We start from the raw sequence: 71,240 nt of genomic DNA, 5'->3' as shown, positions 1-71,240 counted from the left end.
GGAACCAGAGCAGGATGAGACTCTGGGTGGGCAAGTTGTCTCGGCATCTGGTCCGTGATGCAGACCCCAGTTCCTGGAACAGACCAAAAGAGAGAGAACGTTAGAAGGAGGGTGAGGGAGGAGGGATATTCGAAATGAGGGGAAGGGGGATAGAGCGGATAGGGTGTGACTTAAATACTGCTTGTGCGGAAATTGAGAAGGTATGAGGCGTGATCTCTGTTCTTGAACTCTGTTATAAAACTTCATGGAAATATTTTTACTGAATTACTATTTTCACAGTTAGTCACTTTCTTGCTTTGCTTTTTTATCTTGAAGCACATTGAATCTATGTCTATTCTAATTGTGCTTTATCAATAAATTCAACAGTCAATGATCGATTTCATGTTTGTATTTAATTTAGAAAAATATGTTTTTTTCTGTTGGTCGGTGTCAAAAAAGTCATATTAAGTTTTCTGTGATACATGCTGCAAAACTAAAAGAAGTATATGTAATAAATATATTACTAAGTGAGAGCATTTATGTTTTGAATACTTTTGGTAAATGTTTCAATGTGTATGTATCTCAGTACTTCTTCCATCACTATAATAAGATGAAATAGATTTAATTGGTTTAGTTTAGGAAATGTGTCAAAAATCCTCATGAGATGAAATGTGTGTGAACATAATATAATAATACATGATTCATCATCATTCATATTATTTAAGCACTATTCGTATAATCAGCATGTGTAAACCGATATTAGCTGTCTATGTCAAAGTCTTTTTCACGTCCTTTTAACAGTGTCAAATCACCATTTTGAACACATGAGGCTGATTCATCTCCTTGTGCTGTCTGTGGAGAATAAAATCTGAAAGTGAACCATTGGAGAGAAACTAAAACTGGCATCATGTTTTATCTAAATTCATTTTTCCGTATTGTGTGTATACAGTGTAGACATTGTGACTGAGGTTTGTCTCTATATACTTCCTGTTCACCACCCCCAATCACACCTGACAGAGTGCTGCATTACTATTATCTTTTTTACTGTATGTATTAGAGATGAGAGTCAGAGAGCCCAGTATTTGTACTTGCATCTGTATTGAGAACATCGGCCTAACAATCATGCTCTTTTTTTTACTACACATCTCATTTTTGACTATAAAATGTTAAAATACTACAACTACTACTACAACTACTACTACTACTATCATAATGGGTTATGGTTCTCATAAAGTGATAAACTAATTTAACCATAAACATTATTGAATCATATTAAAAACAGACATTTAGTCCCTAATTCACACTCAAATCAATAAAATAAATTTTAAGGTAGTAAATGTGTCACACTGAACTGAACGCACTGGTATACTTTCAAGTTTGAAACTGACTTAGACAGTAGCAGAAGGAGGCGGTACACAAATATCCACCATACTCACTTACTGAAACTTGTATGTTTTTGGTCTGTGGGACAAAGCCGGATCCCAGACCACTGCACCACTGTGCCACCAGATAATGGTAATAACAATAAAAACAACCATAATAATAACTGTACCAATAACAACAGTAAGCATAATAGTAATAGTATATTGATAATAGTGAAGCTAATAAAAATACAAAGAAAGAGGAAATTGGTAAAAGTAATGTTTTAAAAGTAAGTCTGTTGAGTTTATCTTATTAGTGTGTAAAAGTTGCAACAGACAGGCAGGCAGTAATAAAAGAGCGCTAGCAAACTTTTCCTGATTACAGGTGACAGGGATCAAAGTACAGAGGACTGTGGAACTTCTGTTTCTCCGAGGCGAGGCAACTTCGACACAAAAAAAAGCGAGCAAGAAAGTTGTCTGCAGCAGCAAACTGTTTGAAACTGATTAGAGATCTACAACATTACACTTATTTCATTGTCATACCAGGATTTTAAGCATAAATGTTTTTCTAGAAGAGTTGAAGTGACTTTTGGTGCTCTGTTGATTTGGGTTTTTTTTTAATCATCCTAGCTGAATTGATCTCATCCTGTTGCACCTGTTGAATCATGGCTGTCAAGCATTGCATCGGTCTTGTACTTCTTCTTGTCATTCCCTCGTGGAAAGGTAAGTCAGTTCTTTATGGTGATGTGAGACTTTTTGTTAAATATATTAAAATAGGTTACTGGCTTAAATGATTTGAAATACTTATGAGACAAGTGAATGCCTCATTTGCTGAAATGCTTTTATTTGTGCTTATTTAAAGACCGTGTAAAGTGAATTCAGACTTTTTCTTCTAAACACATTAAATACCATTTAGATTTGAATTGTGGAGCTAGGCTTCACAAAACTGTGTTTCAAGATTTCTGTGGTCAGGATTTAGTGATGATTAGCATAAACCCGCCCCTGCTGCTCTAGAGGTATAAATACACTCAGCACACACTACTACTACTACTACAGTCTACAGTTAGCCAGTTAGCTGAGTTAGCCGCCGAGCTAGCCATTGAGCTAGCCGCCGAGGTAGCAGCAGAAAGCTCTCAAACGTAGCGTCCATGTTTTTGGTAGAGATGGTGGCTTTGATTGACAGGTGACACGGGGCTTCAGCGTTTGGGAGCAGAGAAAGAGGCTGATTTTTACACAACTTTGAAGCCTAATTTCATATATTTGGCGATTTTTTTAATCATTCAAATTTGGCAGGGTGGTTAACAACACACTTTTCTGTGGTATGTCAAACTCAGAACACATATTTATTCTTACTTTACACTGACTTTAAGGAGTAATAATACACTGTTATGCTCTACTGTTACTTTCTCAATGTTCTTGTTCAATTTCAGACCAGAATGACGAGAAAATGAATAATGACAAAAACAATTCACAACAGCCACAGAATTCCAGTCAAGATGTGTTAGAACCAAAGAAAGAAGTGAAGAGGCAGACAGAAAAACTCAAAGAACAACATAAAAAGGTAAGAGAGATACTAATGAGACAAGTGAATGCCTCATTTGCTGAAATGCTTTTATTTGTGCTTATTTAAAGACAGTGTAAAGTGAATTTTGACTTTTTCTTCCAAACACATTAAATAGGTCATAAATGTATTCCTAAAAAAGGTGTAAAAAGCATTTCAATTATTTAGATTTGAATTGTGGAGCTAGGCTTCACAAACTGTGTTTCAAGATTTCTGTGTTCAGGATTTAGTGATTAGCATAAACCCGCCCCTGCTGCTGTAGAGGTATAAATACATTCAGCACACACTACTACTACTACAGTCTACAGTTAGCCAGTTAGCTGAGTTAGCCGCTGAGCTAGCAGCAGAAAGCTCTCAAACCTAGCGTCCATGTTTCTGGTAGAGGTGGTGACTTTGATTGACAGGTGACACTTGGTAGGGGGCTTGAGCGAACTTGGTGGCCACACCCACAGCATTTGGGAGCAGAGAAAGAGCCTGATTTTTACACAACTTTGAAGCCTAATTTAATATATTTCATATTATATATATTCACATTTATATATATCACTCAAATTTGGCAGGGTGGGTAACAACACACTATGTCAAACTCAGAACACATATTTATTCTTACTTTACACGGACTTTAAGGAGTAATAATACACTGTTATGCCCTACTGTTACTGTCTCAACGTTCTTGTTCAATTTCAGACCAGAATGACGACATGCATAACGACATAACATTTTTAAAATTCACTGTTTCACAAACAGCCACAGAAGATCAGTGAAGATGTGATAGAACCAAAGAAAGATGTGAAGAGGCAGACAGAAAAACTCAAAGAACAACATAAAAAGGTAAGATAGAGAAAGAAAGATAGAGATGGCAAAAAGAAGAAAAAGAATATATGTTGCAAGCAAAATTGAAGCATTGAACCTCTCAACACTGGTATGTTTTTTTCTTTTGCATTTCAGAACAGTTTTTAAGTCCATGTTAACAATGTAAAGCAATTCTTACCTGTGTTTCTTGATTGGGAATCAAATGAATCCGAAGAAAGTCACTTTATGAACTTGACTTTTGGATTCATTTCAAATAGAACAAGTTTAATGTTTTGATAGACAGCTAAGAATTGATTTACATTGTTAATATGGACTTAAGAACTGTTGTGAAAAGCAAAATAATAGAATTTTAAACATGTTATTAACTATTGAAATTCAGTGATTAATCACGATTAAAGAAAAACGTCGTTTGACAGCCCTAAAATTAATTTGTTAGTATATTCAAGGCAATACATGCTAATGTTATTTTTGCTCCCCTAACTTTAGTGACTGTTAATATCTTTAGAGAAAATTGTGCTGAATAATTGACACTTGAATGCAGATAAACGATTATCGCCAAGTCATGGATCCTCGGGCTCAGCAGCTCTGTCTTCCTACAATACAGAACGAGCCCTACTCCGAAACGAAAGAGGTGAGCAGCACTGTTTTGAATGACATGCCCCTTAGCATAACTGAAGGGGTCTGCTGAAATATCTTTTTTCATAGCTATGAAAATTTAAAAAGATCAATCAATCAACAAATCTTTATTTATAAAGCGCCAAATCACAACAAAAGTCATCTCAAGACATTTTACACATAGAGCAGGTCTTGACTGTACTTATTTAAAATTAAAAGGTTATGCATATTTAACATATTTATTTAGAGTTATGCATTCTGCATTATGTTGAGAATTCGTCATTTAAAAAATGATCAGTCTTGCATTAAATAGTGAATTATACTGTATGGACAATATTGCATGTCTGCCCATCAGGGGTTGACTGTGGCTCAGGAGGTAGAGTTATTCATCTACCAATCAGAAGGTCGACGGTTCAATTTCCATCTTCTCCAGTCCACATGTCGATGTGTAGTGACTTGTAGTGTAAAAGCGTTAAATAAGTACAGTCCATTTCATCTTCATTTATTTCCATAACTCAGTGTCAGTATTGTACAGTTAGTACTGGACCCTAACCCTGCACAGGTGGTTATTTAAAGCTTAAATGGGTTGGTTGGTTTCTGGAGCTAGGGTTTACAACATTTGCGTATGGTTTGTGTGGCCTGTGGCTGCAGGTGGGGTCTCACAATCCAAATAATGTTTGAATTTGGTGTTTTTAGTATTATTTTACTGGTTAAGAGTATTATGCAAAATTACAGCATGTATATTTCATTTTTCAGATTTTGCCTGACACGAAGGATGGACCATTCTTTAAATCTGCCTACAATGGTACTGAGCTTGGATTGGCTTAGATTTTACAGTAAAGTTTAGTGGTTTGTATGATAGAAACTTTTTAGATTAATTCAATATAGTACATGATGGTTTAATAAACTTTTATTCATAGGTTACTTTTTAATTCACTGCCTAAACATTAATACATTTTTAAATTTCAACAATAATCTTTCTGTGTTGTATGATTACAGCTCACCTGGCTGCATGCATTTCTACAGTGTGTAACCACATTACCCTGATTAGTGTCATAGCTGAATTGGCTATCTGTGCTGCTCTGTATAAATGGAAAGGTAAGTCACCCTAACCCAACAGGCCAAATGCAAGAACATTTTTGTATGTTTTTCTTAAATTTTCGTTTTTCGTGATGTGGACTTGTATGAGTGTGCCACATCAGATTGATCAAACACTCACTCAAACACCAGGAAAGAGTCGTAAATGACCTTCATAACCATGATGAATCTCACTGGTTCTAAATGAACGCACAATGAACAGTAAAATAACATGAATGACGTCCTCAAAATACATATATAAGGTCAGGTGTCTGGCAGGTTGTAGAGAAACTCCATTCATGAAAATGGACCCAAAGAACTTTACGACCTCTCAGACTGAAGTTCTGCTCTCAGAAACATATATTATTATTATTTAGTGTAAGTGGTGGAATTAACGGTCCTGAGAAAGACAAAGACTTAGATGATAATAGTGGAGTCACTAGGGAAGTCATCAGTCAGAGCCAAACCATAACCTCGAACACCAGCATTTCAATGAAATGAATAAAAGTAATTATTAGATAGTCAGTTCGCATTGTGGAAAAGTAACTGTGGACAACTTACTTTGTATTTTCAGCTGCTAATATTTATTATTCACTGTAAGGTTGCATTATACCATAGTTTCAATTGTCAATTTAAATGACTGATATACCCACTTTAATATTAAAGTAATACTTCTTCAAACAGGGCAATGTCACCATGATTATGGATTTAGTACGGTTAAAGAGGAGCAGCCCTCAGAAACTCATAGACCACTGTGGATAGATTATCTTCTCACGTGACTAATCAGCCAATCGAGTTAATATGTGTTGTTTTGTTATAAAGTTATTAGATGTATTAATCAAGTTTATGGTTTAAGTTAAGTTGAAAAGTAAAAAGGGATTATTTTTTATTTTTCTAAAACTAAGCACTTTATTTACAAATAAAATCTGTGCATACAAGTGTTTATTGCATCTGGCTCACTGAATCTATACAGCCCCTCTGTTCAGCCGCTGTCTGGAAACAGGCCATTTTAGCTCCTGTCTCTTTAAGACCCCTCCCCAGATGAGCCCACTCTGTTCTGATTGGTCAGCTGCCTTCAGAGGCCACACAAACAAGCCATAATAGCTGCATTCTTTTTTTTGTTATTTTACTCGAAATATAAAATTATCATATACATCTGTACATGATGTAACCCATATCAGATACAAAATATGCAAAGTAAAGGTCACTGTGCAAGTGAAGTTATCAGAGCAGGTTGAAATCAGTTTTAACATCTGACATCAGAACAAGCTGAAAAACATAAATGCATGATGTCCCCTTCAATTCAGTCTTAAAAAGTTTTATGTAAAAATTAAATTCAACACATTTTTTCTCAGTTCAAAGCAAAACATGAATTTTGTTGTATTTTTCATTCAGTTTTACATCCTTTCTCCAAAAAAGGTGTGCAGAGAGAATTGGAGAATGAGAATATGCAGCCTCAAAAAGAGTTGGAGGAGAAAAGTGATGACACGGAGCAGGTGATTACTGAACTGAAGAGGGAACTAGAGAACCAGAAAGATCAACTCAAAGAGCAACTGCAGCAAGTGGAGGCAGAGACGGAGGAGAACGAGAAGAAGCTTCAGTCAGTGAAGAGAGAGATCACAGAGAAAGAGAAGACATTTGAGAAACCAGAGGCTTTGTTGAAAGAAAAAGAAAACTTAGTAAGAGAGCAGCGGAAACTGGATGACATTAAAAACATATATAAGAGACAGCTGCTGAACATTGAGAAATTGTTGGAGCTAATAGAGATTCAGATGAACAAGAGGAATGAAACCAAATAGGATAGAAGAGAGACAAAAGCAAAAGACACCTGTAATCAGAGCAAATAAAACTTCACAAGTATTGAAGCCAATTAATGTGTTTTTTTCAGCTGTTGTAAAAATTGGAATTAAAGCAAAGAAAATGTCTAGAATTCAAGAAAAAGCAAAATGAAGTGTAATTTTGAAAAAGCAAACTTTAATGATATTTTATTAAAGCAGTGGTAGGATGTAAAAAAGTACTCATATACTGAGACACAGAGGGAAGAGCTTCAGTCAGTGGAGACAGAGAGAGATGACATTTGACAAACAGGAGAAATTACTGAGAGAAAAAGAAAAGTTGGTAAGAGAGAAGCGGAAACTTGATGAGTCAAAGAAAGATAATGCAGGTCACAAGAAGAAGAAAATAGACATTCAACTGTGAAGTTGTTACTTGTTTGACATTAACTGTGTTTTAAACTTTTTAAAAACATCTTTGAATAGGTAAATGTTAAGATGTCATTGTGATACATCCACAACAGAACTTTGTGGAAACATTTTATACATTAAAATGCTTTTTCCAAAGAATGTGTACTACTTTTATTGGTCAGCCTGTTTTTTTATGTTGCCGCTCTTTGTTTGGTTTCTTTCTCTCTTGAAGAAGAAGACAGGCCTGGACTGGGACAAAAATTCCATCCTGTTTTCATTAAGTTTTTCCTAACCATGGAAATGATTAAAAAAAAGGAAAGAAAGACATTATTTGAAATGCTATTGATAAGCAGAGGGGCATTGACATATTATATGATCTCTCATCAGGTTTGGACTGGGACAAAACTTCGGCCCTGGACTTTTTGGTCCAGACCGGCCCACTACAATCTGTGCGCAGATACTGTGCCAACTCGCGTTGATGTACATTTAAACACACAAGCCCTTAATAACAGCAGTATACTGAACAATATCCCTTATATTCTGGAGACTTGAACAGGCTTGACTTAGTTTTAACTGTATGATGTGAAACTGTTGAACGAGCAATAAACCATAAACACTGACTGAAAAAAATATGTAAAGCATCATAGGCTACATATGTGTTATGTTATTAGATCAATGTCCTTCACGAACAAATTGGACTGTGGGCACAAAGAAAGGTGCATGTTGACATTTTAACTCTGGTGACCTGATTTGGGGGAAGTCATTATCGGTAGAAATGATCAAAAATTGTGAAAGTAGCAGATGTACATGCTCAAACCACATCACATTGCAACATGTGAGTTGTAAGCTTGCAGATTTGTAATTATGTGGCATCCTTTGATGAAAATAGTGGTTAAGTGGTTAATAAAAGCAACTAATCAATTAATCAGGATAGTATATGAATATGATTGTTTTCCAATACTTTAGATAATTAGATTTAGGCCTAGTTGTAACACACCACACTATGCAGAGTTATTTATTATGTTAAGTAAAGTTCATAGACAGTTAGTAACCGTTCTGAACATTTAATGAGTGTTTATCCACACCATGCTGGCAGGATCACACCTGCTTAAGACTGTATCACCATTTCCACATGGTGGAGAGTCTTCCTCAACCTGCTGCTGCACCACCATGGCAGCGGGAGCCTCAGTCTGACACACCTGCTGCTGAGAGGATCCACTGCTGAAGCAGCAGCATCACTGCTGCCAAACATTTCTGTCAGTTTATTGCTCTTAGCAGCGTCAGTGGCGTTTTTCAGCTCCGCCTTTTCGTGTTTTACCCGCATTCTCCATTTTGTAATTCTGACTTTATTTTTCATGTGCTGGTGTGTTGTTGTTTCTGTCACTCGTGCTCTCATCGTGACTGCTTGTCATTAAAGGTGATTGACCGGGGGGGGGGGGGGGGGGACTCCTGGGTCTTTGTAGCCTATCATAGAGCCATTGGACCAGGTATTCTTTAGACAGACAAGCCAATGGGCCTCTGCTGTGTATGCAACAGAGCTCTTTGGGCCGGTGCATGTCTCTGACCCTGGGCCGGGAGAGTTACCATGGCAAGGCGCAGCAAAAACTAAATGAACAAATAAAAAATAAAAAAATATTATTATTGATCGGCCCACTGGGAATAATCCCGGTACTCCCAATGGCCAAGCCACCCCTGGAAGAAGATGACCAGGACCTCATCTCCCAAAAGCATCTTAATGCTCAGATGATCATGAAATCCATCTTACTGTGGCAGCATAGCTGAGCCTATGCATTGCACATGATCTTGAACGCACCCCGATGGCCTGTTAGCCTATCCTAGAGCAGAGGCCCAGCCCCTTGCTCTCCAGCTTCCGCATCACTTCCGGGTAAGAGGTCGGTCTTCCTCTCCGCTACAGTGTGTGTGCTGCTGCACGTGTTGCTCTGTGTTGCCCAGTGTTGCCCATGAGCTCTCCTTTGGCGTGGTAAGTGTCCCCTCTCTCTGCATAGTGATGTTTGTGTTCAGGCAGCTAATGCTAGTGTGGTCATAGGAAATGCTGATATCCGGATCTGTCGCGCTCCCCCTCCTGCCTTTATGAGTGTGTGTGCGCCTCCATTTATGCTAGAGGTATGTTTGTCTCTCCCGCAACTGTATCATTTTCAGTTTAATTGAATATGAATATGAATTTGACTGCGGCCTTTTCTCAACGGACAATTAAGCTGCTGGCTCTCCACAATAAGACTCTTGCTGCAGTCTGGTTGTCACAGCAGCTTTGCATGGCATAGCCATGCATGCTTGGGCTAAGTGATGTCCTTTTTAATGGTTTAGTTGTATGAGTGTGAGGTGTGGGTTGTATGAATTAATTTGGGTTATTTGTATAGGTTTATTTTTTTATTTCTTTTCTTTGGACTCTTTTGATAGATTTATTTTCTTGTTTCGAAGCTTGATAAGCGCAGTTTCAGGAGCGGGAACACACACCAATTACACCCCTTCTGGCTCCTATATAAACAGACCTAACAGCGTCCCCCTCGTTCACTCTCGCTTTCGAGTTTCCCTCCCCCCCGCCCTCTCTTCTGTTCTTCTCTCCTCTCTTATAGGTTCCTGGGGGTTCGTCACTGCCCGGGCGCAGCGGCGGATCCTTCGTCCGACCTCCCCACACCGCATCAAGAATCACCGCATCAAGAATCGTTCCGCATCAAGAATCGTTCCGCATCAAGAATACACAATTCATTCAAATTCTGTCAATAAATCTGTTAAAACGTATCTCGTTGGTGATGTGTTCCTTGCTCGTGAATTTGTGTTCAATTAGATTGTAAATTGTGTATTTTCTTTGAATTAAGTGTATTGCTTTAATTTCTGGTTGTTTGAAAGGGTTTAGTTATATTTGTTCATTTCTGTTCCTAAATTTAATCTGTTCATTAATTGTTTTCTGTCTTTTGTTTGAGTTGCAACCACCCCATTAATTTATCTTTGTTTCAGTGGTGGTGGCGGTGACTGGTGGTGGTGGTGGTGTCTCCCCCTCGTTTGGTGTGCTGTGCTCCCTGGTGATGGTTACTTCAGTGTGTGTGTGTGTGTGTGTGCATGGGTGACCCTTTTTTCTATTTAGTTATTTTGGGTGAACTACTCCCCGTCTACTAACACTTATCCACCCGGTAAGCCTCTGACCCGAACTTGTTTCTTTTCCCTGGTGTGAGTGACTTTGACCATTTTATTGTTTGAAAAGATTGTAATAAAAAAAAAATATATATTCTTATACCTTGAACCATATCTCAAAGCCAAGTGAATAGAGTGAACCTGTGTGTCTACTCTCTGGGTGAAATTCCCAGGGTGGTGTTGTCGTGCAACCTTTAAATTTCTGGAAGATATTTGACACCTGATAGTAATTTACCCTACCCTCGCCACATTACAAAACCTTAAGCTAAATACTGTAGGTGTTTCCCAATAGCACAATAACTGATTGATCACAGATAAATGATCATAATGATTGACTTCTAAACACTTGTAGGAGACTGAGAGCATCTTAAGAAGCTGCAGGAATATTTGAATCATAAATGCATCATACAGTATATTCTTCTGGCTTATAGGTCACATCGTTGTGTATGTTGTTTGTCTCACCCTTACATTCAGCGAGTCTAAACACAGAAATCATCACCACAGACAGCTGATATTAAGAAGCACTTCATGGTGTGGGAGTAACTATGACTTTGGTAAAACAAGACCCAGAATAATTAAAGACTGAGACCTTGATTTCTAAGATTACATCTCTTTAATGAGGAAGTCATTCAAATCAGTTCAGAAATGTGTCAGGTGCTATAAGGAAGCAATGATGAAACTGAGTCTGATTACTGATTACAAAGATTGAATATTAACCAGTTAGTGTTGTTCACTCTAATATAATTCTAAAGGCCTGATTTAAAAGCTTCCTTACAACTATTCAGTTGGAAGTTGTACAGAGAAACATCTTTAAGGAGCCTTTTAGCATCCATGGATGGTTCAAAGCATAAAAGCAAAAATCCACTCTTAATATTTATTCTATTCTTTTAAATCTTACTAGTATACTAGCCAGATAAGGAACACACCTCACTATATTACCCATGACAACGTTGTTCAAAGTGCAAATCATTTTTCCTTAAGACTTTGCTCGCAGCTTTCTGACAGCAGAGGCGACACTTTGACGCTTTCAACAGGTATGTAAGACTTTTAAAAACAATTCTACATTTTTTAAATGCAGGTAAATCTGCATGTAGGTTACATTTGGTGTTGCACACTGTAGATTTGAACATAAACAAACTTTGCTGCTAAATAATCGACCCAGTTGTCTCAAGTCCTGTCTGTTCTTGGTGGCACGCATTCTCCATGTTACTTGTTAATCCATTCTATTTCTTGAATCCTGTTTTACATGTTGTGTTTCTGCTGTTTGGCTTTCTTGGTGTATTCTGTTCATGCAACATTTATTGCATGTCTGTCCATCCTAAGAGAGATGCATCCTCTGTTGATCTTCCAGAGATGCATTTTTCCCCATTACAGGTTATTTTAAGGCGTTTCTTATTATTTGAAGAAGATCGAGGATCTAAGAACAGAAGATGTTACTATACATCCCAACCTTCCAATTTACAATCCCTCAATTCATGTAGGGTGACTGTAAAGCCCCATGAAGAATATTTGAGAATCTCAAATTTGAGCATCCTCTGTTGATCTTCCAGAGATGCATATTTCCCCATTACAGGTTATTTCCCCATTACACATTTGAGAATTGGCTGAACAAATAAAATGTACATGACTTCACCTGTTAACGATATTTAACAATCTTATTGACTAAATGTTTAAGGCTGTTTTAGTAATAAGAAATGAAACATCCTTTGTACAATCAATTTGTAATTGTTCAAAATATGACAAAAAACAATGAGAACAGATTTATTGATTGCCTTCACGTGCATGTAGAGCAGCAGCGCAGCAGAGAGGAAGGAGGAGGAACCTGGAGACTGTACTCGTTCAAATTTTCTGGCTAAATCCACTTGTTTCTCATAACTGCAGTGTGCTATAGCCTGAGTATACCCATGCTCTCATACGAGCGATATTCTACTTTGCTCTGAATATGAGCATGGCCACCAAGACAAAATCTTCACCTGAGATAGGGAACCAATCATGATTGGCTGTAAGTTGGCCAGTAGCGTTCAGAAGCATTTGATTGATATTTGTTGATCCTGCCTCAAATACGAGGAAATTACCCTACCTCAATCTCACATGACATTGAGATGTGGTCTGATTTGATCTGTTAATACATGTGAGCAGAAAAACATCATGGGTTGTCCTGGTCCTTGTATCATTCGTTCATTTTATATTCATTTGAAATTCAAAAAAAAAAAAAAAGGCTTGTTATTTTGATATTTCTTTATAAATGTGATACAGAAAAGGAGCTTCTGCTTTGTTTTTTCGAACTTTTGATTTTAGGCTCAGGTGAAAAAATCCCCCAGGGCTGAATTTGTTTTTGATATTTAATTTTGCCAATTTCCATGGCGCAAAGATATTTATTGAATTTTTCTTCGGATATGTGAGGGACTGCATGACGCATGCACAGTCACTTTGAATTTAAAAGTTGGCAAGGACGTTTGTTACGCACTGCGGTCTTGCCCCTCTGCCTGAGATTTGATGTCATTTAGTGTTTCTGTTGTATTGTGATTGTTTTTAGTAGTCATTTGGTGTCTTGGTTATCGTATTTGTTATGTTAACAAACCCCATGGTTGGATGTTTTAAAAGGTGTCAGAGTTTTACTTTGGGTACATGGTGGATTGTTGTTCACCCCATAGAAACAACCAAGTGTGGTGTGGAACAACTGCAAAAAGTCCAAAGTTTAGTCTTGACAGATAAGGAGCAGCTTTGTTTCAAGGTACATTGACTTAGATTTGCTCAGAGATGAACAAATAAAAAAGACATGACTTCACCTGTAACCAAAATTTAACAAACTTACTGACTGTAAATGTTTCAGGCTGTTTTTGTAATAAGAAATATTCATTTGTACAATCAATTCGTAATAACTATTTTTATGGATGAATACAATTTCAAATATCATTTTTATCTACTTAATGTTTCAAATCTGCATCTGAATTTTTAGCACTCCAGGATGGGTCAAATGAAGGAAGGACTTTTTCTCAAATTTCTTCTGAGAACATTCCAACACATTGTTGTCTTCATTCTCCTGACACACTTTTGTGAAGGTAACTAACACAGAGACAAGTTTTGTAGTTCTAAAACTCTTCAGACACAACAGAAGTATTTAAATTCAGAATTTTAAATAAAACAACTTTTTTCCAGGTCAGTCTCAGTCTGTCATGACAATGGTTGGTGATGACGTTGTATTGCCCTGTCAGCTGGAGCCTCCTGCAGATGCTGCTCCAATGATCCTGGAGTGGGCAAAACCTGACCTGGACCCCAGATTAGTCTTTGTGTGGCACAATGGTCAGGAACTTGTGGTGGATCAAAACAAGGCCTACAAGGGACGATCGTCGCTGTTTATCGACAGACTGAAGCACGGAGACGTTTCACTGAAACTTTCCAAAGTGAAAATCTCTGATGAGGGAACATACAGATGTTATTTTCCAAAACTGAACAAAGAATATTTTGTTGAGCTTCTTGTCGGTAAGTACATTGATCAAACTTCACTGCAGTACTTATAGAACTAAGTAGGATTTTTCAGTTGCGGTTTGTAAAGTCCATCTCCACACAGAAACCTGCTTCTTTCATTGTTACTTCACTTGAATGATTGATCTAAACTGTGCAGAATGATGTATGTGCAGAGAGTGTTTTTCACATTCATCTGCTGAAGTAGGATAGTTTCTCTGAGGTCACCTTGGATCTGAGTTTAAGGTGTGTACCTACAAGCATGATTTGTAACATCATAAGCCATTAGGAGCCAATCATGGGCCAGTATTCAACTTTCACTTTACTTTTTGTATCAGGATGTGCATTCTTAAGTGACAATCCACTGATTTCTGATTGAAATAATTACCACCCTATTTCCAAACTATGTTGACTTGCTACAATACTGGAATCACTGGTTAATGATCAGTTCATATCTTATCTCTCTTTGTTCTCTGTACTCACTACCTTTCAGTCTGGTTTTAGGCCTATGCATAGCAACATATCTGCAACGTCACTCGTTTTAAATGACATTGGTTTTGATTCAGTCAGTTGTCCATAGTTTACCTCTCTAATAGATTACAGTGTGTAGAAAATTATGTTTAGTCTGTTTTCCTAAATATTTCAAAAGGTGTTCCACAAGTTTCAGTGTTAGTTCCAATATTTGTCTCAATTTACAGATATGATATCGTCCACTCTTCAGAATCCTGCAAATACTACATTTACGCTGATGACACAGTTTTATATTGTACTGCACTCCTCAGTCAGCCACTGAACATCTGCAACTCTCATTTGATTTAATCCAACTTCCATTACATAGAAATAAATGAGTGTTAAATACAGACAAAATGAAATGGATGCTTTTCACTAGGAACACTGACACCGAATCCTGTAATATTATTTCCACTAATGACTAGGGTTGCAAAGGGGTGGAAAGTTTCCGGTAAATTTCCGGAAAGTTTCCGGTAAATTTCCATGGGAAGTTAAGCTGGGGAATTTTGGAAATATTCCAAATTGGAAACTTTCCATGGGAATTATGGGAATTATGGGAATTTATGGGGATTAAATGGGAATTTATGGGAATTTATGGCAACTGAGGGTAATTTAGTGGAAAGGTATCATCATTTGATTGATTAATTGGATAAAAAAAGTCCACCCCTTCATTAAAAAACATCATTTTAAATTGACGATAAAAAAAGGTGCACAATGTCGCTTGATGTCCCTGACCTGTTGAAGTTATATTAAATTATACAATTATTTCTAATTTAATATAAAAAAAACAACTAAATGTTATTATTCTTAATGGTTTCACACACAACTCTGAAAAAATACAACCATGTGTCTGTGAAGCTACACATCCCTGAGGGGGATGTGTCCAATGTATCCTGGTGGAGATACAACTCATAAAATCCAAAATATACAAGATGTTTTTAAAACTATTAGTTATTGTTATTTACTTAGGTGCAAATGATATAACTAGTAACATCAAAGTTCCACTCCTGTCTGTTAAAGTGATATTTACTGTATAAATTGTGGTTTATTTGGTTTTGACCAGTTTTATTTTTTCCACCATAAGGCTAAATATAGCACTTACACATAAAAATATCCCTAAATATATATTACCATATAATGTCATCAAAACCACATGCTCAAAAGTCTGGCTTCAAGTTGTGTGATCTGGGCTCAAAAGTGTGGTCCAGAATTGTAGAAATCATCTGTGCATGTGATGGAGGAATGCACAGTGCATGTAGGGGGCATGTGCAGTAAACAGTATGCTATGTGAGCATCTGATAGCAAAGATATTCAACTGTACTGCATGATATCTGGTTGTTTTAGTCAGGATTATGCTAAAATATTATTTTACACAACTATATTTAAGTTCCCTAATAAGAACAAACCTTCAGTTTAGTAAATTCCCAGTTTATTCCCGTTAATTCCCGTTAATTCCCATGGAAAGTTTCCAAGTTTGAAAATTCCCGGAATTTTGCAACCCTACTAATGACACTAGTATAGATAAAGTGCCCTAGTATAAATATGTTGGCATTTGGCTGGACAATAATCAGAATTTGCATCACATGAACACACTCATTGCTAAATTGAGAACAATACTCAGCTTTCTGTATAGAAATAAGAAGAGCATCCCTATTTACTTCTGAAAAAGAATTGTTGAATCACTACCTTTATTTGTTTTGGATTATGGTTTCAACTGATGGGACACACTTTCTTATTCTTTCTTTTATTATTTCAGATGATTTCTTCATGGCTCCATCCAGTTGTGCTGCTTCTATCACCACCAGTGTGTTGTTTAGCGTCATGTTTATTCTGGCAGTTGCTATTTTTATCTGGAAGTGGAGACAATACAAACAATGGACATATTTACAATTGTTAAGATCTTAGATAGTGATGATATTATGATTCACTTCATCTTAAAACAGCAATGAAAGTCATATCAGTGATCAATTGTAATACTGAACACTCTAATTACATTATTTATCATGTAATTCTAAGGTTTTATTTTCCACAAAGACTATTTGCTGTCATTTGAATGAAATAATGTGAACTGAATTTCTGTTTGGCCTCAGTGTCTAATGTTGTTTCTGTTTCTGTACAGAGAACAAGAGGCAGAGGAATGAACTTCATCCTTTGATGGAGGGAGAAGGAAACAGAGAGCAGCTCCTGACAGAAAGCAAGAAAATTGAGGATTTGCAGCTTAAACTTAATAAACAGTTAGAGAAGAAAGAAGAAGAAAAGAATGACTTGGAGAAGCGGATTGATGAACTCACGAAACAAAAGGAGGAACTGGTGAGCCAAAAGAAGCAAATAATTGTCAACATAGAGAAGGCAGATGAAATGGATGAGGAGAACAGAACAAAGATTGATGTAGTGGACAAAGAAATAAATGAGATGAAGGGAGATAAAACAGCAAACAAAGCACAGGGATACTTAAAACTAAAAGAACTCATCTCACAGGTCAACTGCATCCAGGATAAGAGAAAAAATGAACAAGAGAACCTGATAATGAACAATGATAAACACAGTAAGGCAGATGTTGAGTTTAATAGAATGACAGACAAGAAAAAGCAAGTAGAGAATAACATGGAGGAAATTAATGAACAACTGGAGACGATCAACAGACAAAGAGAGGAGATTCAGAGGAAACTTGAGTCAGAAGAAAAAGGAAAAAAGTAGAACAAGAAAACAAATCTTTTAACACATAATCCATTGACTCAGTCTTAATGTACGACTAATAATTAAAGAATTGACTAATATTAACCAATATCATTATTCTTTTAACACTATCACAAGATCTGCTTTCATCCACCTGTTTTTATTCATATTTTCATTTGCCAATACTTCCACTTCACTGAGGTAAAAAAATCATAGAAACAAAATGTAATAAAGTGCAAAGAAAACAAATATAGTGATTGTGAAGAAAGCCTCAGATCTGTGTGGAGCAATGAGGAGACTGTAACGTTCCTCAAATTAATACATGGAACAAATAAAAGTTATATATCCTTTTAACAGGCTCAAACGTTTAAAGGCACTGAATGGAAAATGATCGCCACCTGCTGTTTTGCAATGGTTGGTTTGCAATGTACCAACTCCAAATAATGATTTCCTTTTGCTGATATTGTGGAAATTTGGTTAAAGGTTGGAGAAATGTGTAAAACAAGCTGATTAAGTATCCTTCACCCTGACACAGTTGGTGTTTATAAACCTCTTTCTCAAACATAACTGATAGAAATGTTCAAATAAGGAAAAAACAAAAAGCAGCCATTTATAAAAGAATTACATAAAACCTTGACTAAAGTTTTCTAATATTGTATTTTTGTATGATTTTATTAATATTTTATTAACTTGCACATAACTATGAAGCAAAGGTGCATCTTTTTTCATCGTTATGAAAATTAAAAAAGATCATCAATCAATCAATCAATCAACAAATCTTTATAAAGCGCCAAATCACAACAAAAGTCATCTCAAGACATTTTACACATAGAGCAGGTCTAGACTGTATTCTTTAATTTGATAGATGAAATCCTTTTCAATACATTTCAAATACTTATTTTTCCACATAGCTAACAATCATTTTATGAAAGAACAAAAACAACAGTCTTTAGTCTGTATGGGATGCTAGACAGTTTGAAATGTTGAGTGACTCAGACTGTGTTAAGTTAACAAAATGTTATCTGAAATTGTGGTTATGACGTTACTACCAATGGTATTATATTAATAGACACGTTGTAGTTTTGTCAGGGAAGAGTGTGGAAGTGGAGGAAGAGGTGAAAAACAGCACCAGTTGCAGTATTAGTGTGGATGATGAGGATGGAGACTCCAGAGCAGACGAGAGAAAGCACAGAAAGTGACAAAGTGAGGATGTTGAAAAACAAGCTGTAGATGGCAAGTTAAGTGGAATCAAAAGAAGATGAACCTCTATCAAATGTTTGGTGGTTCGTGGACAGCAAAGATGGCTGATATGGACAGGGAGACTGTTGTTAGGAAATTGGCCACAAGAAATGAAAATCTACAAATGCCACAGGACTCTGATGGAAAACCATTCCCAGTGTACTTGCAGTATACTAAGGCAGCCAAAGGAAGAGAAAAGGTGAAGAGAGAGTAGATGATTCACAGCAAAAGCACTAATGCACTAAATTGCATCCTATGTGTGCTTTCCCCTATGATCAATAAAGACAGTCATTAATAGGCTTACTATCATATCGTTTTAATGAAGACTGGTTTATACTGCTGTCAGAGGTTTGATGAATGTTACTGCAGGTTTTCAGATGATTAGAAACAGATGATGAAGCAATGGTGGATTCAGTCATCCTTGTTTGGATGTTAACGTGTTGTATGAAGAAGCTCTCTGTGCAGACTACTGGGTCCCAAAGATTGATCTGTGTTTCACTATGTTTCTTCATAGGAAGCATGCTCTTACTGTATATTCAGTTAGATATGCTGAAAATCTGAATAAAGGTACTCTATCAGATTTGATAGGCTGTTGAAATCACCGGCGCAAGTCTTCAACACCTTAATGTTCAATTTATTTAAAATTAAAAGGTTATGTATATTTAACATATTTATTTGGAGTTATGCATTCATGTTGAGAATTCGTCATTTAAAAAATGATCAGTCTTGCATTAAATAGTGAATTATACTGTATGGACAATATTGCATGTCTGCCCATCAGGGGGTGACTGTGGCTCAGGAGGTAGAGTTATTCGTCTACCAATCAGAAGGTCGACGGTTCAATTCCCATCTTCTCCAGTCCACATGTCGATGTGTAGTAACTTATAGTGTAAAAGCATTAAATAAGTACAGTCCATTTCATCTTCATTTATTTCCATAGATTAGCTCAGTGTCAGTATTGTACAGTTAGTACTGGACCCTAACCCTGCACAGGTGGTTATTTAAAGCTTAAATGGGTTGGTTGGTTTCTGGAGCTAGGGTTTACAACATTTGCGTATGGTTGGTGTGGCCTGTGCCTGCAGGTGGGGTCTCACAATCCAAATAATGTTTGAATTTGGAGTTTTTAGTATTATTTTACTGGTTAAGAGTAATATGCAAAATTACAGGATGTATATTTCATTTTTCAGATTTTCAAAGAGCCTAACACGAAGGATGGACCATTCTTTAAATCTGCCTTCACTTTTTTCAGTGGATCGATTCCCCTTGACACAGTTTTCATCCTTCTCCTTATACACACATGTGGAGGTAAAGTAATACAATGGTACTGAGCTTGGATTGGCTTAGATTTTACTGTAAAGTTTAGTGGTTTGTATGATAGAAACTTTTTAGATTAATTCAATATAGTACATGATGGTTTAATAAATGTTTATTCATAGGTTACTTTTTAATTCACTGCCTAAACAACAAACATATCTTAATTAACACATTTTTAAATTTCAACAATAATCTTTCTGTGTTGTATGATTACAGCTCCTGGCCTGTACCTGGCTGCATGCATTTCTACAGTGTGTAACCACATTACCCTGATTAGTGTCATAGCTGAATTGGCTATCTGTGCTGCTCTGTATAAATGGAAAGGTAAGTCACCCTAACCCAACAAGCCAAATGCAAGAACATTTTTGTATTTTTTTCTTAAATTTTCTTTTTTCGTGATGTGGACTTGTATGAGTGTGCCACATCAGATTGATCAAACACTCACTCAAACACCAGGAAACAGTCGTAAATGACCTTGATAACCATGATGAATCTCACTGGTTCTAAATGAACGCAATGAACAGTAAAATAACATGAATGACGTCCTCAAAATACATATATAAGGTCAGGTGTCTGGCAGGTTGTAGAGAAACTCCATTCATGAAAATGGACCCAAAGAACTTTACGACCTCTCAGACTGAAGTTCTGCTCTCAGAAACATATATTATTATTATTTAGTGTAAGTGGTGGAATTAACGGTCCTGAGAAAGACAAAGACTTAGATGATAATAGTGGAGTCACTAGGGAAGTCATCAGTCAGTGCCAAGTTAAGTTTATGGTTTAAGTTAAGTTGAAAAATAAAAAGGTATTCTTTTTTATTTTTCTAAAACTAAGCACTTTATTTATAAATAAAATCTGGCTCATTGAATCTATGCAGCCCCTCTGTTCAGGTGCTGTCTGGAAACAGGCCATTTTAGCTCCTGTCTCTTTAAGACCCTCTCCAGATGAGCCCACTCTGTTCTGATTGGTCAGCTGCCTTCAGAGGCCACACAAACAAGCCATAATAGGTGCATTCTTTTTTTTGTTATTTTACTCGAAATATAAAATTCTCATATACATCTGTACATGATGTAACCCATATCAGATACAAAATATGCAAAGTAAAGGTCACTGTGCAAGTGAAGTTATCCGAGCACATTTTCTCTCATTTTTGCTAACATATTTTAAAATTGTATTGCTTCAGTTTCCTTTTTACCCCCAAAAGCAAAACACGACTTTTGTTGTATTTTTTATTCAGTTTTACATCCTTTCTCCACAAAAAGGTGTGCAGAGAGAATTGGAGAAACAGAAGCTTCGAAAAGAGTTGGATGAGAAAAGTCATGACATGCAGGTGGTTACTGCACTGAAGAGGGAACTGGAAAATCAGAATCATCAACTCAAAGAGAAACTGGAGCAGGTGGTAACCAAACAGAAGAAGGAACTACAGAACCAGAAAGATCAATTCAAAGAGGAACTGGAGCAGGTAGTAACCGAACATAAGAGGGAACTAGAGAACCAGAAAGATCAATTCAAAGAGGAACTGGAGCAGGTGGTAACCAAACAGAAGAAGGAACTACAGAACCAGAAAGATCAATTCAAAGAGGAACTGGAGCAGGTAGTAACCGAACATAAGAGGGAACTAGAGAACCAGAAAGATCAATTCAAAGAGGAACTGGAGCAGGTGGTAACCAAACAGAAGAAGGAACTACAGAACCAGAAAGATCAATTCAAAGAGGAACTGGAGCAGGTAGTAACCGAACAGAAGAGGGAACTAGAGAACCAGAAAGATCAAATCAAGGAGCAACTGGAGCAGGTGGAGGCAGAGACGGAGGAGAACGAGAAGAAGCTTCAGTCAGTGAAGCGAGAGATCACAGAGAAAGAGAAGACATTTGAGAAACCAGAGGCTTTGTTGAAAGAAAAAGAAAACTTAGTAAGAGAGCAGCGGAAACTGGATGACACTAAAAACATATATAAGAGACAGCTGCTGAACATTGAGAAGTTGCTGGAGCTAATAGAGATTCAGATGAACAAGAGGAATGAAACCAAATAGGATAGAAGAGAGACACAAAAATTGGATGTAAAATGTAAAAATTGGAATTAAAGCAAAGAAAATGTCAAGAATTCAAGAAAAAGCAAAATGAAGTGTAATTTTGAAAAAGCAAACTTCAATGATATTTTGTTATAGCAGTGGTAGGATGTAAAAAAGTACTCATATACTGAGACACAGAGGGAAGAGCTTCAGTCAGTGGAGACAGAGAGATGACATTTGACAAACAGGAGAAATTACTGAGAGAAAAAGAAAAGTTGGTAAGAGAGAAGCGGAAACTTGATGAGTCAAAGAAAGATAATGCAGGTCACAAGAAGAAGAAAATAGACATTCAACTGTGAAGTTGTTACTTGTTTGACATTAACTGTGTTTTAAACTTTTTAAAAACATCTTTGAATAGGTAAATGTTAAGATGTCATTGTGATACATCCACAACAGAACTTTGTGGAAACATTTTATACATTAAAATGCTTTTTCCAAAGAATGTGTACTACTTTTATTGGTCAGCCTGTTTTTTTTATGTTGCCGCTCTTTGTTTGGTTTCTTTCTCTCTTGAAGAAGAAGACAGGCCTGACTGGGACAAAAATTCCATCCTGTTTTCATTAAGTTTTTCCTAACCATGGAAATGATTAAAAAAAAGGAAAGAAAGACATTATTTGAAATGCTATTGATAAGCCCAGGGGCATTGACATATTATATGATCTCTCATCAGGCCTGGACTGGGACAAAACTTCGGCCCTGGACTTTTTGGTCCAGACCAGCCCACTACAATCCGTGTGCAGATACTGTGCCAATTCGCGTTGATGTACATTTAAACACACAAGCCCTTAATAACAGTAGTATACTGAACAATATACTTATATCCCTTATATTTTGGAGACTTGAATAGGCTTGAATTAGTTTTAACTGTATACTGTGAAACTGTTGAACGAGCAATAAACCATAAACACTGACTGAAAAAAATATGTAAAGCATCATAGGCTACATATGAGTTATGTTGTTAGATCAATGTCCTTCATGAACATATTGGACTGTGGGCACAAAGAAAGGTGCATGTTGACACTTTAACTCTGGTGACCTGATTTGGGGAAAGTCATTATCGATAGAAATGATCAAAAATTGTGAAAATAGCAGATCTACATGCTCAAACCACATCACATGATTGCAACATGTGAGTTGTAAGCTTGCAGATTTGTAATTATGTGGCATACTTTGATGAAAATAGTGGTTAAGTGGTTAATAAAAGCAACTAATCAATTCATCAGGATAGTATATGAATATGATTGTTTTCCAATACTTTAGGTAACTAGATTTAGGCCTAGTTGTAACACACCACACTATGCAGAGTTATTTATTATGTCAAGTAAAGTTCATAGACAGTTAGTAACCGTTCTGAACATTTAATGAGTGTTTATCCACACCATGCTGGCAGGATCACACCTGCTTAAGACTGTATCACCACTTCCACATGGTGGAGAGTCATACTCAACCTGCTGCTGCACCACCATGGCAGCGGGAGCCTCAGTCTGACACACTTGCAGCTGAGAGGAACCAAATCTGAAGCAGCAGCATCACTGCTGCCAAACATTTCTGTCAGTTTATTGCTCCTAGCAGCGTCAGTGGCGTTTTTCAGCTCCGCCTTTTCGTGTTTTACCCGCATTCTCCATTTTGTAATTCTGACTTTATTTTTCGTGTGCTGGTGTGTTGTTGTTTCTGTCACTCGTGCTCTCATCGTGACTGCTTGTCATTAAAGGTGATTGACCGGGGGGTGGGGGGGGGGCGTGTGGGGGGGTGTAGAACATGCGTGGGTGGGACTCCTGGGTCTTTGTAGCCTATCATAGAGCCATTGGACCAGGTATTCTTTAGACAGACAAGCCAATGGGCCTCTGCTGTGTCTGCAGCAGAGCTCTTTGGGCCGGTGCATGTCTCTGCCCCTGGGCCGGGAGAGTTACCATGGCAAGGCGCAGCAAAAACTAAATGAACAAATAAAAAATAAAAAACTATTATTATTGATCGGCCCACCTGGAAAAATCCCGGTACTCCCAATGGCCAATCCACCCCTGGAAGAAGATGACCAGGACCTCATCTCCCAAAAGCATCTTAATGTTCAGATGATCATGAAATCCATCTTACTGTGGCAGCATAGCTGAGCCTATGCATTGCACATGATCTTGAATGCACCCCGATGGCCTGTTAGCCTATCCTAGAGCAGAGGCCCAGTCCCTTGCTCTCCAGCTTCCGCATCACTTCCGGGTAAGAGGTCGGTCTTCCTCTCCGCTACAGTGTGTGCTGCTGCACGTGTTGTTCTATGTTGCTCATGAGCTCTCCTTTGGCGTGGTAAGTGTCCCCTCTCTTTGCATGGTGGTGTTTGTGTTCAGGCAGCTAATGCTAGTGTGGTCATAGGAAATGCTGATATCCGGATCTGTCGTGCTCCTCCTTCTGCCTGTATGAGTGTGTGTGCGCCTCCATTTATGCTAGAGGTATGTTTGTCTCTCCCGCAACCGTATCATTTTCAGTTTAATTGAATAGTGCTAACATTATGTTTTGATCAGGTGGAACCACAGGTCGGACCTCTGCTGCTTTGTCTCGGTTCTCTTTGCCAGCTTGCCTTTCTCTTTGCCTGCTTGCTGTTGCTCTGTCTGCTTGGCCGCTGCTTGCTGCTGCTCCGCTGTGTTGCCTACTAGGGCGGCGTTTTGACTGCGGCCTTCTCTCAACGGACAATTAAGCTGCTATCTCTCCACAATAAGACTCTTGCTGCAGTCTGGTTGCCACAGTAGCTTTGCATGGCATAGCCACGCATGCTTGGGCTAAGTGATGTCCTTTTTAATGGTTTAGTTGTATGAGTGTGAGGTGTGGGTTGTATGAATTAATTTGGGTTATTTGTATAGGTTTATTTTTTTATTTCTTTTCTTTGGACTCTTTTGATAGATTTATTTTCTTGTTTTTGTGTTCAATTAGATTGTAAATTGTGTATTTTCTTTGAATTAAGTGTATTGCTTTAATTTCTGGTTGTTTGAAAGGGTTTAGTTATATATGTTCATTTCTGTTCCTAAATTTAATCTGTTCATTAATTGTTTTATGTCTTTTGTTTGAGTTGCAACCACCCCATTAATTTATCTTTGTTTCAGTGTCGGAGGCCGGTGGTGGTGTCTCCCCCTCATTTGGTGTGCTGTGCTCCCTGGTGATGGTTACTTCAGTGTGTGTGTGTGTGTGTGTGTGTGGGTGACCCTTTTTCTATTTAGTTATTTTGGGTGAACTACTCCCCGTCTACTAACACTTATCCACCCGGTAAGCCTCTGACCCGAACTAGTTTCCTTTCCCTGGTGTGAGTGACTTTGACCATTTTATTGTTTGAAAAGATTGTAATAAAAAAACTATTCTTATACCTTGAACCATATCTCAAAGCCAAGTGAATAGAGTGAAACTGTGTGTCTACTCTCTGGGTGAAATTCTCAGGGTGACGTTGTCGTGCAACCTTTAAATTTCTGGAAGATATTTGACACCTGATAGTAATTTACCCTACCTCGCCACATTACAAAACCTTCTTAAGCTAAATAGGTGTTTCCCAATAGCATGATAACTGATTGATCACAGATAAAGGATCATAATGAGTGACTTCTAAACACTTGTAGGAGACTGAGAGCATCTTAAGAAGCTGCAGGAATATTTGAATCATAAATTCATCATACAGTATATTCTTCTGGCTTATAGGTCACATCGTTGTGTATGTTGTTTGTCTCACCCTTACATTCAGCGAGTCTAAACACAGAAATCATCACCACAGACAGCTGATATTAAGAAGCACTTCATGGTGTGGGAGTAACTATGACATTGGTAAAACAAGACCCAGAATAATTAAAGACTGAGACTTGATTTCTAAGATTACATCTCTTTAATGAAGAAGTCATTCAAATCAGTTCAGAAATGTGTCAGGTGTTATAAGGAAGCAATGATGAAACTGAGTGTGATTACAGATTACAAAGATTGAATATTAACCAGTTAGTGTTGTTCACTCTAATATAATTCTAAAGGCCTGATTTAAAAGCTTCCTCATAACTATTCAGTTGGAAGAGAAACATCTTTAAGGAGCCTTTTAGCATCCATGGATGGTTCAAAGCATAAAAGCAAAAATTCATTCTTAATATTTATTCTGTTCTTTTTTAAATCTTACTAGTATACTAGCCAGATAAGGAACACACCTCATTTTATATTACCTATGACCACGTTGTTCAAAGTGCAAATCATTTTTCCTTGAGACTTTGATCGCAGCTTTCTGACAGGAGAGGCGACACGTTGGCGCTTTCAACAGGTATGTAAGACTTTTAAAAACAATTCTACATTTCTTAAATGCAGGTAAATCTGCATATAGGTTACATTTGTTGTTGCACACTGTAGATTTGAACATAAACAAACTTTGCTGCTAAATAATTGACCCAGTTGTCTCAAGTCCTGTCTGTTCTTGGTGGCACGCATTCTCCATGTTACAAATCCATTCTATTTCTTGAATCCTGTTTTACATGTTGTGTTTCTGCTGTTTGGCTTTCTTGGTGTATTCTGTTCATGCAACATTTATTGCATGTCTGTCCATCCTAAAAGAGAGATGCATCCTCTGTTGATCTTCCAGAGATGCATTTTTCCCCATTACAGGTTATTTCCCCATTACAAATTTGAGAATAGGCTGAACAAATAAAATGTACATGACTTCACCTGTTAACGATATTTAACAATCTTATTGACTAAATGTTTCAGGCTGTTTTAGTAATAAGAAATGAAACATTCTTTGTACAATCAATTTGTAATTGTTCAAAATATGACAAAAAGCAATGAAAACAGATTTATTGATTGTTATGAAATCGTTCTGAAAACATGAAAACAGTATTGACTCATTCAAATGAAACCAATATGAAGTGTAGTGCATTTTATAAAAAGACTGTAAAGTTAAAAGATTTGGAAAAAAAGAAAAAATGCTTAATGTTGTCATTCAGCATTCACATTGTGTATTGTGTTAGTTCAAAAACTTAAAGCTGCACTCTGTAACTATTTTTTAGTAAAAAAATTGTCATTATGATGCGACAGTAGAATAAGACACAGATAAGCTGGGGGGGGCAGCTCCCCTCCCCCGCACAGTGCGTGCTCTCACTCAGTCAAACAGGTTCCCTCTCTTACTGTGATGACAAGCCTTCACGTGCGTGCAGAGCAGCAGCGCAGCAGAGAGGAAGAAGGAGGAACCTGGAGGCTGTACTTGTTCAAATTTTCTGGTTAAATCCACTTTTTTCTCATAACTACAGACTGCTAGCCTGAGTATACCCATGCTCTCATACGAGCGATATTCTACTTTGCTCTGAATATGAGCATGGCCACCAAGACAAAATCTTCGCTAGATAGGGAACCAATCATGATTGTCCCTTCATAAAAAAGAAGTGTTCACACTGCTCCCTACAGGCTCTGAATACGTCATTGTGTATCGTTGATATGATTGGCTGTAAGTTGGCCAGTAGCGTTCAGAAGCATTTGATTGACATTTGTTGATCCTGTCTCAAATATGAGGAAATGACCCTACCTTAATCTCACATGACATTGAGATGTGGTCTGATTTGATCTGTTAATACATGTGAGCAGAAAAACATCATGGGTTGTCCTGGTCCGTGTATCATTCGTTCATTTTATATTCATTTGAAATTCAAAAAAAAGAAAAGGGCTTGTTATTTTAATATTTCTTTATAAATGTGATACAGAAAAGGAGCTTCTGCTTTGTTTTTTCGAACTTTTGATTTTAGGCTCAGATGAAAAAATCCCCCAGGGCCGAATTTGTTTTTGATATTTAATTTTGCCAATTTCCATGACGCAAAGATATTTATTGAATTTTTCTTCGGATATGTGAGGCACTGCATGACGCATGCACAGTCACATTGAATTTAAAAGTTGGCAAGGATGTTTGTTACGCATCTACAGGTGGTCTTGCCTCTCAGCCTGAGATTTGAGGTTATTTAGTGTTTCTGTTGTATTGTGATTGTGTTTAGTAGTTATTTGGTGTCTTGGTTATCGTATTTTTTATGTTAACAAACCCCATGGTCGGATGTTTTAAAAGGTGTCAGAGTTTTACTTTGGGTACATGGTGGATTGTTGTTCACCCCATAGAAACAACCAAGTGTGGTGTGTAACAACTGCAAAAAGTCCAAAGTTTAGTCTTGACAGATAAGGAGCAGCTTTGTTTCAAGGTACGTTGACTTAGATTTGCTCAGAGATTAACAAATAAAAAAGACATGACTTCACCTGTAACCAAAATTTAACAAACTTACTGACTAAAAATGTTTCAGGCTGTTATTGTAATAAGAAATATTACGGTAATTTGTACAATCAATTCGTAATAATTCTTTTTGATTTTTATGGATGAATACAACTTCAAATACCATTTTTATCTACTTAATGTTTCAAATCTGCATCTGAATTTTTAGCACTCCAGGATGGGTCAAATGAGGGAAGGACTTTTTCTCAAATTTCTTCTGAGAACTTTCCAACACATTGTTGTCTTCATTCTCCTGACACACTTTTGTGAAGGTAACTAACACAGAGACAAGTTTTGTAGTTCTAAAACTCTTCAGACACAACAGAAGTATTTAAATTCAGAATTTAAAACAAAACAACTTTTTTCCAGGTCAGTCTCAGTCTGTCATGACAATGGTTGGTGATGACGTTGTATTGCCCTGTCAGCTGGAGCCTCCTGCAGATGCTACTCCAATGATCTTTGAGTGGGCAAAACCTGACCTGGACCCCAGATTTGTCTTTGTGTGGCACAATGGTCAAGAACTTGTGGTGGATCAAAACAAGGCCTACAAGGGAAGATCGTCGCTGTTTATCGACAGACTGAAGCACGGAGACGTTTCACTGAAACTCTCCAAAGTGAAAATCTCTGATGAGGGAACATACAGATGTTATTTTCCAAAACTGAATAAAGAATATTTTGTTGAGCTTCTTGTCGGTAAGTACATTGATCAAACTTCACTGCAGTACTTATAGAACTGAGTAGGATTTTTCAGTTGCGATTTGTAAAGTCCATCTCCACTCAGAAACCTGCTTCTTTCATTGTTACTTCACTTGAATGATTGATCTAAACTGTGCAGAATGATGTATGTGCAGAGAGTGTTTTTCACATTCATCTGCTGAAGTAGGATAGTTTATCTGAGGTCACCTTGGATCTGAGTTTAAGGTGTGTACCTACGGGTATGATTTGTAACATCATAAGCCATTTGGAGCCAATCATGGACCAGTATTCAACTGTCACTTTACTTTTTAATGTGTAAACTTACAAATGATGTATCAGGATGTGCATTGTGCATTGTGACAATCCACTGATTTCTAATTGAAATAATTACCACCCTATTTCCAAACTATGTTGACTTGCTACAATACTGGAATCACTAGTTAATGATCAATTCATATATTATCTCTCTTTGTTCTCTGTACTCACTACCTTTCAGTCTGGTTTTAGCCTATAGCAACATATCTGCAACGTCACTCATTTTAAATGACATTGGTTTTGATTCGGTCAGTTGTCTATAGTTTACCTCTCTAATAGATTACAGTGTGTAAACATGTATGTTTAGTCTGATTTCCTAAATATTTCAAAAAGTGTTCCACATGTTTCAGTGTTAGGTCCAATATTTGTCTCAATTTACATATATGATATCGTCCACTCTTCAGAATCCTGCAAATACCACATTTACACTGGTGACACAGTTTTATATTGTACTGCAAACACTCCTCAGTCAGCCACTGAACATCTGCAACTCTCATTTGATTTAATCCAACTTCAATTACATAGAAATAAATTAGTGTTAAATACAGACAAAATGAAATGGATGCTCTTCACTAGGAACACTGACACCGAGTCCTGTAATATTATTTCCACTAATGACCCAAGTATAGATAAAGTGCCCTAGTATAAATAGCTTGGCTATTGGCTGGACAATAATCAGAATTTTAAGCATCACATGAACACACTCATTGCTATATTGAGAACAATACTCAGCTTTCTGTATAGAAATAAGAAGAGCATCCCTATTTACCACTGAAAAAGAATTGTTGAAGCACTACTTTTATTTGTTTTGGATTATGGCTATGTTATTTATGGATGTGCAGCCATAAACTTCATTAGATGTTGTGTACTATTCAACCTTAAGGTTCATAATCAATGATCCCTATAGTACCCACCACTGTACTCTCTACCAAAAAGAGATTAGCATTGGTTTTTATTCTCTTTGTAACAGTAACTGCCTCCCTACAGTATATGTATCTGTTAACCCTGAAGTCACACAATGTAGGAACTGAAATATGAAAAATGTATTTCTCGTTTAATGCATCTTACACATGGAAAATCTGCAAGTGGCCTTAATATTGACCCCCCCCCCTTCCCTCCTCCCCCACCACCACCTTATTTCAATCAATTGTTCAATGTTTTTAATTTCACCTTATCTTGACTTTATTTATTTATTGTTTTATTTTGTATTATTTTTGTTTTACTGATTATTTATAATTTCTTTCTTTTTTTCTTTCCTTGCTGTTGTTTCTCAACACCATTGTAAATTAGGAATCTTCCTCAATGGTCTTTGGAGGTAAAAAATAAAGGTGAACAATAATAATTAAATGTCTTCTCTCTCATCATCAGGTGCTGTCTCCTCAACTGGTATCAGCTTAGTGGGGACTGACAGATCCTCTAGTGGAGTGGTGTTACAGTGTGAGTCTAAAGGCTGGAATCCAAAGCCTGATGTGTTCTGGCTGAACCGTGAGGGAAACCTCCTCTCTGCTGGACCTACAGAGACCATCAGAGGTCCTGATGGTCTCTATACTGTCAGCAGCAGAGTGACTGTGGAGAAAAGACGCAGCAACAACTTCACCTGTAGAGTTCAACAGGACAACATTAACCAGACCAGAGAGACACACATTATTATTCCAGGTAGAAATCATTTCTAAAATGAAAAGTTTTCAGCTTTCAACTGATGGGACACACTTTCTTATTCTTTCTTTTATTATTTCAGATGATTTCTTCATTGCTCCATCCAGTTGTGCTGCTTCTATCACCACCAGTGTGTTGTTTAGCATCATGTTTATTCTGGCAGTTGCTATTTTTATCTGGAAGTGGAGACAATACAAACCTGGTAATGGACATATTTACAATACTTAAGATCTTAGATAGTGATGATATTATGATTCACTTCATCTCAAAACAGTAATGAAAGTCATATCAGTGATCAATTGTAATACTGAACACTCTAATTACATTATTTATCATGTAATTCTAAGGTTTAATTTTCCACAAAGACTATTTGCTGTCATTTGAATGAAATTATGTGAACTGAATTTCTGTTTGGCCTCAGTGTCTAATGTTGTTTCTGTTTCTGTACAGAGAACAAGAAGCAGAGGAATGAACTTCATCCTTTGATGGAGGGAGAAGGAAATAGAGAGCAGCTCCTGACAGAAAGCAAGAAAATTGAGGATTTGCAGCTTAAAATTAATAAACAGTTACAGAAGAAAGTAGAAGAAAAGAATGACTTGGAGAAGCTGATTGATGAACTCACGAAACAAAGGGAGGAAGTGGTGAGCCAAAAGGAGCAAATAAATGTCAACATAGAGAAGGCAGATGAAATGGATAAGGAGAACAGAAAAAAGATTGATGTACTGGACAAAGAAATAAATGACAAGGAGGGAGATAAAACAGCAAACAAAGCACAGGGATACTTAAAACTAAAAGAAATCATCTCACAGGCCAACTGCATCCAGGATAAGAAAAAATATGAACAAGAGAAACTGATAATGTATACTGATGAACAAATTCAGGCAGATATAAAGTTTAATAGAATGATAGACAAGAAACAGCAAGTAGAGAATAACATGGAGGAAATAAATGAACAACTGGAGACTATCAACAGACAAAGAGAGGAGATTCAGAAGAAACTTGAGTCAATAGAAAAAGGGAAGAAGTAGAACAAGAAAACAAATCCTTTAACACATAATCCATTGACTCAGTCTTAATGTATGCTTAATGATTAAAGTATTGACTAATATGGACCAATAGCATTATTCTTTAACACTATCACAAGACCTGCTTTCATCCACCTGTTTTTATTCACATTTTCATTTGCCAATAAAAAATATCACAATATTTTTACACTTCACTGAGGTAAAAAATCATAGAAACAAAATGTAACAAAGTGCAAAGAAAACAAATATAGTGATTGTGAAGAAAGCATCAGATCTGTGTGGAGCAATGAAGAGACTGTATAGATGAGACTAATACATGGAACAAATAAAAGTTATATATCCTTTTAACAGGCTTAAAGGTTTAAAGGCACTGAATGGAAAATTATCACTACCTGCTGTTTTTTTCACAATGCACCAACTCCAAATAATGATTTCCTTTTGCTGATATTGTGGAAATTTGGTTAAAGGTTGGAGAAATGTGTAAAGCAAGCTGATTAAGTTTCCTTCACCCTGACACAGTTGGTGTTTATGAACCTCTTCCTCAAACATAACTGATAAATTGTTTAAATAAGGAAGTTTGTTAGAAAAAACAAAAAGCAATCATTTATAAAACAGAGAATTACATAAAACATTGACTAAAGTTTTCTAATATTGTATTTTTGTATGATTTTATTCTCACTTTTTTCATATTGTAAAACTTATGATTTTCTTTTGCATTTGTCTTTGTTTAGAAATCACACTGATTCCTTTCTGTTCAACACACATTTAAAATGTGACAACAGGTGGTTACGATTAGGGTTGAGTTGTTTTTGACTTTGTGTTGTCAAACAATAACAATTGAAATGTTGTGATTGTAATTATTCATGAAAATGTGTTCTTTGTTTTTAATTTCCTTTTTATTAACTAAATTAATTGTTTCTGTTTTTCATATACATTTCCTTACATGTTTTTAATGTCAAGATTTTAGAGTAACTTTGGTTGAATTCATTATGTTTGCATGTGATATTGTAGTCTGCTGTAGTATAAATAAAATTATGTACTTTTTCAATAAATTACTGCTGAATTTTGTCTGCACCAAAATTATCAGTGTGAGAAGTAAATAGAAAAATAAATGGAACAAAATGTTTTGGAAAACAGATTGCAACACTATATTCAATATTTGTCTAAATACTTTTTTGTTTTTAATCAACTTAGCAAACAACCAAATCATAAGCAATCATAATATTGTCAGTAAATATGCAGTAATAATAATTTAATAGAGACACAATACATTTTCTAACAGTTTTATCAATTATGTAAATGTCATCAATAATATGTAATGTCAGGTTTGGAGTGTAAATTAAAAAAATAATAAATAAAGAACAGAAGAAAATGCTTTTGTGTTGTGTGTGTGTATATTACTCTCTCTTTAATGTAAAAGTCAATCAGATCAGTTCAGAAATGTGTCAGGTGTTATAAGGAAGCAGGACTCACATTGACTCTGATCACAGACTACACAGATTTAATATTAACCAGTCAGTGTTGTTCACTCCAATATAATAAAGCAAGCAGCAGCCTGCAACAGCAAATCTGATATTCTTCCTGTTGTATTTGATTTTGTACTTTATTCTAAAGGTCTGCATCAAAAGCTGTACACCTGTTCAGTAACAAGTTGTTTTTATAGTGAGTGTTTCAGAGGAGACTTTTAGCATCCACAGATGGTTCAAAACATCAAAACAAAAATACATTTTTAATATTCATGAGATACAGTATCTTTTTCAATCTTATATTGGGACACTAATATAGAAATGGGAAATTGTAACTACAGACAAGTATTAGCAGTTTTTTTAAAAAGGAAACACTTCTCATTTTATTACCATGTTGTTCAAAGTACAAATCATGTTGCCTGAGGACTTTGATCGCAGTTTACTGACAGAAAAGGCGACACTTTGACGCTCTCTACGGGTATGTGAGATTTTGTTAAATCAATTGTACATTTCTTAAATGCAGGCAAATCTACAAAAGGATATAATTTAGTGTTGCACACTGCTGATTTCAACATACACAACATCCACTGATAAGTAATCTGTAATCCTATCTGTTTTTGGTGGCTTCTGGGCAGGTTTCAAATGCACTACACTTTTTCATCATGTTTTTCTCTCTTTATTTCTGCTGTTTGGTTTTCTTTGTGTATTCTGTTCATGCAACATTTATTGCATGTCTTGCATTATTAGCACTCCAGGATGGATCACATGAAGGAAGGACTGTTTCTTAAATTTCTTCTCAGAATCTCCCAACACATTGTTGTCTTCATTCTCCTGACACACTTTTGTGAAGGTAACTAATACACAGACACATATGTTAGGTCTAGTAAGGCACATTGCATTGTATCATTGAACATCTGTATAACAATAAAAAAAAGTATTGTTACACAGATTTGTCATTGTTGTTGTTTTGTAGTTTTAAAACTCTTCAGACACAACAGAAGTCATGAATATTTATCCTTACAGATGTGGACGTTTGTTCTAATATCAGAATTTTAAATAAAACAACTTTTTTCCAGGTCAGTCTCAGTCTGTCATGACAATGGTTGGTGATGACGTTGTTTTGCCCTGTCAGCTGGAGCCTCCTGCAGATGCTGCTCCAATGATCCTGGAGTGGGCAAAACCTGACCTGAAACCCAGATTTGTCTTTGTGTGGCGCAGTGGTCAGGAACTTGTGATGGATCAAAATAAGGCCTACAAGGGAAGAACGTCGCTGTTCATTGATAAAATGAACGACGGAGACGTTTCACTGAAACTCTCCAAAGTGAAAATCTCTGATGAGGGAACATACAGATGTTATTTTCCAAAACTGAAGAAAATATTTTTTGTTGAGCTTCTTGTTGGTAAGTCAGTGGACCAGATTGCACTCAGAAATGTGCTTCATTTATTGTTTCTACACCTGAATGTTAGATCAAAACTGTGCAGAATGATGTATGTGCAGAGTTCAAATTTCACATTCAGCTGCTGAAGTGAGAAGATTTTTCTGAGCTCACCTTAAATCTGAGTTAAAGCCATGTACTTACGAGCATGATCCATGACATCACACGTAGTTTGTAGCCATGTGTGGGCAGTATTGAACTTACACCTGTAGCATGGACACTTTGAAAGTCACAATCCACTGATTTATGTTTGAAATGTTTTCTCTCTCATCATCAGGTGCTGTCTCCTCACCTGGTATCAGCTTAGTGGGGACTGACAGATCCTCCAGCGTAGTGGTGTTACAGTGTGAGTCTAAAGGCTGGAATCCACAGCCTGAGGTGTTTTGGCTGGACGATGAGGGAAACCTCCTCTCTGCTGGACCTACAGAGACAATCAGAGGTCCTGATGGCCTCTATACGGTCAGCAGCAGAGTGACTGTGGAGAAGAAATACGGCAACAACTTCACCTGTAGAGTTCAACAAGACAACATTAACCAGTTCAGAGAGACACACATTATTATTCCAGGTAGAAATGATTTTTATAAATGGAAAGTTTCAGCTTTCAACTGATGGGACACACTTTCTTATTCTTTCTTTTATTATTTCAGATGATTTCTTCATGGCTCCATCCAGTTGTGCTGCTTCTATCACCACCAGTGTGTTGTTTAGCGTCATGTTTATTCTGGCAGTTGCTATTTTTATCTGGAAGTGGAGACAATACAAAACTGGTAATGGACATATTTTCAATTCTTAAGATCTTAGATAGTGATGATATTATGATGCACTTCATCTCAAAACAGTAATGAAAGTCATATCAGTGATCAATTGTAATACTGAACACTCTAATTACATTATTTATCATGTAATTCCAAGGTTTTATTTTCCACAAAGACTATTTGCTGTCATTTGAATGAAATAATGTGAACAGAATTTCTGTTTGACCTAAGTGTCTAATGTTGTTTCTGTTTCTGTACAGAGAATAAGAAGCAGAGTAATGAACTTCATCCTTTGATGGAGGGAGAAGGAAACAGAGAGCAGCTCCTGACAGAAAGCAAGAAAACTGAGGATTTGCAGCTTAAACTTAATAAACAGTTACAGAAGAAAGAAGAAGAAAAGAATGACTTGGAGAAGCTGATTGATGAACTCATGAAACAAAAGGATGAACTGCGGAGCCAAAAGGAGCAAATAATTGTCAACATGGAGAAGACAGATGAAATGGATAAGGAGAACAAAAAAAAGATTGATGTAGTGGACAAAGAAATAATTGACAAGGAGGGAGATAAAACAGCAAACAAAGCACAGGGATACTTAAAACTAAAAGAACTCATCTCACAGGTCAACTACATCCAGGATAAGAGGAAACATGAACAAGACAACCTGATAATGAACACTAATGAACAAAGGAACATAGATATAATTTTTAATAGAATGACAGACAAGAAAAAGCAAGTAGAGAATAACATAGAGGAAATTAATGAACAACTGGAGACGATCAACAGACAAAGAGAGGAGATTCAGAAGAAACTTGAGTCAGAAGAAAAAGGGAAGTAGAACAAGAAAACAAATCCTTTAACACATAATCCATTCACTCAGTCTCAATGTATGCTTAATGATTAAACAATTTACTAATATTGACCAATATTATTATTTGTTTAACACTATCACAAGATCTGCTTTCATCCACCTGTTTTTATTCACATTTTCATTTGCCAATACTTCCACTTCACTAAGGTAAAAAATCATACAAACAAAATGTAATAAAGTGCAAAGAAAACAAATATAGTGATTGTGAAGAAAACATCAGATCTGTGTGGAGCAAAGAGGAGACTGTAACGTTCCTAAAATGAATACATGGAATAAATAAATGTTATATTTCTATCACTGTCTAAATGTTTTTTCATTGTTTAAGCTTTGACTTCCCCTGTTTTAATGACATCATCTGGTTGTGTCCTCTTCTGCAACAGTTTAAAGGCACTGAATGGAAGATTATCGCCACCTGCTATTTTTTTCGCAACTCCAAATAATGATTTCCTTTATCTGATATTGTGGAAATTTGGTTAAAGGTTGGAGAAATGTGTAAAGCAAGCTGATTAAGTTTCCTTCACCCTGACACAGTCGGTGTTTATAAACCTCTTCCTCAAACATAACTGATAGAAATGTTTAAATGAGGAAGTTTGTTAGAAAAAACAAAAAGTAGTCATTTATAAAACATAGAATTACATAAAACCGCGAAACTCTATTTTTAAGCTAACATTGGAGTAAAGCGACAGCACGTACAGTATATATGATTGGATAAAGTGATAAACATTAACAATTAAAATTTTGTGATTGTAATGAACTCAAATACAGAAATGTTTTGTTTTTAATTTTCTTTTTAACTAAATTAATTGTTTCTGTTTTTCATATGAATTTCCGTAGATATTTTTAATGTCAAGTTTTTTAGAGTAACTTTGGTTGAATTCATTATGTTTGCATGTGATATTGTATTCTGCTGTAGTATAAATAAAAATGATGTACTTTTTGAATAAATTACTGCTGAATTTTGTCTGCACCAAAATTATCAGTGTGAGAAGTAAATAGAAAAATAAATGGACCAAAATGTTTTGAAAACAGATTGCAACACTATATTCAATATTTGTCTAAATACTTTTTTGTTTTTAATCAACTTAGCAAACAACCAAATCATAAGCAATCATAATATTGTCAGTAAAATGCAGTAATAATAATTTAATAGAGATATAATTAATTTTCTAACAGTTTTATCAATTATGTAAATGTCATCAATAATATGTAATGTCAGGTTTGGAGTGTAAATAAAAAAATAATAAATAAAGAACAGAAGAAAATGCTTTTGTGCTGTGTGCGTGTATATTACTCTCTCTTTAATGTAAAAGTCAATCAGATTAGTTCAGAAATGTGTCAGGTGTTATAAGGAAGCAGGACTCACATTGACTCTGATCACAGACTACAAAGATTTAATATTAACCAGTCAGTGTTGTTCACTCCAATATAATAAAGCAAGCAGCAGCCTGCAACAGCAAATATGATGTTCTTCCTGTTGTATTTGATTTTGTACTTTATTCTAAAGGTCTGCATCAAAAGCTTCATTACACCTGTTCAGTAACAAGAAAAAGCAAGTAGAGAATAACATGGAGGAAATTAATGAACAACTGGAGACGATCAACAGACAAAGAGAGGAGATTCAGAAGAAACTTGAGTCAGAAGAAAAAGGGAAGAAGTAGAACAAGAAAACAAATCCTTTAACACATAATCCATTCACTCAGTCTTAATGTACGCTTAATGATTAAACAATTGAGTAATATTGACCAATATTATTATTTGTTTAACACTATCACAAGATCTGCTTTCATCCACCTGTTTTTATTCACATTTTCATTTGCCAATACTTCCACTTCACTGAGGTAAAAAATCATACAAACAAAACATAACAAAGTGCAAAGAAAACAAATATAGTGATTGTGAAGAAAACATCAGATCTGTGTGGAGCAAAGAGGAGACTGTAACGTTCCTAAAATGAATACATGGAATAAATAAATGTTATATTTCTATCACTGTCTAAATGTTTTTTCATTGTTTAAGCTTTGACTTCCCCTCTTTTAATGACCTCATCTGGTTGTGTCCTCTTCTGCAACAGTTTAAAGGCACTGAATGGAAGATTATCGCCACCTGCTATTTTTTTCGCAACTCCAAATAATGATTTCCTTTATCTGATATTGTGGAAATTTGGTTAAAGGTTGGAGAAATGTGTAAAGCAAGCTGATTAAGTTTCCTTCACCCTGACACAGTCGGTGTTTATAAACCTGTTCCTCAAACATAACTGATAGAAATGTTTAAATGAGGAAGTTTGTTAGAAAAAACAAAAAGCAATCATTTATAAAACAGAATTACATGAAACCTTGACTCAAGTTTTATTATATTGTATTTTTGTATGATTTTATTCTCAATTTTTTTATATTGTAAAAATGATTTTGATGATTTTCTTTTGCATTTGTCTTTGTCTAGAAATCACACTGATTCCTTTCTGTTCAACACACATTTAAAATGTGACAACAGGTGGTTACGATTAGGGTTGAGTTGTTTTTGACTTTGTGTTGTCAAACAATAACAATTGAAATTTAGTGATTGTAATTAATTCATGAAAATGTATTTTGTTTTTAATTTCCTTTTTATTAACTAAATTAATTGTTTCTGTTTTTCATATACATTTCCTTACATGTTTTTAATGTCAAGTTTTTTAGAGTAACTTTGGTTGAGTTCATTATGTTTGCATGTGATATTGTAGTCTGCTGTAGTATAAATAAAATTATGTACTTTTTGAATAAATTACTGCTGAATTTTGTCTGCACCAAAATTATCAGTGTGAGAAGTAAATTGAAAAATAAATGGAACAAAATGTTTTGGAAAACAGGAGTGCAACACTATATTCAATATTAGTATATATACTTTTTTGTTTTTAATCAACTTAGCAAACAACCTAATCATAAACAATCATAATATTGTCACTAAATATGCAGTAATAATAATTTAATAGAGACACAATACATTTTCTAACAGTTTTCTCAATTATGTAAATGTCATCAATAATATGTAATGTCAGGTTTGGAGTGTAAATAAAAAAAAAAATTAAAAAAAAGAACAGAAGAAAATGCTTTTGTGCTGTGTGCGTGTATATTACTCTCTCTTTAATGTAAAAGTCAATCAGATCAGTTCAGAAATGTGTCAGGTGTTATAAGGAAGCAGGACTCACATTGAGTCTGATCACAGACTACAAAGATTTAATATTAACCAGTCAGTGTTGTTCACTCCAATATAATAAAGCAAGCAGCAGCCTGCAACATCAAATCTGATGTTTATCCTGTTGTATTTGATTTTGTACTTTATCTAAAGGTCTGCATCAAAAGCTTAATTACACCTGTTCAGTAACACGTTGTGTTTTATAGTCAAGTCAAGTTTATTTATAAAGCACATTTAAAAACAACCTCAGTTGAACCAAAGTGCTGCACAGTTATTAAAATACAATGTAATCACACACAATATAATAATAAATAAAAACAATAAAGGAATAGTAACAGCTCAATTTAAAAACTAAAATTAGAATAAAAACAAATAAAAAAGTAAAAAATAAAATAAATAAAAAGTAGGAAGTCAAGGATTCTCTCCTAGCTGGGACTGAACGTCAAGGAAAAAAGATATGTTTTTAGTAGTGTTTTAAAATGCTCTACAGACTGTGCAGCTCTAACGTGGAAAGGTAGGCTGTTCCACAGCTTGGGGGCCGCCACTGAGAAGGTTCTGTCCCCCCGAGTAGAGAGTCTGGACCGAGGTACAGCCAGGAGCAGCTGGTTTGTTGGTTGTTTATAGTCAGTGTTTCAGAAGAGACTTTTAGCATACATAGATGGTTCAAAACATCAAAACAAAAATACATTCTTAATATTCATGAGATACAGTATCTTTTTCAATCTTATATTGGGACACTAATATAGAAATGGGAAATTGTAACTACAGACAAGTATTAGCAGATTTTAAAAAAAGGAAACACTTCTCATTTTATTACCATGTTGTTCAAAGTACAAATCATGTTGCCTGAGGACTTTGATCGCAGCTTACTGACAGAAGAGGCGACGCTTTGACGCTCTCTACGGGTATGTGAGATTTTTTGAAATAAAGTCTAAATTTCTTAAATGCAGGCAAATCTACATATAGATTACATTTAGTGTTGCACACTGCTGATTTCAACATACACAACATCCACTGATAAGTAATCTGTAATCCTATCTGTTTTTGGTGGCTCCTGGACAGGTTTCAAATGCACTACACTTTTTTCATCATGTTTTTCTTTCTTTATTTCTGCTGTTTGGTTTTCTTTGTGTATTCTGTTCATGTAACATTTATTGCATGTCTTGCATTTTTAGCACTCCAGGATGGATCACATGAAGGAAGGACTGTTTCTTAAATTTCTTCTCAGAATCTCCCAACACATTGTTGTCTTCATTCTCCTGACACACTTTTGTGAAGGTAACTAATACACAGACACATATGTTAGGTCTAGTAAGGCACATTGCATTGTATCATTGAACATCTGTATAACAATAAAAATGTATTGTTATACAGATTTGTCATCGTTGTTGTTTTTTTGTTTTAAAACTCTTCAGACACAACAGAAGTCATGAATATTTATCCTTACAAATGTGGACGTTTGTTCTAAGATCAGAATTTAAAACAAAACAACTTTTTTTCAGGTCAGTCTCAGTCTGTCATGACAATGGTTGGTGATGACGTTGTATTGCCCTGTCAGCTGGAGCCTCCTGCAGATGCTGCTCCAATGATCCTGGAGTGGGCAAAACCTGACGTGAAACCCAGATTTGTCTTTGTGTGGCGCAGTGGTCAGGAACTTGTGGTGGATCAAAACAACGACTACAAGGGAAGATCGTCGCTGTTTATCGACAGACTGAAGCACGGAGACGTTTCACTGAAACTCTCCAAAGTGAAAATCTCTGATGAGGGAACATACAGATGTTATTTTCCAAAACTGAAGAAAATATTTTTTGTTGAGCTTCTTGTTGGTAAGTCAGTGGACCAGATTGCACTCAGAAATGTGCTTCATTTATTGTTTCTACACCTGAATGTTAGATCAAAACTGTGCAGAATGATGTATGTGCAGAGTTCAAATTTCACATTCAGCTGCTGAAGTGAGAAAAGTTTTTCTGAGCTCACCTTAAATCTGAGTTAAAGCCTTGTACTTACGAGCATGATCCATGACATCACAAGTAGTTTGTAGCCATTCGTGGGCAGTATTGAACTTACACCTGTAGCATGGACACTTTGAAAGTCACAATCCACTGATTTATGTTTGAAATGTTTTCTCTCTCATCATCAGGTGCTGTCTCCTCACCTGGTATCAGCTTAGTGGGGACTGACAGATCCTCCAGCGTAGTGGTGTTACAGTGTGAGTCTAAAGGCTGGAATCCACAGCCTGAGGTGATCTGGCTGGATGATGAGGGAAACCTCCTCTCTGCTGGACCTACAGAGACAATCAGAGGTCCTGATGGTCTCTATACTGTCAGCAGTAGAGTGACTGTGGAGAAGAAATACGGCAACAACTTCACCTGTAGAGTTCGACAAGACAACATCTACCAGTTCAGAGAGACACACATTATTATTCCAGGTAGAAATGATTTTTATAAATGGAAAGTTTCAGCTTTCAACTGATGGGACACACTTTCTTATTCTTTCTTTTATTATTTCAGATGATTTCTTCATGGCTCCATCCAGTTGTGCTGCTTCTATCACCACCAGTGTGTTGTTTAGCATCATGTTTATTCTGGCAGTTGCTATTTTTATCTGGAAGTGGAGACAATACAAAACGGGTAATGGACATATTTTCAATTCTTAAGATCTTAGATAGTGATGATATTATGATGCACTTCATCTTAAAACAGTAATAAAAGTCATATCAGTGATCAATTATAATACTGAACACTCTAATTACATTATTTATCATGTAATTCCAAGGTTTTATTTTCCACAAAGACTATTTGTTGTCATTTGAATGAAATAATGTGAACTGAATTTCTGTTTGGCCTCAGTGTCTAATGTTGTTTCTGTTTCTGTACAGAGAACAAGAGGCAGAGGAATGAACTTCATCCTTTGATGGAGGGAGAAGGAAACAGAGAGCAGCTCCTGACAGAAAGCAAGAAAATTGAGGATTTGCAGCTTAAACTTAATAAACAGTTAGAGAAGAAAGAAGAAGAAAAGAATGACTTGGAGAAGCTGATTGATGAACTCATTAAACAAAGCGAAGAACTAGTGAGCCAAAAGGAGCAAATAATTGTCAACATGGAGAAGGCAGATGAAATGGATAGAGAGAACAGAAAAAGGATTGATGTAGTGGACAAAGAAATAAATGAGATGAAGGGAGATAAAACAGCAAACAAAGCACAGGGATACTTAAAATTAAAAGAAATCATCTCACAGGTCAACTACATCCAGGATAAGAGAAAAAACGAACAAGACAACCTGATATCGAACGCTGATAAACAAAGGCAGGTAGATATAAAGTTTAACAGAATGGCAGACAAGAAAAAGCAAGTAGAGAATAACATGGAGGAAATTAATGAACAACTGGAGATGATCAACAGACAAAGAGAGGAGATTCAGAAGAAACTTGAGTCAATAGAAAAAGGAAAAAAGTAGAACAAGAAAACAAATCATTTAACACATAATCCATTGACTCAGTCTTAATGTATGCTTAATGATTAAAGAATTGACTAATATTGACCAATATTATTATTTGTTTAACACTATCACAAGATCTGCTTTCATCCACCTGTTTTTATTCACATTTTCATTTGCCAATACTTCCACTTCACTGAGGTAAAAAATCATACAAACAAAATGTAACAAAGCGCAAAGAAAACAAATATAGTGATTGTGAAGAAAACATCAGATCTGTGTGGAGCAAAGAGGAGACTGTAACGTTCCTAAAATGAATACATGGAATAAATAAATGTTATATTTCTATCACTGTCTAAATGTTTTTTCATTGTTTAAGCTTTGACTTCCCCTCTTTTAATGACCTCATCTGGTTGTGTCCTCTTCTGCAACAGTTTAAAGGCACTGAATGGAAGATTATCGCCACCTGCTATTTTTTTCGCAACTCCAAATAATGATTTCCTTTATCTGATAATGTGGAAATTTGGTTAAAGGTTGGAGAAATGTGGAAAGCAAGCTGATTAAGTATCCTTCACCCTGACACAGTTGGTGTTTATAAACCTGTTCCTCAAACATAAATGATAAAAATTTTAAATAAGAAAGTTTGTTAGAAAAAACAAAAAGCAATCATTTATAAAACAGAATTACATGAAACCTTGACTCAAGTTTTATTATATTGTATTTTTGTATGATTTTATTCTCAATTTTTTTATATTGTAAAAATGATTTTCTTTTGCATTTGTCTTTGTTTAGAAATCACACTGATTCCTTTCTGTTCAACACACATTTAAAATGTGACAACAGGTGGTTACGATTAGGGTTGAGTTGTTTTTGACTTTGTGTTGTCAAACAATAACAATTGAAATTTAGTGATTGTAATTAATTCATGAAAATGTATTTTTTGTTTTTAATTTCCTTTTTATTAACTAAATTAATTGTTTCTGTTTTTCATATACATTTCATTACATGTTTTTATTGTCAAGTTTTTTAGAGTAACTTTGGTTGAATTCATTATGTTTGCATGTGATATTGTAGTCTGCTGTAGTATAAATAAAATGATGTACTTTTTGAATAAATTACTGCTGAATTTTGTCTGCACCAAAATTATCAGTTTGAGAAGTAAATAGAAAAATAAATGGAACAAAATGTTTTGGAAAACAGGAGTGCAACACTATATTCAATATTAGTATATATACTTTTTTGTTTTTAATCAACTTAGTATAAACTAATCATAAACAATCATAATATTGTCACTAAATATGCAGTAATAATAATTTAATAGAGACACAATACATTTTCTAACAGTTTTCTCAATTATGTAAATGTCATCAATAATATGTAATGTCAGGTTTGGAGTGTAAATAAAAAAAAAATTAAAAAAAAGAACAGAAGAAAATGCTTTTGTGCTGTGTGCGTGTATATTACTCTCTCTTTAATGTAAAGTCAATCAGATCAGTTCAGAAATGTGTCAGGTGTTATAAGGAAGCAGGACTCACATTGAGTCTGATCACAGACTACAAAGATTGAATATTAACCAGTCAGTGTTGTTCACTCCAATATAATAAAGCAAGCAGCAGCCTGCAACATCAAATCTGATGTTTTTCCTGTTGTATTTGATTTTGTACTTTATCTAAAGGTCTGCATTAAAAGCTTAATTACACCTGTTCAGTAACACGTTGTGTTTTATAGTCAAGTCAAGTTTATTTATAAAGCACATTTAAAAACAACCTCAGTTGAACCAAAGTGCTGCACAGTTATTAAAATACAATGTAATCACACACAATATAATAATAAATAAAAACAATAAAGGAATAGTAACAGCTCAATTTAAAAACTAAAATTAGAATAAAAACAAATAAAAAAGTAAAAAATAAAATAAATAAAAAGTAGGAAGCCAAGGATTCTCTCCTAGCTGGGACTGAACGTCAAGGAAAAAAGATAGGTTTTTAGTAGTGTTTTAAAATGCTCTACAGACTGTGCAGCTCTAACGTGGAAAGGTAGGCTGTTCCACATCTTTGCGGCCGCCACTGAGAAGGTTCTGTCCCCCCGAGTAGAGAGTCTGGACCGAGGTACAGCCAGGAGCAGCTGGTTTGTTGGTTGTTTATAGTCAGTGTTTCAGAAGAGACTTTTAGCATCCATAGATGGTTCAAAACATCAAAACTAAAATACATTCTTAATATTCATGAGATACAGTATCTTTTTCAATCTTATATTGGGACACTAATATAGAAATGGGAAATTGTAACTACAGACAAGTATTAGCAGATTTTTAAAAAAGGAAACACTTCTCATTTTATTACCATGTTGTTCAAAGTACAAATCATGTTGCCTGAGGACTTTGATCGCAGCTTACTGACAGAAGAGGCGACGCTTTGACGCTCTCTACGGGTATGTGAGATTTTTTGAAATAAAGTCTAAATTTCTTAAATGCAGGCAAATCTACATATAGATTACATTTAGTGTTGCACACTGCTGATTTCAACATACACAACATCCACTGATAAGTAATCTGTAATCCTATCTGTTTTTGGTGGCTCCTGGACAGGTTTCAAATGCACTACACTTTTTTCATCATGTTTTTCTTTCTTTATTTCTGCTGTTTGGTTTTCTTTGTGTATTCTGTTCATGTAACATTTATTGCATGTCTTGCATTTTTAGCACTCCAGGATGGATCACATGAAGGAAGGACTGTTTCTTAAATTTCTTCTCAGAATCTCCCAACACATTGTTGTCTTCATTCTCCTGACACACTTTTGTGAAGGTAACTAATACACAGACACATATGTTAGGTCTAGTAAGGCACATTGCATTGTATCATTGAACATCTGTATAACAATAAAAATGTATTGTTATACAGATTTGTCATCGTTGTTGTTTTTTTGTTTTAAAACTCTTCAGACACGACAGAAGTCATGAATATTTATCCTTACAAATGTGGACGTTTGTTCTAAGATCAGAATTTAAAACAAAACAACTTTTTTTCAGGTCAGTCTCAGTCTGTCATGACAATGGTTGGTGATGACGTTGTTTTGCCCTGTCAGCTGGAACCTCCTGCAGATGCTGCTCCAATGATCCTGGAGTGGGCAAAACCTGACGTGAAACCCAGATTTGTCTTTGTGTGGCGCAGTGGTCAGGAACTTGTGGTGGATCAAAACAACGACTACAAGGGAAGATCGTCGCTGTTTATCGACAGACTGAAGCACGGAGACGTTTCACTGAAACTCTCCAAAGTGAAAATCTCTGATGAGGGAACATACAGATGTTATTTTCCAAAACTGAAGAAAATATTTTTTGTTGAGCTTCTTGTTGGTAAGTCAGTGGACCAGATTGCACTCAGAAATGTGCTTCATTTATTGTTTCTACACCTGAATGTTAGATCAAAACTGTGCAGAATGATGTATGTGCAGAGTTCAAATTTCACATTCAGCTGCTGAAGTGAGAAAAGTTTTTCTGAGCTCACCTTAAATCTGAGTTAAAGCCTTGTACTTACGAGCATGATCCATGACATCACAAGTAGTTTGTAGCCATTCGTGGGCAGTATTGAACTTACATCTGCATGGACACTTTCAAAGTCACAATCCACTGATTTATGTTTGAAATATTTTCTCTCTCATCAGGTGCTGTCTCCTCACCTGGTATCAGCTTAGTGGGGACTGACAGATCCTCCAGCGTAGTGGTGTTACAGTGTGAGTCTAAAGGCTGGAATCCACAGCCTGAAGTGTTTTGGCTAGACGATGAGGGAAACTTCCTCTCTGCTGGACCTACGGAGACAGTCAGAGGTCCTGATGGTCTCTATACTGTCAGCAGCAATGTGACTGTGGAGAAGAAATCTGGCAACAGCTTCACCTGTAGAGTTCAACAGTCAAAGATCCATCAGATCAGAGAGACACACATTATTATTCCAGGTAGAAATTATTTCTAAAATGAAAAGTTTCAGCTTTCAACTGATGGGACACACTTTCTTATTCTTTCTTTTATTATTTCAGATGATTTCTTCATGGCTCCATCCAGTTGTGCTGCTTCTATCACCACCAGTGTGTTGTTTAGCGTCATGTTTATTCTGGCAGTTGCTATTTTTATCTGGAAGTGGAGACAATACAAAACTGGTAATGGACATATTTACAATACTTAAGATCTTAGATAGTGATGATATTATGATTCACTTCATCTCAAAACAGCAATGAAAGTCATATCATTGATCAATTGTAATACTGAACACTCTAATTACATTATTTATCATGTAATTCTAAGGTTTTATTTTCCACAAAGACTATTTGCTGTCATTTGAATGAAATAATGTGAACTGAATTTCTGTTGGGCCTCAGTGTCTAATGTTGTTTCTGTTTCTGTACAGAGAATAAGAGGCAGAGGAATGAACTTCATCCTTTGAAGGAGGGAGAAGGAAACAGAGAGCAGCTCCTGACAGAAAGCAAGAAAATTGATGATTTGCAGCTTAAACTTCATAAACAGTTAGAGAAGAAAGAAGAAGAAAAGAATGACTTGGAGAAGGTGATTGATGAACTCATGAAACAAAATGAAGAACTGGTGTGGCAAATGAAGCAAATAACTGTCAACATGGAGAAGGCAGATGAAATGGATAGAGAGAACAGAAAAAAGATTGATGTAGTGGACAAAGAAATAAATGAGATGAAGGGAGATAAAACAGCAAACAAAGCACAGGGATACTTAAAACTAAAAGACATTATCTCACAGGTCAACTGCATCCAGGATAAGAGGAAACATGAACAAGAGAAACTGATAATGAACAATGATGAACTAAAGAAGGTAGATATAGAGTTATATAGAATGACAGACAAGAAAAAGCAAGTAGAGAATAACATGGAGGTAATTAATGGACAATTGGAGACGATCAACAGGCAAAGAGAGGAGATTCAGAAGAAACTTCAGTCAGAAGAAAAAGGGAAGAAGTAGAACAAGAAAACAAATCCTTTTAACAGGCTTAACGGTTTAAAGGCACTGAATGGAAAATTATCGCTACCTGCTGTTTTTTTCACAATGCACCAACTCCAAATAATGATTTCCTTTATCTGATATTGTGGAAATTTGGTTAAAGGTTAGAGAAATGTGGAAAGCAAGCTGATTAAGTATCCTTCACCCTGACACAGTTGGTGTTTATAAACTTCTTCCTCAAACATAACTGATAAAAATGTTTAAATGAGAAAGTTTGTTAGAAGAAAAACAAAAAGCAGCCATTTATAAAACCTTGAAACTCTATTTTAAAGCTAACATTGGAGTAAAGCGACTGCAGGTACAGTATATATGATTGGATACATATGCAAAAAAAGTGATAAACATTAACAATTAAAATTTTGTGATTGTAATTAACTCAAATACAAAAATGTTTTTGTTTATAATTTTCTTTTTAACTAAATAAATTGTTTCTGTTTTTCCATATGAATTTCCGTAGATATTTTCAATGTCAAGTTTTTAGAGTAACTTTGGTTGAATTCATTATGTTTGCATGTGATATTGTAGTCTGCTGTAGTATAAATAAAATGATGTACTTTTTTAAATCAATTACTGCTGAATTTTGTCTGCACCAAAATTGTCAGTGTGAGAAGTAAATTGAAAAAATAAGGGACCAAAATGTTTTGGAAAACAGAGTGCAACACTATATTCAATATTTGTCTAAATACTCAAAACATTGTTTTTATCTGATTAGCAAACAATTTAATAGTAACAGTAATTTAATAGAGACACAATACATTTTCTCATTTTTCTCAATGTCATCAATAACATGTAATGTCAGGTGTATTTTTTTTTTTTAAGAACAGAAAAAAATGCTAAAATGCAAAAAACAACAAAAAACTTCTACTTTTGTGCTGTGTGTGTGTGTGTGTGTGTGTGTGTGTGTGTGTGTCTGTGTATTACTCTCTCTTTAATGATCAGTTCAGAAATGTGTCAGGTGTTATAAGAAAGAAGAACTGACACTGAGTCTGATCATAGATTACAAAGATTGACTATCAAGCAGCAGCCTGCAGATCCCAACATCAAATCTGATGTTCTTCCTGTTGTATTTATACTTTATTGTAATGGTCTGACTTAAACCTTCCTTAAAACTGTTCAGGAACAACTTGTGTCTCTTTAGCATCCACAGATGGTTCAAAGCATAAAAGCAAAAATACATTCTTAATATTTATGATATACAGTATTTAAAAAACTGCCAACAGTAGTAATGTGTAAAGCAAGCTTTCAGCCTGGCACAGTTGGTGTTTAAGTCATGCAATTTGTCTTTAAAATCAAGAGGGCTTCACAACCCCCAGTGGATCTTTGGCGCCCCCTAGGGGTTTTTGCGTTCCCCTGGTTGGGAATCACTGATCTAAGGCATTCAGGGTAAGGGTTTAAATTACAGCCTTTTAGATTATAAATCTTTCCAATTTACACTCATATTTTATACTTATGGTGTTCTAGTGCAGTACATACTAATACATAGATGTTAGTAAGTTACATATCCTTTAGGTATTTTAAAGAATTCGCACCTATTCACAAGCAGCAAATCACAAGCAGGTGAGACTCAGAGGCACACAGGTCGAAAATGAGCATGCATCAATGTTTGCTGCTTAAATGAGAGACAGCTAGAATTTTCTTCAGTAGAGCTGTTGTTGAGGGACACTAGAGATGTGTTTTATAACTATTACCTGTGTTTTTGGCTTTAAATCTGCTGGCTTTGAAAGTTATGAAATTACCCATAGCAACTCATATTGTAATTTTATATTTTTCAGTGTCTCTGAATTACGTTTTGTTAAGTTATGACTGTAGTGTTTGTGTTCTTTGCTGTCTATGACAGATACTCTTGGACAGGACATAAAGTCAGTAATCTTCTACAACACCCATTATATATCTTAGAACTTTTGACTTTACCGTACTCCATGACAACAATGAACAGCACCCACTGGAGCAAAAGTGTCAGTCAGTACAATGTGTGGTCAGTACAACAAGATAAAGAGTAACATACAAGCTCTAAACTTACAGCATGTTAATGATAATACTCTGATTCACAGGCCTCAAATGTATTCAGCAAGTACCCAAAACCTAAAAGATTACACTTGTTTGACTATCCTCCGTTTCTTCTAATATGTGCCCTCCTAGTGGTAAGCAATATATGAAGGAATGAAGGTAATGAATGAATGACTGAAGTTTTTTTTAATGAACACACACATATACATAAAACATTATATACACATTCTAACAAAACAAAATCAACAATTCAACCATTAATGTAAAATATCAGGTGGTCATGATAAAATAAATCAGCAGATTAATGAAGTGGTACAGAACTCATTATCCCATCATCCACAAGAATTCAAGCTTTGCTGATCAGTCATACCGTAATTAGTTAAACAATACCAACAATGCAACTTATTCTTGATTTCCCAGACTCTTTCCCCATCATCCTTATCTTTACATAGTATTCCCTTTACCTACATGCACATGTATATTTTACAAAGGTCAACCTTCACATCACAATTTCTAAATGTGAATGCACCATTGAAATACACTGAGATTTACTGAAGAAAGGTACGATTTAGAATCCCAGTGTATTTTAGTACTTCATGAAACAAGCAAATGTATTACTTCATCTGAGTAGAAAATGTTTCAGTGTTAATGTAACAATATCACCCTATTAAAAAAGAGATATTTATCTATATGTTGTAATGCTGCATTTCAAAGGTCAAATAATAAAGAAAAACATGTTTGAAAATAATTGAACTTTCTTGATAAAATATTGAGCGTCTGGACTCTTGGAGCGTTACAGGGTAAAATTCAAATATTAGTTATTCAGCTTCTAATCTATCTATCCATCAATCCATCCATACATCCATCTACACATACATACATATATACAAAACATTTCTTCAGTTGCATTAGCCCAAATTTTGATTTTGGGTTTAATTTAATAGTTCCATATTTGAACTTTGATCACTATAGAGTGGTGTCAAATATGCAGTAGTAGTAAAACAATATTAGTTTCTTCAGGGAGATGCAAGCTGTGCTGTTCCTGGTGTATAATGATTTTCATGTGTGATTAAGTCCGCTGGGTGATCACAGTCTGCTTCTATGGTCTTATTCACTTTGGTCTTAGCCATTTCCTGTTGGTGACAGAGACAAAACAAAATGTAATTATTACACAATATGGCCAAATGTATGTGGACACTATGACATTTGGAAGCTACATGTTCATTACTCTACTGCCCAATAACTGGAGTTGGATGGGAATGAAATCAGTGCTCTGTGCAGGCCAGTCAAGTTCTTCCACAGCAAACTCTGTACAAGGGTTTCTGCTTAAATGTATTAATTGGCCATATACTGTATTTTTCAAGATGTGATATGAGGTGATGTCAGACCTCTCCAGAGCTGCAGAGGAGGGTGGCCACTAGTTTGTTTGCAGGGTCCCAGGATTTCCACAATACCAAGTTTGTGGGGAGATTGTGATCGGCACCATTATCTGAAGGCGAGATCTGAAAAGAGCAAATATGTACAGATTTACCGTACAGGTAAACATTATAGCCCCTAAGTCTATCACTTGATTAAAAACAACAACAACAAAGACACATTTGGTTGGACTGTGATCGGCTAGTCACACTGCACAACAAGACAGCATTAATTCTATTTTACAGCAAATCTGTATTTAATACATTTAGTAGTATTATTTCAAATGGACTTCAATGACAGAAATATTGACTGTATATTAAGTCTGTATAAAACTGTGGCTTCAAATGGCATCACACAAGCAAGCAGGAACATGCGTTGCCCATAATTATACATAAGACATGGACAGATTCAGACACTGTTACAGTAACAGTTAACCAAATTTGAAAAAACAAACAAAAGGAAGAAACACATGAAAAATAATATTGAAAAAAACCTCACATTGATAGTCTCTCCAGCCTTGAGTGTGAAGGACGGCAGGAATTTGTATATGATGGGTTGTTTATCATCAACTTGTATTTGTAACTCCCAGCATCCCATTGGTTGGTCCTGCAGGAGAGACGTTACTCAGGAGAGGGAGACACATAGCCTGATAAATTAATGTTTCACTACATAAAGGAGTATTGACAAAACATGTTCATTTGATCTGGACCAAAGAAACAAAAAATAATAATACATGATTCCTGAACTGGCTGATTACAACACTGATTATTAATGTGGCTCATTTTAAAGGGATAGTTACACTGGTTCTACTGGACCCCTGTTAAGGGTCAGAAAATAAACAGTATGAAAGGGTAACCGGTAGATTGCATTAAATGTTATTCCTGGAGATAACACACAGACAAATCATTTGCGTCTATGAATGCAGGTAGGCCATTTCGACTCATTACATGAAAATAAGAGAAGATTGTTTCTGAGGTAATTTAAGCAGCTCATTACTTATGCTTTAAGAGCCTATTTGGAATAGCTTTTAATACATAGCAAGCTAATATAGTGCTTAAATAGCAAGCATCCACAAACAAACAAACAGTATTACCTTATCGGAGAGGTTTTTGACACCAACATATTTGCTGTCCTGGTCAAACTCAACAAAAACAGGACCCCTGATTGAGCCCTGACAGGCCATGGTGGGGTTGTCATGCTCTTGAGATGGTTTATTTGAATTCTGAAGCTCAAGCACTTTAAGTTTGCTTTTCTCAAGCTGAGGGGAAGAAGACAAAACACACACACACACACACATACATACACATACACACACACACAGATTAAAAACAAAATGATTGAGTCACTTAAGACTTATCAAGTATAAAAACAGGACAAAAAAAATGTATGTGACCAGCATAATTTTTTTTTAAAGACAATACTGACATGGAGAGAGAAGTGTGTGTGTGTGTGTGTGTGTGTGTGTGTGTGTGTGTGTGTGTGTGTGTGTGTGTGTGTGTGTGTGTGTGTGTGTGTGTGTGTGTGTGTGTGTGTGTGTGTGTGTGTGTGTTGTGTTTGTACCTCTTTCTCCAGGTTCCTGAGCTCGGCTGATGTGTGTTTCAGTTGTTCTTGGGTCAGCTAACAAACAGATAGATGGATGTTAGTCTTTCAGAAGGCATAAGTAAAAGCTCTTATATCTTATTCATTTGCATAAGGAATCTGAATGCACACAATACTTAGATAAATAGATCAGTTTAGCTTTATCTAATTATATTCTTCTTCTTCTACATTCTCAGGTGAATTGGGAACTATACATTACACATTTTTTCTGTAGTTTTTAGGATAGGTTAAATTAGTCGCAGTACATTGAAACCATTCTGAAGATATGAATGTAAGTTTAAGGTCTTAGTTGTTCAATGCAGACTCCTGGACTTTAAATACTTTAAATAATGGGTAATGTGGGTAATGAGTTAGTTTGATTGCTGACCGATTGATTAGTACAAAACTATTATAAATAACTACCATAAATCCAAACTTTTGCACATGGACAGATGTTATACTTTCTCTCCTTATTAGACTGGACTATCAAAAACTATCTTAACAGAAACAGAAAAATTAAGGTACAGACATGAACATCCTTCTTGCTGGTCCCCAGCTTCTCTATCAGCCTTAGCAGGTTGTTTTTTGTCATCTTAACATCATCACAGAGCACCTGGAATTCAGCTTCTTTTTGTTCAATCTGGGAGGAAAGATCATTTCAGACATGATAGAAATGCACATTTGAGTGAATCTACACCCACCAAGGCTAACTGTATAATCATTCTGTAGTAGAGTGTGAGATTGCGAGTAACAGACAAGTTATATGAATGTGGTATTCATGCTCTGCTTTAATTCACTTATTTCACTTTAATGAGAAAAAGGCTTTAAGGACGAGGATGCTTTACCAAAAGAACTAGTGAGGACATTGTTATTCTGCTCATAAAATCATTTGATTTGTTGTTTTACATGTGCAAAAAATACAAATAAATGGATAAATAAATGGAAGACTTGAAGAGAAATAACACAAACCAATAGGTGGCTGGGAATAAATCTTTTGAGGAAAATTAAAATATGAACCTGCACATTTGTGTCCTTTAACTCCTTCTCCTTGGTCTCCACCTCCTCTTTCAACTTCTCCACTTCCTTTACAGCCTGCTCCTTTTTCTGCTGGTCCTCCTTGCTTAAACCCTGGACCATATTAAAACATGTGACAGAACATATTGTACTAACCCAATCTTACAATCTGTGTACAAATAACACACTTTCAAATTGCCAGCAAGCCATATGCAAATTTAATTGTAAGGAACCTAGAGTTATATTTGATCAGGATTTGTCCTTCAATTCCCACATAAAACAAACTTCAAGGACTGCCTTTTTTCATCTATGTAATATTGCAAAAATCAGACACATCCTGTCTCAAAATGACGCTGAAAAACTAGTCTACACAGTTGTTACCTCTAGGCTGGACTACTGCAATTTCATTATTATCAGGCTGCCTTAACAATTCTCTAAAGACTGTCCAGCTGGTCCAGAATGCACACGTACTGACAAAAACTAGAAAGAGAGATCATATTACTCCTATTTTAGCTTCGCTGCATTGGCTTCCTGTAAAATCCATAGTAGAATTTAAAATCCTTGTCCTCACTTTCAAAGCTCTTAATGGTCAGGCTCCATCATATCTTAAAGAGCTCATAGTACTTTATGTACCTAACACTAATTTAAACCTAGATAATGATAATCTCTGGGGCACAAAAGCGCTGTTGGTAAGGTTTAGGAACAAAAACACTTGGTTATGGTTTGAGAAAGATCATCATTTGTTTTAAAACATGAAAATGCAGTTAAATAAATAAAAAAAAGATTACCTAGCCATCCATTTAATCTGCCTACTCTTAATAAACCAAAAATCACCAGATTGAAGACACTAGGTTGAGTATATATTGACCCATACACATCTCTGCTCCAAAATGAGCTAAGCAGATTACAATGTACACATTAAAATTGTTCAGTGCTGCTCAATTAAATCTGTCATTTAATGACCTGCAGATAATTCAGTCTGACTGTCTCAACAACACAAATAATTCATATATGCCAACAATGGACTCACTTGGTGTTACAGTGTATCTATTGCTGATATTTTCTACATTAGGAAGTGTGGGAATATATTATTGCACTTGCATACCATGATCACTTACCAATTGAAAAAATGATTGGGAGTTTCGAATTCTCAGCAACTGGAGAGAAATTATGAAACAAATGAGTGCCACATTAAATTACATGAGTAATTATGTGTTAAGATTTTCATGAAAAATGTAATATAGACAGAAAGATTTTATATGTCACATTGTACTGAGAGGAGATGAATGTATGAACGTCATAGTGTATGGATCTATATGGTCTGCCTTGAACAGCACAGATGATGAGATAGGCTATCTAAATAAAAAAAGTATTAAGAGAAAATAAAATAACCTCTTTGTTCGTGGTCTCAATCTTCTCCTTCAGTTCCTGCAGGTCTTCCTGCTTCTTCTGATGCACTTCATGGAGCTCCTGCAGCTCAGTGTGTTTATTTTCAACCTGGAAGGACAGAGAGAAGATTAAGAAACACAAGATGGGTGACACTTAAACCTTAATACTACAAACTAATACATACTGGTCTAACTTCAGTTTGGACTTGGTCTCTACTCTATTTGGACCTGCTCTTTGACCTTGTAATTTGACATTGTCTATACATAAATAATATGACTACAAATGGGAATCAGCATATTATAGAGAGCCTTTCCTGTCCTTTCCTTTGACTTCTTTAAATACAGTGTGTCTGGTCTTGCCTTTTCCTACATTGAAACATTTTTACTCTTTAAATTGTTTTTATTTGTTCTCTTTTAAAACCTAATTATTTTATGACTTGTGTATTTTTCCGGCTTGTGAAGCACTTTGCAACTTGTAGCGTATCATTATTATTATTATCAATACTAATAATAGTATTATATTCAAGTGAAGATAAACCTTATTCATGTTCTCCAGCTCCTGCTCCATGGTCTTCAATCTGTTCTCATCTTCCTCACTCTGCTGCTGCTCCTCCTGGAGCTGCTGATTTAATGTCTGTTTGTTAAATTGAGAGAGAGAGAGAGAGAGAGAGAGTTAAGAGTTAATCTGGAAACATATACTGTATCCAAGTGTTAGTTGTTAGCTTGGTTAGCATATGCAGTATATTTTTAACCATGATAAAATAATCATAATTTTTGCTTCCAAAAAATGGGTTTAAATTGTAAAAACCAAAATGTGCTTACTGTGAACATCCGACATCTGTAGTTACAATTCACCGACTTATGAAATTAAACACACTGAAATAGAAACAGCCTCAGCCAAACTCTGGGAATCTGGGATCACGCCATGTTTAAGTTACCTAACAAAATTGCCGTGATAGCAACTTTCCTGCAACGACACCCACCTGTCACACAAAATGGCCATGCTCTTAAGTATGCAATAATGTAAGCCTTAATGAAATGTAATCAGGTGAGCTATATAAACAATCAGCCTCCCTACAGTTGTCATGAACAGGGAAAGTATCTATAGAAGCCACAACTGTCTTTTGTGCCAGGCTGTAATATGTTTATTCCCGCTGTAAAGTTGAGCATTTTAACATGGGGGTCTATGAATCACTGCTGACATTCAAGGAACTGTAGTTTTTGGCACTTCCGCTGGAAGTAGTTGGCTTGACTGGAAATAACTCTATAATGTATTTACTTACATTTTCGGTTTTCTTTTCCCCGCCCTTGTTCTTTTCTAGCACTGTTGGAGTTGTCAAAGGCTCCTCTCCCTCTTTTTGTTCTGTACTGAGAGCCTGCAATTCAGTGTCATTCCCATTTTGTCCTCTTTCACTTTTGACCGTGTAGTTCCTCATTTTGTCTGTGTAAAAATGAAGGCAGTATGATTAAAGAATACAAGACTATAAGCTTCAGTTAAGAAGATATCAGAGCATATGAGACTTTAGACAGGGCTAAAAGAACAACGTGACAATTTGACCAAATAGGGATCAATGCAGACATACTGAAAATCATTTTAAATATTTCATAACCCACGAAATACTGACTAATTCAACTCAATTACACATTTCTTATAACTTTTCCTATCGAGTGTTGCAAGAATAATGGTTACAAAGCACTGCAATTAATTCGTGACTTACTTGTTCTGTTTTTCCTCCACACAAAAAGAACTATTGTCAAAATTAACACAATGCCAGCCAAAATAACAGCCAAGCCAGTAATGATGGGAACAGCAGAATTACAGAATGGGAACATGAAGAAATCATCTGAAATGATAAAAAACAGAATAAAATGATATTCATATTAAAAATTACCTTAGCTATTATTTTATTATATTAAAAAAAGCATCTATACCTGAAACAATAATGTGTGTCTCTCTGGTCTGGTTGATGTTTTTTTGTTGGACTCTACAGGTGAAGTTGTTGTTGTGTCTCTTCTCCACAGTCACTCTGCTGCTGACAGTATAGAGACCCTCAGGACCTCTGACTGTCTCTGTTGGTCCAGCAGAAAGGAGGTTTCCCTCACCGTTTAGCCAAAACACCTCAGGCTCTGGACACCAGCCTTTAGACTCACACCGTAATATCACTCCTCCTCTGTCTCTGTCAACACCTGCTAACTTGATAACAGGCGAAGAGACAGAACCTGATACTCAACAAAAGGAAAACAGTGATGTCAGGGGAAGTTAAAAATGATCATGAATATTTAAAACTCTGGGTAAATATGTTCTTGCATTGGAATGAAAAAAGTAGGAAAAAAGTAAAGATTATGCATCTATTTACCAACAACTAGTTCAGCAAAAGATTGTGTTTCTGCTCCTGGAATGAAGCATCTGTATCTTCCCTTATCAGAGACTTTCACCTTGGAGAGTTTCAGTGAAATGTTTCCATTCTTCAGCTCATCAATAAATAATGATGTCCTCCCTTCAAAGTATTTATGCTTTTTACCCACAAGCTCAACACCATCACGCCACACATGTACAAATCTGGGATTCAGATCAGGTCTTGTCCACTCCAATGTGAAGCCAGAAGCATCCACTGCAGGATCCAAATGACATGGTAAAATGATGTCATCACCAAGTGTTGCTATTACTGGTTGAGATGGACCAGTCAGCCGAGCCACACCTTGAAACCCAAATGTCTGTTTTAATGCTTCTAAATGAGCTGTTAATGTTAGTGACACTTTTTTCTAAAAATCTATGAAATAGACAGTAGAAATATTATGTTTAGACACTCATATCCGTATTTATGTGTAAATTACCTCGACCGAAGTGTAGTAGGAGAAGATGGAAAACCAAAACACTCAGAGCTTTGAGGTGACATTTAAACATCAGTCTGTCTGTCTTACAAAGCATCATGGAGCCCTGAAAAGGAACAGAAACAAATTACAACAGAATTTCAAACAAAACAACAAAAAATCTAACAAAACAAAAATATCTGGTACAGCCAACAACTGAAGCAATTCCTGGTTAACTCTAATGACCATTAAATCTTTGGACTTTCTTTGAATTTTTTAATTTTACTGAATGTCTTCTTGATCTAATGGAATTAAAATCCTTACTGCCATCTTCTGCACTATACAATAATCTCACTGCACAATAATCTCCCCATGAGTGTAGAGGTGATTATGGATCACCAGTGTGGCTGATGGTCAGTGTCAATGTGTTGCTGAATTATCACGACCAACATTTTTTAAAGTCTCAAACCAATAACAACAATCTTGTTATTTTGACTCTGCAATGTGTTATTGGTGTGATATATGCAGAGTTGCCAAGTTTGTGAGTAATTACACTAATGCTTGCAGAGCTCCTATTCAAATACGGATTTGTCACAGAACTACACTTTCACTTTGTCCCACTCTTGTGCCAGTCTTTGTTAATGAACTGTGCAATAAAAATACATTTAGACTTTAACATATTAACTAAATACTTTGAAGCATGTCCCACAGTGATTCAAAATGTGTTGTGAAGCTGCCATAATCATGTTATAAAGTATTATACACGAGGACTCTTTACATGTTACAAAGTTCAAAGGTTTGGCTAAATGACAAAAAGACTTTCAGGTCACAGTAACACCAGTTTGGTGTTAAAACTAACAGGTATACAGTCAAAATATGAATTACAGTCAAAGGCTATTTTTAATTTAAGATTAAAAAAGGGCAAATGTAAGACAAAGACCACGTACCTGCTGAAAGTTGGTCTCAGTCACTTGACTCAACTGAATGGTCTGTAAATCATTGACTGCAAACTTGAACTTTAACTTGCACTATGATATCATCTGCACTGTGGAGGTAATACGAGCTCATTGTTATATAATGATAATAAAAGTGAATGCACAGGAATAAGTTATTAACATGATTAATGAATGAGCATTGAAAATAAATTAACATTAATTCAGTGAAAAAAATTAATGGGCAATAAATTAATAAACTTGTTTGTATATTTGATTGTTGTAGTGAATTAATTAATAATTTGTGTTAGTAATTTTATAAAGAGATTGTATAACTATTCTGATAGAAACTAAACACAAATGTTTCAGCATTGCATGACAAAAAGTAAATGTAAATGTAAATGATTTCAGGCAATATTGTTTATAATTGTGATAATACTGACATTTTGTCTTGCAGTAAATTACGCAGTATGAAAATTTGATACTGACATGTCCAAAGTGGCTGATTGAAACATAACTTTTCTATCCTCATGTCATCTGTTCAAAATATGCAACAGTTTGTATGTGTTTTTGTAGCTGTTTATTTGAATAGAAGACATATATTTAAACAAGTTTTATGCGTTTAAGTTACTTCCAAATAAAGGTTACTAAATAGCGTGCACAGTGCAATGGATTGTACGTTTAGTGTGTGCGTATTGCATTTGATCTACTAGGAACAACTGCACAAATGAAAACAGGTGCGACAGGTGCAGACAGCAGTATTTAAATGAGAGTTTTGTGTCTTTATGGAGAGTTTGGACGAGTAGAAAGCTGCAAGCGCAAAATGAAATGTGATCAGGTTCTAGTGAAGAGGGTCATTAATATATTGAGTTATAAAAATAACTAATATTACCAGAAAAACTGACATATGGGAGAGTACAGTATTTGTGACAAAATCAATGCTGTTAGTAAAACAAACATATTCCACTCCAAAAATCCGTCCTGTAGGTATTCTGTCATTGTGCCTCCATCTCCTCATCTGAGTGTAGTACACAGCTGGTTAATACCTGCCCTTCAAATGTGTTATTTATAGATGCAGTTTCAGTCAGTAAAATTACCTTCAGGTTTGGTAAATCACAATGCGTATGCTAAATAACATGTTTGTATTTTGCACACTGGGGTAAAGACGCCTCATATTACATTCATTATGGTAAACGTACTAAATAGACAGCTCGTATTATCTTACACAGTTAAAAGACGCAAACCGCAGAGCGCTGCGTTAGTCGATCAGCTTGCACATTTTTTGTGGGTGATGTCAAGTTTGCACACATTTTTACACACGCAAACCTTTAGTAAATCAGGCACTGTAAGTATAAAACTGTAGTTTTGTTTTTTGATTGTAAAGCTGTATTTTCACAGGTCAAATTAAAAATGAACATTACCTTGATATTCCTCAAAGCAGAAAGTTTCTAAAATGTCATAAAACAAAAAAAAAGTCAAGGCTTGCTGCTTTTGTCAGTGAATTAAAGTGAAATGCCTGGTTCCATGACAAGTAAGACATATCACTGATGTGTGATTGATACACATTGGTCTTAGTTTTCATTATGAAGTCACCCAAATAAGGGCTTTTAAAACATTGACATTGGCATTTAAAATATCGATTTTCATTATCACAGATAATAAAAAAGTACTGAAAGAATCTTAAACAACATATATTTAATTGTGAACAATACAATCCAAAGAATAAGAAGCTCTTCACTGTAGCAGATATAAACTCTCTCACACTGATTCTTCTCACAGGTTTTACTCTGTTCACCCTTCAGATTTCAGGAGGAAATGTTGCCTCGTCAATGAAGAGTTATTGCTAAGTAAGATGTACACATGTACAGTAAATTAATAAAACAAATAATAATATAAAATGCAAACCAGAATACAACACTGCACTTTTGAAAATATTTTGAACAAAATGTGTTTTGAATTGTTGATTATACTACAAGAAAAGAAAAATGGTGGATTCCATATTTATATATATTTTTTCTAAGTTCTAATTCCAGATCAAAAAGTGTTTTTTTTGTTTTCCTGGTGTATAATTTAGTTGTTTTCAAGTGACTATTCACATTCAGTATTTAGCATTATAAATGGAAACTCTTTTTTCACAGACATCTCATGGTTGGTGATAAAAGTTGGTAAACAGGGAGAATATTGTAGTTTAAAAGGAGCAAAAAAGTTACACACAGTTGGTGATAAAAGTTGGTGAGGAGGGAAAATATGGTAATTAAAATTTAGTCGAAGATAAACTAAAACACTGTGTAGCAGCTGATTATTATACTTCAGTGGTTTTCACAATCTTTTCATCACAGTTGATGAGCTCAAAGAGGAGTTTGTCTCTTTTGGTCCAACGATTCAGGTCCTTCCATTGCAGCTCAGAGGGAGGAGAATGGGTACCCCAAAAATCGACCCATATCTGTAAAATCCAAAGGTAATAGATAATAAAAATAATAATAATGTGTCAGTTAAAAATGTTTTGCATGTAAAGTTACAGAACTGAATCATTGAGAAAGAAAGAAACAAACAAACAAACAAACAAATACTTACAGTGACACTCCTGTTAGCTCTGAGTATAAATGACTTCTTAAATATGTACATGATGGGGTCTTTATCGTTGACCGTCACTCGTATCTTCCAGCCTTCCAGTTTCAGGTCCTGCAGGAGAGAAATTGGACACAAGAAGGAGAATGAAGGAAAAACAAACAAGTTAATGTTACAGTGTTAAATCCATGAGTGTGTGACATTTAAAGTGTTGACATGAAAACAAGAGAAAGTAGATTCTGAGGTAAATACTGTAGAGGGTCGTTAGCTTGGCTTTAATGGTCCATTTAAAATAATCCTGGATACACTTCATCAATGCAGAGCTACTAAAGCTAACAGTACATGTTCTCATGTTTATACACAGTTCATCCACACAAACACCATCACCTCTTTAGACTTGTTGATGAGACGGAGATGTTTTCCATTTGGGTCGACCTCAACTAAGACTGGGGACTGTGGGAGACAACACACACACACACACACACACACACACACACACACACACACACACACACACACACACACACACACACACACACACACACACACACACACACACACACACACACACACACACACACACACAGTTGAGTTCAGTCTAAAAGAGTTATTTCTTATATTTCAGATTTTCTCTCATGGTCAGTAACAGTTTAGTTTGTTCTCAGTAATAAGTCAGTGTTGGAAGTTAAAAAAGAGAGATATCTGTTAAATCCTTTTATTCTCTGAGATAAGGTTTTAATGGCAGCTTAATAAATTCATTATGATTAGAGTAAAACAATTAACATTGCTGATCATGATCTGGACCTTTTTTTCTTTTTTGCTTATTCTGCCTTCAGATTTCTCTGCTCTGCTTTTCATCCTGGAGCTGAGTTAAGAAAAATCTTTGAGGATAGTATTTGAGGAAATTACAACATGACAACAGTGACAGACTAAAAATCTAATGCAAGTGAAATTACACTTTAATGTATGTTAGAAACAGCTGATTGAAAATGAATAGTACTGTTTTCAGTTTGAAAATCATAAAGCATCTAAAGGAAAACAATTCCTTAACAAGGAATTGCAAACAAGCGAGAGGGCAGCTAGATAAAAAGCGAATATGAACCTCCTTTAGGGTCTAGCTGGAGTGTTTCTGTAAGTGTTAAAACACAATGAACTATTCTGATATATAAAATAACAGACTCACTTTGTGGATCTGTTATTTTATATATCAGAACACCTCAGACTGATTATTAGACTGATAGCAGGACTATTAAAGGACCAGTTGATTACCTGAACTGAGAACTGATGTTAAACTGTTTCCATGGAAACTTGTCAGCCAATCAAATCATTTTCACAGCACCTGACTACTTATACTGTAAACATGCTGCATCAATGCTAACAGCTAATCCAAAAGCAAAGAATAAAATATAAACAGACACTGACCTCCTCCTTGTGTTCAGCTTTCAGAGTCTCAATCTGAAAACACAAACAAAACTAACATTAGAAGCTGAGAGAACATGAGTTTGTTTTAGGTTGGATTCAATATATTCAGAATTAATGTGAATACTGTGTGACGAATATGTTCAGCTGTCACCTGTTCTGTGTGAATTAAAGATACAATGATAGAAACATACAATTAAACAAAACATGAGAAAAAAGATGCATCTTTAAGACTGAACTGAAATTAAAAACAAAAAAATAGGTGGTTTAAATCAAAATTAATATGAATTGAGTGAAAATTAACATCCTGTTAAATGTAATTTAACCATTTCCAGATAATTAGTATAAAATGAAGTGACCTGTAAAATAAAGTGTTAACAAAACAATGTTTCATTTCTACGTACACTCATCAGCCAATCAGAGTCTTCTTCATCCTCTGGTTATAAATACATAATGTTGCTGGTTGTTTCATTGTTTGTATTTCAACACATATGAAGCAGAGGAAGCTGCAGCACTCACATATCAAACTCTGGTTTCTGCTGACTCAGCAGTTTGTCATTCAGGTGAACAGAATCAACATCACAGCAGTGATCAATTAAACTACCATCATGTATCACACTGACACACTGTGACTGCTTATGTGTGTGTATCACTAATATCTGTCATTCATTAACGTCAGCCATCTTCATTCAGACACTTCATTATGATCACATTAACCTCTTGTTGCTGATTCTTCAACACAGAAGACATCTAGTGTTTGTTGTTTTGTAGTTATTTAACATTTGGAGGAATTAAACACAAATGAATAATACTGCTAAACATGTGAGAAGCAGTCTTTGGAAAGGGAACAAATCAATGTATTACTGCAAAGGTATAAAAAGTATAAATGGCAGTTTAATAAATTCATCACGATTAGAGTAAAACAATTAACATCATTATCTGGAACTTTTTTTCTTCATTTTTGCTTATTCTGCCCTCCCTTTTCATCCTGGAGTTAAGAAACATCTTTGATATTTGAGGAAAGTATTTGAGGAAATTACAACATGACAACAGTGACAGACTAAAAATCTAATGCAAGTGAAATTACATTTTAATGCATGTAAGAAACAGCTGATTGAAAAAGAATAGTAATGTTTTCAGTTTGAAAATCGTAAAACATCTAAAGGAAAAATTTAACAAGGGATTGCAAACAAGCAAGAGGGCAGCTAGATAAAAAGCAAATATGAACCTTCTGTTTCTTCTCCTCTAGCTCCTCCTTCAGGGTCTGAAGCGTCTTCTTATCAATGAACTGCCACTGGAGCTGCCACTATGAGGAAGAGAGAGAAGACACACATTTAGAGACCTGTTTATTGTTAGGACGTGATTGAACAGATTACATAATAATAATAATCTTATGTTCAGACTTCTGTGGATTTTGGATTTTAAGACAATAGAGAAAGTTTTTCTGTAGTAGAAACATTTTCAGTCATGAGTGAGGAAATCAAACACTGCGATGATTATAAATGAAGCATTGAGACATAAAGTCTGTTCAGTGCTGCTCAGTTCTGTCTCTGTAGGTTTGTGTTGATGAGTCATTTAAGTTCTGGACTGGAGCAGTTTGATCTCTGTCCACCTGAGACTAAGAAGATAGATACAGAGATTAAAAAAGAAAAACAGAAATTTTACATCAACTTTCACACCCACTTCTTGCAGTGATCGGTCGGGATTGTGAATATAGTAGTTTGTTTAAAATGTGTTTATTGCTTCATCAATTCAATCGCTACTTTTGAAAGAAAAGTAGTAAAGGAGGCCATGATAAACAGTTTAATGATCAGTAATTTCTCATATTAACAGAATATTAAGTTATACTGTGAATAAATTGATTGTGGCAGCCTGCTGTCATTTGCAGACAAAGACATGAACAGGAACTGAAAACAGACAACAGACCTGAGAAAGAAGTAGCCCATTATTTCTTCAGGAAAATATATAAGTGGCTCTTGGTTTCATTGTTCTTCGCTGCAAATGACTCAGTTACAGTATGTTTTAACTCACATATTTGTTCTTCTTTTCTTTTTTTCCCTTTTTGTCTTCTAGAGTAGTTTCTGTTTGCGTCTCTCCATCTTTTCCTGCTGCTTTGAGAGGTTGCTTTTCTTCTGCTTCATCTGTCTTGGTCTCTGTGTAAATAAAATAGCAGTAACATTAAATCATCAAAGACTTTTACTTTAATTTCAGGAAGTTTGATTTTAGTCTAACATGAGATACGAAACGTCTGGCAATTTGACAGCTTGCAAATACTCCATAACCAAAATATTTAAGATAAAGATTATGTAATTACAAATGTCATATAAAAATTCCTATTAAACACTGTGAGAGTCACTGCAGTTCATTTGTGACTTACTACTCTTGTCGTGTCTCCATTTCCACCCCAAAAAGACTGAAACTGCAATAATAAACGCGATGCAAAGAGTCAAACCAACAGCCAAACCGGTTATGGTATGAGAGGAACTGGACTGGACGTTAAGGAAATCATCTGTAAATGATACAACACACATATTAACATGTTATTGATTTATATGTTTAATTTATACAATATTGGAACTCAGCTATCTGAAAGTAAACATATGAGGCTAGAAATTGCCTCTTTTACCTGAAACAATAATGTATGTCTCTCTGGTCTGGTTGATGTTGTTCTGTTGGACTCTACAGGTGAAGATGTTGCCATGTCTCTTCTCCACAGTCACTCTGCTGCTGACAGTATAGAGATCATCAGGACCTCTGACTGTCTTTGTAGGTTCAGCAGAGAGAAGGTTTCCCTCACCGTCCAGCCAAAACACTTCAGGCTCTGGATACCAGCCTTTAGACTCACACTGTAACACCACTCCTCCTCTGAATCTGGCAATACTTGATAAACTGATGACAAGTGAAGAGACAGCACCTGATGATGAGGAAAAGAAAAGGTATTTTCAAAACAGTGATGAGGAATGATGCACAAATGTAAATGTTCAACTGTAAAGCTAATAATTTAATATTGTAAAAACAAATGTGCTCTACATACAATTTCCATTAGAATTACATAATCTATTTATAATAACTAAGTTCCAATAACTTAACTCTAACTTTAGTGTTACCAATAGTTAAGTTGGGAGTTCAAAAACATTGGGAACAATAATGAAACCTGGCTGTATTTGAAGATGAAAGTGTTTTTTTCTGGGTTTTGATATAAGGATGTTTTGGAGATAGCAATGACTACTTGTTTTGGTGTTCAGTGTTTTTTTGATGTTTCAAGTGATCAGCAAAATGTGGGCTTTTGTGCATGAGACCACTGTTTGCTTCTTATTTCCAACTCTACAGTATGTGACACATTTCCAGTCACAAGCTGAGCTATTTTTTGTGACAATGCCAATATTTCAGGTGTGTATTTCAAATCTCTGGATGCTGCCATATTGAATGACGTAAGAATATCTAATCCTTGGTCAAGTCAGGACGTGTAAAATCAGTTGCCTCATCATATTCTTTCCAGTAGCAGGTCAAACACTTTCATCTTAGTCAAGGATTTGTAAGCATCTGTTTTAAAGATTATAGTTTTATTTATTAATTCACCTTCACTCTGAATTCAACATTTTTTAATTTATTGTAGCTATATTACCATAACTGAGTAGATATTTATTTGGAAAAACATAACCTAACCCTTACATGTTTGAGAAGTATGGCAGTACCTTTTATTGATATACTGTATCTACTTACCAACAACAAGCTCAACAAAGGACTCTTCACTCATGTCTGGAATGAAGCATCTGTATTTTCCTTTATCAGAAGTCTTCACTTTGGAGAGTTTCAGTGAAAGGTTCCCCTGCTTCATTTCATCAATGGACAGTGATGTTCTTCCTTTGTAGGTTGGATTTTTTAAATTTACAAGGTCCTGACTAGCACGCCACACCAAGACAAATCTGGGATCCAGATCAGGTCTTGTCCACTCCAACGTCTTGGCAGAAACATCCACAGCAGGTTGAAGATGACATGGCAAAATTATGTCATTTCCAACTGTTGCCACTATTGGCTGAGATGGACCAATTAACTGAGACTGACCTGGAGAGAAATACATATTTATTAGTTCCTGCAGTATGAACCAGCTAGAAGTGATTCTGAATAAATAACTGAACTCATTAGAAAGATTAAAATGTGGCAGAAGAAGTGCTATTTAAATACTATTTTCTTTAGCAGATCCAATAAGCTGAGAGAAGCTATAGTACTTTGTAAGATGCAGTCACGTTTACAATCTCCAAAACCTCTCAGTACTTCTCATTTCTGAAAATCATGTGAAACATGAAAATATAAACAGTATGAGTGACACTACAGTACTAAAAATGGCGATGAAACACACAACAATAAATATTTCCCTTGAACAAAAAATGTCATGTGACTGCATTCAGGAATAATTCTTTGTTGGTTCATCACTGCTATCAACCTCCATGGTTATTATAAAAGTGTCCACTATAGCAAATTAAAATGATAATTTAGAATATGATTTTTTATTAAAACTTAATTGAGATTTTATATAATTGTGTGTGAGTTACCTCTACAGGAGTGTGTTAGGAGGAGATGGAAAATCAGAACGCCTATGGTTTTGAGAGGAGACAGTCCATCCATCGGGTGAAGCATCCTGCAGTTTTGAAAATGGGCAATTTCTCATCCAAAGGAATTAAGTATATAAATGTGGACTTCTTTAGATTTTTACAAATGGTTACCACAATTGAAAAAAACATCCTAAATGTTCTGGTGGAAAGTTAGCCAGATAAAGTATATTATATGTAATAAATATGTTTTATTAGTTCTACTTTTTACAGTAAAGCCCTGTGCCAAAGAACGCCTTGAATGTCAGTATCCTTTATTTTTTATTATATAATGACATGTCCAAGTAATGGAGTTATACTTTCACTTTTGCCAACACAGACAGTCCAACAGAGAGTTCCACAGCAAATAAAATGGTATGAGCCTATACGTTAACTTTTATTGCCAACTTGACAAATACTATTAATTTGTGCCTTGAAAAAAGCTTTAATAGATTTTGCCAGATTTGTTCAATATTTGATTTCATTAGGACCCCCAGTAAGTATATGTCTGTAATAATTGATGTAGTGTGATAAGAAAGTATACAACTGTGTGATAGCAAAGTAGCAGTTTTCCTCTTGCAGTAACAACACAGTCTCAAGACTACAATATACCACTGTATTTCAGAAGCATCACATGTGGCCATAACTTTCCCACTGGCACAAAGTCCTTCAAATGGACTTAAAAACCTGGTATAAACTTTGTATGTGTTAATACAGACACACTTTTACAACAGAAGATGATATTGTGTTTCAAAAACTGTTACTTAGACAAAGCATATACAATTTGCAAAATTAAAGTCAGAAGACGACGTACCTGCTGCGCGCTGTGTCGGCCATTTTATTAGACTGCAATTAAAGTTTGCAAATCATTGATAGGTTCCTTATGTTAACTCATGCTGGTTTATCAGCTGCTATTGCACTAGATTTAATGTGTAACCAACAAAGTCACCATTAAACTGAGAAATGTGGCAGCTTTTAGCTAGCATAAGGATTAGAAGCAGTTTTCCAAACTTTTATTACAATAAAAGGTTCAAAGAAAGTTACATTTCAGATTTATATGTAGTTATTTATTTACCACAATCACAGTTTTACTATGTGGCTGTGAGCTTCTGAACTTTGATCTAGTTAATAGGCTCATGTTAACTTGTACTGGTTTATCAGCTGCTGTTGGCAAGTGCAATTGTACTAGATTAAGTGTGTAACCAACAAAGTCATCACTAAACGAAGAAAGCATTTAGCAGACTTTAGCTAGCAGAAGGATTAGAAACAGTTTTCCAAACTATACTACTACTATGACTTTATTATTATAAAAGGTGCACAAAATTATATTTCAGATTCATATGTAATTATTTATTTACCACAATCTCAGTTTTACTTTCACGTTGTGAGCAACTGAACTTTGAGCTAGTCGCCAGGCAACTTATCACTAAAGTAATACAGCTGCAATCAAGGCCATCAGGAACAACAGAAATGTTTCTTAGAATTAGTCAGCTTTTCCTTTCACATCACTGCATACTGATGTACTAAAGGTTTGCATGTGTAAAAATGTTTTGCAAACTTGACATCACCCGCAAAAAATGTGCAAGCTGATCTACTAACGCAGCGCACTAAGGTTTGCATCTTTCAAATGTGGAAGATAATAAGCGCAGTCCATTTAGTTCCACCCGTGTTAATATTTTTGGAGTGGAGTGGATTGGAGTAATTGTTTAATTTGTTTTTCAGTAGTTACTGTGGCTGCAATTCAATTACATAGTTATTACTTCCACAATGTACAATGCCTGAGTTTCACCACAAGAGAGAGTGTGTGTTACTCAAGACAGAAGTGTGTTACTCACAATGTGCTGCTCTATGTCTGTGTGAATTTTCAGATAACACAGTAAAGGCAATACACAAGTCTAAAGCACACTGAGTGTTTCATTAAGTGTGCTATAGGTTGAACCCCATCCCTGCATGCACACACACACACATGTTCAACTCAACTGTAATTTTATTCATGTCCCCAAGGGGCAATTTGTTTTGAAGCAAAACAGAAATAGACACATAAAAACAACACTCACCAACCGCAACCGCAACCGCAAATCAATAGCTGGACAATAAATAACAATAAATACAATAAATGCTCAAAAGAATGCCACATGCTTAATAAGTAAGTAAAAAAACCTGAGGCCACAGTAAAACTATAAAAACTCTGCTAAGGCAGGGCTTGTTAACTCCTCCCCTGCCCTGAATTTAAAATAGAGATGGCCATAGGGATAAAAGAATGTCTATACCTGTTGCTTTTAATAGAGGGGGAACCTCAACCTGGAGCCAGAGATAAAAGTCTGAAACTCAGTGAACAGGGAGTGGCTGGCATCTGACAGGATGCTCTCAGCCTTCCTCCCCACCTGTCTGGTAAACAGACCAGAGTGCATGCTCTGTTGCACACCCAGGATTTTACTGTTCATCTTCACTATTTTAGTGAGTGCATTTTTTTGATTTGATGCTGAGGTTCCCATACCAGCACATCAATGAGAAAGCAAGGATGGACTCAATACAACACCTGTCATTAGGAAAGAATGACATTTTCCATGAGCAGAACAAGTATTGCTGACCTCTCTTACAAAGCATGTTAGTGTTATCATCAAAATTATTATTATTTTTTGTCAATTAAAGTCCCCAGATACTTACCACCTAGACCCTGGTTGGTGATCTGGGAGGAAGTGAGCTGCCTCCTAAAATCAATACACATCTCCTTTGTTTTGTCTACATTTACTGTAGTTGCAAAAATTACTTATCACCAATCAACAAACTCAGTAATGACAGGGCCATGGTTATTATTTTTTTTTCATGTCATGCAGGAGGCTTACAATAACAGAATCATCAGCAAATTTTAAAATAAATCTAGTCTTGGTTCTTATCATTCTTTATTACGTTATTGGCAGCTACAATGCATAATAGAGACAGGTGTGAACAGCAATGTGAATGTTAAAGGTTGAATATGTAGAATATTTATTAAAAGCTATATATTTTTTTTTTAAATTATACAGCCACGGGGCGTTTTGAGGGGTACAGAATGAAAGTATTGCTTTTCCATAAAAAAAAATATTTAGTCTGAATTAATATTTTTAAAATTTTTTGACGGGTTCGACAATGACGTTCTGACACGTTCTGTGTACATTGTACCAGCCATTTAGCGGCCGGAAGTGCGGGTTGCCAGGGTTGTCTGTTGTTCCGGCGTAGCTACTGTAGGCTGGCACTGGGTGAAATGGAGTTGTAAATAAACACGGCCGTGTTGGACTCACTAAAACCAGCGTTTTATGCTCTCAAGTACAACTTTTCATCACAAAACTTCGAAGGTAAGACAGAATATCTGTTAGTCGCTGTAAATAAGTGGTTGTTTACCTTTGTATTCTTTGGCTGCTGGTTCACTGAGTTTTTAGCGCAATAATAG

General features: G+C 35.6%; 6 protein-coding genes across 6 annotated transcripts; 3 read left to right on the top strand and 3 right to left on the bottom strand.

Annotated features, from left to right (window-relative positions):
* The first annotated feature begins 28,647 nt into the window (after window positions 1-28,647).
* LOC128383609 (uncharacterized) lies at window positions 28,648-36,439 on the top strand. Its single transcript, XM_053343205.1, has 8 exons — window positions 28,648-28,948; window positions 30,635-30,922; window positions 31,005-31,124; window positions 31,373-31,845; window positions 34,495-34,813; window positions 35,127-35,414; window positions 35,497-35,616; window positions 35,865-36,439. The coding sequence occupies exons 1-8, from the start codon at window positions 28,648-28,650 to the stop codon at window positions 36,437-36,439; spliced, it is 2,484 nt and encodes an 827-aa protein (XP_053199180.1).
* Window positions 36,440-41,168: 4,729 nt separating this feature from the next.
* On the top strand, window positions 41,169-43,099 carry LOC128383608 (butyrophilin subfamily 1 member A1-like). Its single transcript, XM_053343204.1, has 4 exons — window positions 41,169-41,469; window positions 41,784-42,071; window positions 42,154-42,273; window positions 42,642-43,099. The coding sequence occupies exons 1-4, from the start codon at window positions 41,169-41,171 to the stop codon at window positions 43,097-43,099; spliced, it is 1,167 nt and encodes a 388-aa protein (XP_053199179.1).
* Window positions 43,100-46,125: 3,026 nt separating this feature from the next.
* Window positions 46,126-48,049, top strand: LOC128383607 (butyrophilin subfamily 1 member A1-like). The gene is made up of 4 exons (XM_053343203.1): window positions 46,126-46,426; window positions 46,735-47,022; window positions 47,104-47,223; window positions 47,592-48,049. The coding sequence occupies exons 1-4, from the start codon at window positions 46,126-46,128 to the stop codon at window positions 48,047-48,049; spliced, it is 1,167 nt and encodes a 388-aa protein (XP_053199178.1).
* Window positions 48,050-50,823: 2,774 nt separating this feature from the next.
* LOC128384163 (lamin-A-like) lies at window positions 50,824-53,124 on the bottom strand. The gene is made up of 5 exons (XM_053343753.1): window positions 53,072-53,124; window positions 52,605-52,769; window positions 52,010-52,117; window positions 51,484-51,597; window positions 50,824-51,228 (listed from the first exon to the last, which is right to left on the bottom strand). Exons 2-5 carry the CDS (start codon window positions 52,692-52,694, stop codon window positions 51,112-51,114), a joined length of 429 nt encoding a protein of 142 aa, XP_053199728.1. The 5' UTR covers window positions 52,695-52,769; window positions 53,072-53,124; the 3' UTR covers window positions 50,824-51,111.
* A 2,010-nt stretch (window positions 53,125-55,134) lies between these two features.
* On the bottom strand, window positions 55,135-59,281 carry LOC128384093 (butyrophilin subfamily 3 member A2-like). The gene is made up of 9 exons (XM_053343673.1): window positions 59,250-59,281; window positions 58,327-58,429; window positions 57,849-58,190; window positions 57,424-57,711; window positions 57,210-57,335; window positions 56,775-56,932; window positions 56,030-56,125; window positions 55,496-55,600; window positions 55,135-55,260 (listed from the first exon to the last, which is right to left on the bottom strand). The coding sequence occupies exons 2-9, from the start codon at window positions 58,421-58,423 to the stop codon at window positions 55,192-55,194; spliced, it is 1,281 nt and encodes a 426-aa protein (XP_053199648.1). The 5' UTR covers window positions 58,424-58,429; window positions 59,250-59,281; the 3' UTR covers window positions 55,135-55,191.
* A 2,255-nt stretch (window positions 59,282-61,536) lies between these two features.
* Window positions 61,537-67,302, bottom strand: LOC128383606 (butyrophilin subfamily 3 member A2-like). Its single transcript, XM_053343202.1, has 8 exons — window positions 66,945-67,302; window positions 65,848-66,135; window positions 65,674-65,730; window positions 65,253-65,374; window positions 64,450-64,527; window positions 63,225-63,257; window positions 61,809-61,916; window positions 61,537-61,677 (listed from the first exon to the last, which is right to left on the bottom strand). The coding sequence occupies exons 1-8, from the start codon at window positions 67,300-67,302 to the stop codon at window positions 61,537-61,539; spliced, it is 1,185 nt and encodes a 394-aa protein (XP_053199177.1).
* Between the last annotated feature and the right edge of the window lie 3,938 nt (window positions 67,303-71,240).

This window comes from Scomber japonicus, chromosome 22 (genome assembly GCF_027409825.1).
Source record: "Scomber japonicus isolate fScoJap1 chromosome 22, fScoJap1.pri, whole genome shotgun sequence".
Lineage (NCBI taxonomy): Eukaryota > Metazoa > Chordata > Actinopteri > Scombriformes > Scombridae > Scomber > Scomber japonicus.
The sequence above is the reverse complement of the archived record's forward strand: the minus strand, read 5'-3'. Positions and strand labels throughout refer to the sequence as shown.

What these genes read in the sequence shown, in the direction of transcription:
- LOC128383609 (XM_053343205.1), top strand. Translation starts at nt 28,648, where the DNA reads ATGGTTGGTGATGACGTTGTATTGCCCTGTCAGCTGGAGCCTCCTGCA. An exon ending in TTTTGTTGAGCTTCTTGTTG is followed by an intron (nt 34,814 to 35,126) that starts GTAAGTCAGTGG and finishes TCTCATCATCAG; the next exon opens with GTGCTGTCTCCTCACCTGGT. An exon ending in GTGGAGACAATACAAAACTG is followed by an intron (nt 35,617 to 35,864) that starts GTAATGGACATA and finishes GTTTCTGTACAG; the next exon opens with AGAATAAGAAGCAGAGTAAT.
- LOC128383608 (XM_053343204.1), top strand. Translation starts at nt 41,169, where the DNA reads ATGGTTGGTGATGACGTTGTATTGCCCTGTCAGCTGGAGCCTCCTGCA. An exon ending in TTTTGTTGAGCTTCTTGTTG is followed by an intron (nt 41,470 to 41,783) that starts GTAAGTCAGTGG and finishes TCTCATCATCAG; the next exon opens with GTGCTGTCTCCTCACCTGGT. An exon ending in GTGGAGACAATACAAAACGG is followed by an intron (nt 42,274 to 42,641) that starts GTAATGGACATA and finishes ATAAACAGTTAG; the next exon opens with AGAAGAAAGAAGAAGAAAAG.
- LOC128383607 (XM_053343203.1), top strand. Translation starts at nt 46,126, where the DNA reads ATGGTTGGTGATGACGTTGTTTTGCCCTGTCAGCTGGAACCTCCTGCA. An exon ending in GACACACATTATTATTCCAG is followed by an intron (nt 47,023 to 47,103) that starts GTAGAAATTATT and finishes TTATTATTTCAG; the next exon opens with ATGATTTCTTCATGGCTCCA. An exon ending in GTGGAGACAATACAAAACTG is followed by an intron (nt 47,224 to 47,591) that starts GTAATGGACATA and finishes ATAAACAGTTAG; the next exon opens with AGAAGAAAGAAGAAGAAAAG.
- LOC128384163 (XM_053343753.1), bottom strand. Translation starts at nt 52,694, where the DNA reads ATGGCCTGTCAGGGCTCAATCAGGGGTCCTGTTTTTGTTGAGTTTGAC. An exon ending in AGGCTGGAGAGACTATCAAT is followed by an intron (nt 51,598 to 52,009) that starts GTGAGGTTTTTT and finishes TGCTCTTTTCAG; the next exon opens with ATCTCGCCTTCAGATAATGG. An exon ending in TCCTCTGCAGCTCTGGAGAG is followed by an intron (nt 51,229 to 51,483) that starts GTCTGACATCAC and finishes TGTCACCAACAG; the next exon opens with GAAATGGCTAAGACCAAAGT.
- LOC128384093 (XM_053343673.1), bottom strand. Translation starts at nt 58,423, where the DNA reads ATGATGCTTTGTAAGACAGACAGACTGATGTTTAAATGTCACCTCAAA. An exon ending in CCTACTACACTTCGGTCGAG is followed by an intron (nt 58,191 to 58,326) that starts GTAATTTACACA and finishes TTGGGTTTCAAG; the next exon opens with GTGTGGCTCGGCTGACTGGT. An exon ending in GGGAAAAGAAAACCGAAAAT is followed by an intron (nt 56,126 to 56,774) that starts GTAAGTAAATAC and finishes TTTAACAAACAG; the next exon opens with ACATTAAATCAGCAGCTCCA.
- LOC128383606 (XM_053343202.1), bottom strand. Translation starts at nt 67,302, where the DNA reads ATGTATTTCTCTCCAGGTCAGTCTCAGTTAATTGGTCCATCTCAGCCA. An exon ending in AAGAAAAGAAGAACAAATAT is followed by an intron (nt 64,528 to 65,252) that starts GTGAGTTAAAAC and finishes TCTTCCTCATAG; the next exon opens with TGGCAGCTCCAGTGGCAGTT. An exon ending in TAGAGGAGAAGAAACAGAAG is followed by an intron (nt 63,258 to 64,449) that starts GTTCATATTTGC and finishes TTGTGTTTTCAG; the next exon opens with ATTGAGACTCTGAAAGCTGA.